The sequence below is a fragment of the Coregonus clupeaformis genome, chromosome 11 (assembly GCF_020615455.1).
Source record: "Coregonus clupeaformis isolate EN_2021a chromosome 11, ASM2061545v1, whole genome shotgun sequence".
Taxonomy (NCBI): Eukaryota; Metazoa; Chordata; class Actinopteri; order Salmoniformes; family Salmonidae; genus Coregonus; species Coregonus clupeaformis.
The window spans coordinates 26,883,529-26,955,617 of NC_059202.1; the positions used below are offsets into that span (position 1 = coordinate 26,883,529).

General features: G+C 43.1%; 1 protein-coding gene, 1 long non-coding RNA gene and 1 other non-coding gene across 3 annotated transcripts; 2 read left to right on the plus strand and 1 right to left on the minus strand.

The window, feature by feature from the left end:
• Positions 1-12,390: 12,390 nt before the first annotated feature.
• LOC121576463 lies at positions 12,391-24,672 on the plus strand. Its single transcript, XR_006002485.1, has 3 exons — positions 12,391-12,431; positions 14,071-14,173; positions 22,755-24,672. It is a non-coding gene; the product is annotated as an uncharacterized LOC121576463 (long non-coding RNA).
• Positions 12,947-13,019, plus strand: trnas-uga. Its single transcript has one exon. It is a non-coding gene; the product is annotated as a tRNA-Ser (tRNA).
• Positions 24,231-53,024, minus strand: LOC121576462 (zinc transporter 7). Its single transcript, XM_041889622.1, has 11 exons — positions 52,848-53,024; positions 52,155-52,256; positions 51,609-51,722; positions 51,076-51,163; positions 50,730-50,862; positions 48,331-48,489; positions 46,938-46,985; positions 45,436-45,571; positions 25,986-26,076; positions 25,734-25,883; positions 24,231-25,321 (listed from the first exon to the last, which is right to left on the minus strand). The coding sequence occupies exons 1-11, from the start codon at positions 52,925-52,927 to the stop codon at positions 25,274-25,276; spliced, it is 1,149 nt and encodes a 382-aa protein (XP_041745556.1). The 5' UTR covers positions 52,928-53,024; the 3' UTR covers positions 24,231-25,273.
• Between the last annotated feature and the right edge of the window lie 19,065 nt (positions 53,025-72,089).

Genomic DNA, 72,089 nt, shown 5'->3' on the forward strand with positions numbered 1-72,089 from the left:
GGTCCACCCCCCTATCCACATCGACAGGACCGCAGTGGAGAAGGTGGAAAGTTTCAAGTTCTTTGGCGTACACATCAACGACAAACTGAAATGGTCCACCCACGCAGACAGTGTGGTGAAGAAGGCCCAACAGAGCCTCTTCAACCTCAGGAGGCTGAAGAAATTCGGCTTAGCACCTAAAACCCTCACAAACTTTTACAGATGCACAATTGAGAGCATCCTGTCAGGCTGTATCACCGCCTGGTACGGCAACTGCACCGCCTGCAACCACAGGGCTCTCCAGAGGGTGGTGCGGCCCTCCAAGACACATACAGCACCCGATGTCACAGGACGGCCAAAAAGATCATCAAGGACATCAACCGCCCGAGCCACTGCCTGTTCACCCCGCTATCATCCAGAAGGCGAGGTCAGTACAGGTGCATCAAAGCTGGGACAGAGAGAATGAAAAACAGCTTCTATCTCAAGGCCATCAGACTGTTAAATAGCCATCACTAGCTCATTAGAGGCTGCTGCTGCCTATTGAAATCACTGGCCACTTTAAGAAATGGAACACTAGTCACTTTAATGTTTACATATCTTGCACTACTTATCTCATATGTATATACTGTATTCTATTCTATAATATTATACTGTATCTTAGTCCATGCCGCTCTGTCATTGCTTGTCCATATATGTATATATTCTTAAATCCCATTCCTTACTAGTTTTGTGTGTATTGGGTATATGTTGTGAAATTGTTTAGATATTACTTGTTAGATATTACTGCACTGTCGGAGCTAGAAGCACAAGCATTTCGCTACACCCGCTATAACATCTGCTAAACACATGTATGTGACAAATCAAATTTGATTTGATTTGATTGATGTATAACATTTGCAACTGGTTGTGGTGCATCCACCGTCATATCTTCTTCAGAACTGTGGCCTCTTGCCTCCACATAGGAGATTTACTGTAGAGCCCTGATCCTTGACACCTCAACCTCTTTCACCCTAACAGGGCACACAAGGAATTCGGAAATATGATCCCCACCACAGTTGCAACATTTTACATTCACAGACTCTTCAATAACATATTCCTTCCTTCTGCAAACATTTTACACTTATTTTATTGCATCAGGTATTGCACGAACACTTCTTACGGCGTATCTTATATATCCCAACTTTACATAGGGTGGTAAATACTCATCAAACATCACTAATACAGATACATTTAGCAATTTTTCCCCATTCTCCATAGGGGTCAAGCGACGTGCATTAACTACTCCTGGAATTTTTAGCCTAAGATATTGATGATCAATGTCCAACAGGATGCCAGAGATAACACCTTTTACCGGTGCCCTGCTCCGAAAATCAAGCTGTTCACTTAATACATCGATAATTCCGTGACCCACAATGCATCATTTTGCTCTTTAGATACACACAATATCAACACCATACCACTCCTGGTTACTATGATATCAACACCATACCACTCCTGGTTACTTTGACTGCATCCACTTTTCCCAACACCTTCTTCACCATCCTCGTGACTTCAAAACGGTTTCCCAAATAAACATCCTTATCAAAAAACATACTCCAACAAGCAACGATTCATCAGACTCATTTTCCACAACAATCTTAGCCCTTTTTGTTCCATTCTTGGATTTCCCTGTTGTCCACTCATCTTTCTCACTAACTGTACTCAACGTGCTTTCAGCTTCAAACGACACTTCTGCTTCCGCCATCTCACGGTCCTCGCTTTCCGTCTTCAAACTCATTCCATGGAGGGCCTACTCTATGCTTGTTTTTTCCTTTCAATTAAGACCTAGACAACCAGGTGAGGGGAGTTCCTTACTAATTAGTGACCTTAATTCATCAATCAAGTACAAGGGATTCGTGAAAACCTGCAGACACATGTGGATAAGAGGAACTCTGTGGCACAGGAGGTTGGTGGCACCTTAATTAGGGAGGACGGGCTCGTGGTAATGGCTGGAGAGGAATTAGAGGAATGGTATCAAATACATCAAACATGGTTTCCATGTGTTTGATGCCATTCCATTCACTCCGTTCCAACCATTATTATGAGCCGTCCTCCCCTCAGCAGCCTCCACTGGTATGTGGGGTCCAGTTCCAGTGCAAGGCTTGGGCTGGATAGCTGGAACCGTACAGTATCCTTCACTATAGTCTCTACAATCAGAGCAAAACACATCCCCTGTAGCTCAGTTGGTAGAGCATGGCGCTTGCAATGCCAGGGTTGTGGGTTTGTTTCCCACGGGGGGCCAGTATGAAAATGTATGCGCTCACTAACTGTAAGTCGCTCTGGATAAGCGCGTCTGCTAAATGACTAAAATGTAAAAAAATGTACAAAATCCCCATTATCTCGTCTGACTAAATAAATACTGATTGGGAAGAGGCTAGTAAAGGCTTAGAAAGAGTGGCATTAGAAAGTGAATTGTGCATGTATTTGGTGAACAATGACAGCATGCAGGTTCACACTTTACCATTACTTTGTGCATTTATACTCTTTTCACATTTACTTTGTAAAAACTTTAGTCCAATCTTATTATAAACAATCCAAATATGCAAACTGTAGCCTACCTCACGCTCCACCGACACCTGCTGTCCGACTGTTCTAATAACGCCTGGAACGTGTCCACATTGCAGGAAGAAACGCAACTGTCATAAAATCAAGAATATTTTGAGTCAAGATATAAACTCTGCAAAAAAAAGAAATGTCCCTTTTTCAGGACCCTATCTTTCAAACATAATTCGGAAAAATCAAAATAACTTCACATATCTTCATTGTAAAGGGTTTAAACACTGTTTCCCATGTTTGTTCAATGAATCATAAACAATTAATGAACATGTACCTGTGGAACGGTCGTTAAGACACTAACATCTTACAGACGGTAGGCAATTAAGGTCACAGTTATGAAAACTTAGGACACTAAAGAGGCCTTTCTACTGACTCTAAAAAACACCAAAAGAAAGATGCCCAGGGTCCCTGCTCATCTGCGTGAACGTGCCTTAGGCATGATGCAAGGAGGCATGAGGACTGTAGGTGTGGCCAGGGCAATAAATTGGGGTCGAACTACAGCGCCGGAAGAAGATGGCTGCCGTTTTACAGCCCTCTAACCAATTGTACTACTATGTGTGTTTTTCCGCGTTATTTGTAATTTATTTTGTACATAATGTTTCTGCCATCGTCTCTTATAACCAAAGAGAGCTTCTGGATATCAGGACAGCGATTACTCACCTCGCGTTGGACGAAGACTTTTTCTTCAACGAGGCGTTCGCGAAGGATATTCTACAGACTCCCGACAAGGCCCAGATCCCCGTCATTCGCGTGAGGAAGAGACGGAGATATCGTGGACGCAGATCTGGGTGCCTTGTAAGGATCCGACGGCGAACGAGTAAACTGCCTCTCCCATCAATCCTATTAGCCAATGTTCAATCTTTTGAGAATAAAATGGACGATTTAAGATTACGGTTATCCTACCAACGGGACATTAAAAACTGTAATATCTTATGTTTCACGGAGTCGTGGCTGAACGACAACAATGACAACATTCAGCTAGCGGGCTATACGCTACATCGGCAGGACAGAACGGCAGACTCCGGTAAGACGAGGGGTGGCGGTCTCTGTATATTTGTAAACAACAGCTGGTGCACAAAATCAAATACTAAGGAAGTCTCGAGGTTTTGCTCGCCTGAGGTAGAGTATCTTATGATAAGCTGTAGACCACACTATTTACCAAGAGAGTTTTCATCTATATTTTTCATAGCTGTCTATTTACCACCACAAACCAATGCTGGCATTAAGATTGCACTGAATGAGTTGTACAAGGCCATTAATCAACAGGAAAACGCTCATCCAGATGCAGCGCTCCTAGTAGCCGGGGACTTTAATGCAGGGAAACTTAAATCCGTTCTACCTCATTTCTACCAGCATGTTAAATGTGCAACCAGAGGGGAAAAAACTCTAGACCACCTTTACTCCACACACAGAGACGCATACAAAGCTCTCCCTCGCCCTCCATTTGGCAAATCTGACCATAACTCTATCCTCCTGATTCCTGCTTATAAGCAAAAACTGAAGCAGGAAGCACCAGTGATTCGGCTAATAAAAAAGTGGTCAGATGACGCAGATGCTAAGCTACAGGACTGTTTTGCTAGCACAGACTGGAACATGTTCCGGGATTCTTCAGACAGCATTGAGGAGTACACCACATCAGTCACTGGCTTCATCAATAAGTGCATCGATGATGTCGTCCCCACAGTGACCGTACGTACATACCCCAACCAGAAGCCATGGATTACAGGAAACATCCGCACTGAGCTAAAGGGTAGAGCTGCCGCTTTCAAGGAACGGGACTCTAACCCGGACGCTTATAAGAAATCCCGCTATGACCTCCGACGAACCATCAAACAGGCAAAGAGTCAATACAGGTCTAAGATTGAATCATACTACACTGGCTCTGACGCTCGTCGGATGTGGCAGGGCTTGAAAACTATTACAGACTACAAAGGGAAGCACAGCCGCGAGCTGCCCAGTGACACAAGCCTACCAGACGAGCTAAACCACTTCTATGCTCGCTTCGAGGCAAGCAACACTGAAGCATGCATGAGAGCACCAGCTGTTCTGGACGACTATGTGATCACGCTCTCCGTAGCCGATGTGAGTAAGACTTTTAAGCAGGTCAACATTCACAAGGCCGCAGGGCCAGACGGATTACCAGGACGTGTACTCCGAGCATGTGCTGACCAACTGGCAAGTGTCTTCACTGACATTTTCAACATGTCCCTGACTGAGTCTGTAATACCAACATGTTTCAAGCAGACCACCATAGTCCCCGTGCCCAAGAACTCTAAGATAACCTGCCTAAATGACTACCGACCCGTAGCACTGACGTCTGTAGCCATGAAGTGCTTTGAAAGACTGGTCATGGCTCACATCAACAGCATAATCCCAGAAACCCTAGACCCACTCCAATTTGCATACCGCCCCAACAGATCCACAGATGATGCAATCTCTATCGCACTCCACACTGCCCTTTCCCACCTGGACAAGAGGAACACCTACGTGAGAATGCTATTCAGCATTCAACACCATAGTGCCCTCTAAGCTCATCACTAAGCTAAGGATCCTGGGACTAAACACCTCCCTCTGCAACTGGATCCTGGACTTCCTGACGGGCCGCCCCAGGTGGTAAGGGTAGGTAACAACACATCTGCCACACTGATCCTCAACACGGGGGCCCCTCAGGGGTGCGTGCTCAGTCCCCCTCCTGTACTCTCTGTTCACCCATGACTGCATGGCTAGGCACGACTCCAACACCATCATTAAGTTTGCCGACGACACAACAGTGGTAGGCCTGATCACCGACAACGATGAGACAGCCTATAGGGAGGAGGTCAGAGATCTGGCCGTGTGGTGCCAGGACAACAACCTCTCCCTCAACGTGACCAAGACAAAGGAGATGATTGTGGACTACAGGAAAAAAAAGAGGACTGAGCACGCCCCCATTCTCATCGACGGGGCTGTAGTGGAACAGGTTGAGAGCTTCAAGTTCCTTGGTGTCCACATCACCAACGAACTATCATGGTCCAAACACACCAAGACAGTCGTGAAGAGGGCACGACAAAGCCTATTCCCCCTCAGGAGACTAAAAAGATTTGGCATGGGTCCTCAGATCCTCAAAAAATTCTACAGCTGCACCATCGAGAGCATCCTGACTGGTTGCATCACCGCCTGGTATGGCAACTGCTTGGCCTCTGACCGCAAGGCACTACAGAGGGTAGTGCGTACGGCCCAGTACATCACTGGGGCAAAGCTCCCTGCCATCCAGGACCTCTATACCAGGCGGTGTCAGAGGAAGGCCCTCAAAATTGTCAAAGACTCCAGCCACCCTAGTCATAGACTGTTCTCTCTGCTACCGCACGGCAAGCGGTACCGGAGTGCCAAGTCTAGGTTCAAAAGACTTCTCAACAGCTTCTACCCCCAAGCCATAAGACTCCTGAACAGCTAATCATGGCTACCCGGACTATTTGCACTGCCCCCCCACCCCATCCTTTTTACGCTGCTGCTACTCTGTTAAGAATTTATGCATAGTCACTTTAACTCTACCCACATGTACATATTACCTCAACTACCTCAACTAGCCGGTGCCCCCGCACATTGACAATGCAACGGTACCCCCCTGTATATATAGCCTCCCTACTGTCACTTTATTTTACTGTATATATAGCCTCCCTACTGTCACTTTATTTTACTTCTGCTCTTTTTTTCTCAACACTTTTTTGTTGTTGTTTTATTCTTACTTTTTTGTTTAAAATAAATGCACTGTTGGTTAAGGGCTGTAAGTAAGCATTTCACTGTAATGTCTGCACCTGTTGTATTCGGCGCATGTGACCAATAAAATTTGATTTGATTTGATTTGATTTGAAATTGCAATGTCCATACTGTGAGACGCCTAAGACAGGGCTACAGGGAGACAGGACGGACAGCTGATCATCCTCGCAGTGGCAGACCACGTGTAACAACACCTGCACAGGATCGGTACATCCGAACATCACACCTGCGGGACAGGTACAGGATGGCAACAACAACTGCCCAAGTTACATCAGGAACGCACAATCCCTCCATCAGTGCTCAGACTGTCCGCAATAGGCTGAGAGAGGCTGGACTGAGGGCTTGTAGGCCTGTTGTAAGGCAGGTTCTCACAAGACATCACCGGCAACAACGCCGCCTATGGGCACAAACCCAGCGTCGTTGGACCAGACAGGACTGGCAAAAAGTGCTCTTCACTGACGAGTCGCGGTTTTGTCTCACCAGGGGTGTTGGTCGGATTCGGGTTTATCGTCGAAGGAATGAGTGTTACACCGAGGCCTGTTCTCTGGAGCGGGATCGATTTGGAGGTGGAGGGTCTGTCATGGTCTGGGGCGGTGTGTCACAGCATCATCGGACTGAGCTTGTTGTCATTGCAGGCAATCTCAACGCTGTGCGTTACAGGGAAGACATCCTCCTCCCTCATGTGGTACCCTTCCTGCAGGCTCCAGCATGACAATGCCACTAGCCATACTGCTCGTTCTGTGCGTGATTTCCTGCAAGACAGGAATGTCAGTGTTCTGCCCTGGCCAGCGAAGAGCCCGGATCTCAATCCCATTGAGCAAGTCTGGGACCTGTTGGATCGGAGGGTGAGGGCTAGGGCCATTCCCCCCAAAAATGTCTGGGAACTTGCAGGTGCATTGGTGGAAGAGTGGGGTAACATCTCCCAGCAAGACCTGGCAAATCTGGTGCAGTCCATGAGGAGGAGATGCACTGCAGTACTTAATACAGCTGGTGGCCACACCAGATACTGACTGTTACTTTTGATTTTGACCCCCCCTTTGTTGAGGGACACATTATTCAATTTCTGTTAGTCACATGTCTGTGGAACTTGTTTAGTTTATGACTCAGTTGTTGAATCTTGTTATGTTCATACAAATATTTACACGTTAAGTTTGCTGAAAATAAACGCAATTGACGTTGAGAGGATGTTGCTTTTTTTGCTGCGTTTATGTGAAAGCGTACAGTGGCTACACAAGCTTTTAGTGGCTTCAAACAGTTTTGTGCTTTGTACTCGTAAGATTATTTTATGATGAATGCAAACATGTTGTAGGTACCAGCTTGTATATTTTCTGTCATAACTATCGCCGGACCATTTTAAAACTGCAGTGGTCTGTTTTCTGCTAGGTTTAGCACTTTAGCTAGCTATCCAATATTATTATTATTATTTTTTATACAAGATTATCAACGACTTACATCCCTACATCCAAACACAGGTATAAACAAGAACATACTAAATACATACAAAAAATATATACAGTGCCAGTCAAAAGTTTGGACACACCTACTTATTCAAGGGTTTTTCTTTATTTTTACTATTTTCTACATTGTAGAATAATAGTGAAGACATCAAAACTATGTAATAACACATATGGAATCATGTAGTAACCAAAAAAGTGTCATCAAAATATTTTATATTTGAGATTCTTCAAAGTAGCCACCCTTTGCCTTGATGAAAGCTTTGCACAATCTTGGCATTCTCTCAACCAGCTTCATGAGATAGTCACCTGGAATGCATTTCAATTAACAGGTGTGCCTTGTTAAAAGTTCATTTGTGGAATTTCTTTCCTTCTTAATGCGTTTGAGCCAATCAGTTGTGTTGTGACAAGGTAGAGGGGTGTACAGAAGATAGCCCTATTTGGTAAAAGACCAAGTTCATATTATGGCAAGAACAGCTCAAATAAGCAAAGAGAAATGACAGTCCATCCTTACTTTAAGACATGAAGGTCAGTCAATATGGAACATTTCTATAACTTTTAAAGTTTCTTCAAGTGCAGTTGCAAAAAACATCAAGCACTATGATGAAACTGCATCTCATGAGGACCGCCACAGGAAAGGAAGACCCAGAGTTAACTCTGCTGCAGAGGATAAGTTCATTAGAGTTACCAGCCTCATAAATTGCAGCCCAAATAAATGCTTCACACAGTTCCAAGTAACAGACACATCTCAACATCAACTGTTCAAAGGAGACCGCGTGAATCAGTCCTTCGTGGTCGAATTACTGCAAAGAAACCACTACTAAAGGACACCAATAAGAAGAAGAGATTTGCTTGGGCCAAGAAACACGAGCAATGAACATTAGACCGGTGGAAATCTGTCCTTTAGTCTGATGAGTCCAAATTTGAGATTTTTAGTTCCAACCGCCGTGTCTTTAGGAGATGCAGATTAGTTGAACGGATGATCTCCGCATGTGTGGTTCCCACTGTGAAGCATGGAGGAGGAGCTGTGATGCTGTGGGGGTGCTTTGCTGGTGACACTGTCAGTGATTTATTTAGAATTCAAGGCACACTTAACCAGGATGGCTACCACAGCATTCTGCAGCGATACACCATCCCATCTGGTTTGCGCTTAGTGGGACTATCATTTGTTTTTCAACAGGACAATGACCCAAAACACACCTCTAGGCTGTGTAAGGGCTATTTGACCAAGAAGGAGAGTGCTGGAGTGCTGCATCAGATGACCTGGCCTCCACAATCACCTGACCTCAACCCAATTGAGATGGTTTGGGATGAGTTGGACCGCAGAGTGAAGGAAAAGCAGCCAACTAGTGCTCAGCATATGTGGGAACTCCTTCAAGACTGTTGGAAAAGCATTCCAGGTGAAGCTGGTTGAGAGAATGCCAAGAGTGTGCAAAGCTGTAATCAAGGCAAAGGGTGGCTACTTTGAAGAATCTAAAATATATTTTGATTTGTTTAACACTTTTTTGGTTGCGTATGTGTTATTTCATAGTTTTCACTATTATTCTACAATGTACAAAATAGTAATAATTAAGAAAAACCCTTGAATGAGTAGGTGTGTCCAAACCTTTGACTGGTACTGAATATAAATAACATTAATATATATGACAATTGTAGTGCAATTGTATTCACTCAGAAACAATCTCATTATTTCACCTTTATTTAATCAGGTAGGCCAGTTGAGAACAAGTTCTCATTTACAACTGCGACCTGGCCAAGATAAAGCAAAGCAGTGCGATAAAAACAACAACAACACAGTTACATGGAAAAAAACAAAAACATAGTCAATAACACAATAGAAAATCTATATACAGTGTGTGCAAATGTAGTAAGTTATGGAGGTAAGGAAATAAATAGGCCAGAGTGCAAAATAATTACAATTTAGTATTAACACTGGGGTGATAGATGTGCAGAAGATTATGTGCAAATAGAGATACTGGGGTGCAAATTAGCAAAATAAATAACAATATAGGGATGAGGTAGTTGGGCGGGCTAATTTCAGATGGGCTGTGTACAGGTGCAGTGATCGGTAAGCTGCTCTGACAACTGATGCATAAAGTTAGTGAGGGAGATAAGAGTCTCCAGCTTCAGAGATTTCTGCAGTTCGTTCCAGTCATTGGCAGCAGAGAACTGGAAGGAATGACGGCCAAAGGAGGTGTTGGCTTTGGGGATGACCAGTGAGATATACCTGCTGGAGTGCATACTACGCTGGCAGGTCATCTACTTTGAGCTGGGAGGTGACCACTATAGAAAGGAGCAGGTCATCCACTTTGAGCGGGGAGGTGACCACTATAGAAAGGAGCAGATGATTAGCAGCAGAGAACTGGAAGGAGTGGCGGCCAAAGGAGGTTTTGGCTTTGGGGATGACCAGTGAGATAAACAGTTGAAGTTGGAAGTTTACATACACTTAGGTTGGAGTCATTAAAACTCATTTTTCAACCACTCCACACATTTCTTGTTAACAAGCTACAGTTTTGGCAAGTCGGTTAGGACATCTACTTTGTGCATGACACAAGTCATTTTTCCAACAATTGTTTACAGACAGATTATTTCACTTATAATTCACTGTATCACAATTCCAGTGGGTCAGAAGTTTACGTACAATAAGTTGACTGTGCCTTTAAACAGCTTGGAAAATTCCAGAAAATGATGTCATGGCTTTAGAAGCTTTGATAGGCTAATTGACATCATTTGAGTCAATTGGAGGTGTACCTGTGGATGTATTTCAAGGCCTACCTTCAAACTCTGTGCCTCTTTGCTTGACATCATTGGAAAATCAAAAGAAATCAGCCAAGACCTCAGAAAAAAAGACCTCCACAAGTCTGGTTCATCCTTGGGAGCAATTTCCAAACGCCTGAAGGTACCACGTTCATCTGTACAAACAATAGTATGCAAGTATAAACACCATGGGACCACGCAGCCGTCATACCGCTCAGGAAGGAGAAGCGTTCTGTCTCCTAGAGATCAACGTACTTTGGTGCGAAAAGTGCAAATCAATCCCAGAACAACAGCAAAGGACCTTGTGAAGATGCTGGAGGAAACAGGTACAAAAGTATCTATATCCACAGTAAAACGAGTCCTTATCGACATAACCTGAAAGGCTGCTCAGCAAGGATGAAGCCACTGCTCCAAAACCGCCATAAAAAAGCCAGACTACGGTTTGCAACTGCACATGGGGACAAAGATCATACTTTTTGGAGAAATGTCCTCTGGTCTGATGAAACAAAAATATAACTGTTTGGCTATAATGACCATCATTATGTTTGGAGGAAAAAGGGGGTGGCTTGCAAGCCGAAGAACACCATCCCAACTGTGAAGCACCGGGGTGACAGCATCATGCTGTGGGTGTGCATTGCTGCAGGAGGGACTGGTGCACTTCACAAATTGATGGCATCATGAGGAAGGAAAATTATGTGGATATATTGAAACAACATCTCAATTCATCAGTCAGGAAGTTAAAGCTTGGTTGCAAATGGGTCTTCCAAATGGACAATGACCTCAAGCCTACTTCCAAAGTTGTGGCAAAATGGCTTAAGGACAACAAAGTCAAGGTATTGGAGTGGCCATCACAAAGGCCTGACCTCAATCCTATAGAACATTTGTGGGCAGAACTGAAAAAGCGTGTGCGAGCAAGGAGGCCTACAAACCTGACTCAGTTACACCAGCTCTGTCAGGAGGAATGGGCCAACATTCACCCAACTTATTGTGGGAAGCTTGTGGAAGGCTACCCGAAACATTTGACCCAAGTTAAACAATTTCAAGGCAATGCTACCAAATACTAATTGAGTATGTAAACTTCTGACCCACTGGGAATGTGATGAAATAAATAAAAGCTTAAATAAATCTCTACTATTATTCTGACATTTCACATTCTTAAAATAAAGTGGTGATCATAACTGACCTAAGGCAGCGAATGTTTACTAGGATTAAATGTCAGGAATTGTGAAAAACTGAGTTTAAATGTATTTGGCTAAGTTGTATGTACATTTCCGACTTAACTGTATGTACTACTTGTGAATGTGGTGACAGACTGACAGTGATATTGTGTGTATGTCTGTGCTACAATCGCTCTATCCCCTGTACATTTTGAAGTCAGCCCTCATGCAGTCCATAGCAGGTGATAACTGCATCAGGTTACAATCCCTTCTGAAGTGCATGTTATTGACTTCTAGTTTCAGATATAAACAGAGTACTGTTATGCCATTACATTCAAGTTTCTATGGCTGAAATGACCAATGTAATACTTATTTCCCTCATTAAAATGCAAATCAATTTATAACATTTTTGACATGCGTTTTTCTGGATTTTGTTGTTGTTATTCTGTCTCTCACTGTTCAAATAAACCTACCATTAAAATTATAGACTGATAATTTCTTTGTCAGTGGGCAAACGTACAAAATCAGCAGGGGATCAAATACTTTTTTCCCTCACTGTACTTGGAAGCGGTGGGTGGTGTGTGCGCCTCCTAAGTCGAACCAGCAAGCTACTCCGAGTGCCTCTCCTCCGCCGACGATGTTTTGGGTCAGCCACTAGAATCAGTTCAATTGCCCTGGGGAGAGCAAACAAAGGATCTGCGTCGGGAAAGTCGTATTCCTGGTCGTAATGCTGGTGAGTTACCGCCGCTCTGATATCCAGTAGTTTTTCCCGGATGTATGTAATGATACAAAACACTCTCTGAGCTAATAATGTAAAAAATAATACATAAAAAAACAAAATACCGCAAAGCTTTCTAAGAGCTAGTTGCGAGGCCGCCATCTTCGTCGGCGCCAACAACAGCATTTATAAAATTGTACCGGAACTTCCTGTTTCCATCACAGCTGTCGTGATTTTTCTTTATAAGGTATGACTACTGGCATAGAAACTGTGGATGGAAACGTTCTTAGTGTCATAACAGCATCTTAAAATGTCATAAAACATGACAATTTTCTTTTTATATAAAAGGCTTATGTCAACTGGAATGACGACTTATTATATATTTGCCTGTCATGACCTATATATTTATTTGCATTATGACACGCGCGTGTGATAAATCAGATATGCTAAGGAGAGATCTCCATCTGATAATTATAGTAATGTTTACCTCGACTGACGTGGAGAAACACTTACACATGTCCAAACATATTGTCCTTGTGGCTCAATGGGTAGAGCATGGCGCTTGAAACGCCAGAGTTGTGGGTTCGATTCCCACGGGGGACCAGTACAAAAATATATGCAGTCGCTCTGGATAAAAGCGTCAACCTCCGCCTGTTTACACTGCTCTAATGAAATGAATGTACCAACACTTCTTGACACACAGTGATTGACTATTGTGAGATGTTATATCACATATACTGTACTCACCATCATAAATTAGTAAGTACATACAGTTCCCTCATTGTAATCTGGTTGAAATAACTTCATTACAAACTGGTTGAAATAAGTTGCTTTGATGGACACCACTGTTTTTCCTCTAAACCTGCAGTTGATACTTGCCATCATTTAAGCAACATCTCATGCCACAAATATTTTAAATCTCATGACCTTGGTATGCTTCAGTCCGCAATGACTACCAACTGCAGTTCCCATTTCCATACAAATGGAAATGGAACTAATTGAAATTGCTACAAAAACACTATCTCACAAAATTGTTTGGTATGACTGCAATGTTCAACGGAGCACCGCACATTTAAGCAAAGTGTTTTTGCAGCAATTTTCCCTCTAAGCCAATGGGGAAACATTCTATGGAAACTAGTAGGACAAAACTGGACCTAACTGCTGTGTAAACACAGCAAAAGTCTCTGGAAAGAACCACTGATTCATTGTACTGCACTCCCATCTGCTAGAGCCACTTGAATGGTACTCAACGTCCTGGTGAAGATCAGCAGAATGTTTGTCTCTGCTCTTTTCCCCTCCAAAACCACTGACCAGGAGGAGGGGAGCGAGGGTCAGTCAAATTCTCCACTTTCCATCATGGTCACGATTTGCTCCAAGGAATGTTGGGGTTTAATAAAGTGAATGACATCTAAAACCAAGGATTCTGTTTGGGCCAAGTTTGGCTTTTGAAATAAATAAATCACCCAGTCGAACAATAAGAGTCTCACTGCCCAAAGTACATCCAAAACCATCCTTACTGTAGCAAATTGATGATTGGTTTGGAATGGAAATGGAGCAGCAAAGTGAAATGTTAGATTTTGTTCCTTTGTTGTCAGGTTTCTAAGGCAGCATCAGGCCATGTTCTTAGTAACACTTGATGTCTATTTGGTTCTAGCGTCACCACCAACAGTGACTTGGTCCTGAGAGCAGTGAATGCTGGGATACAATGCAGGGATAACGCCTCCATCATGAACGCAGTTGGATGCTGTGGCCTCCAGGTACGTCCACTCAAACACATGTTGTAAACTAAAACTCAGTACATCACCACAAACATTGTCTACTCTGTCTAAATGTGTTAAACGAGCCATCATATCACATCTGGTCTACTAAGCCCCTTCATCTTAACCATTCTGTAGCAACGTCCCATGAAAGCAATCAAATAACATAATTGCCATTGGGAAAGAATATCCTTGCGTAGTCTATGAACTGAGACGGCAGAGCAGCACCAATTCCGCTGAATACCCAGCCCAGCCCAGGACATCCATAATGTGGCCCTGCATTGACCTGTCAGGGGAGCATTGTAAGCGTGCGTGCCCAGCTGTCCCACCCTGCCTCTGATGTGGGGGCTGCTAGCTTAGCACAGCTGTGTCTCTCTCCAGTACCTCACAGATTAGCATCGCTAACGTCAGTGTTGGCGAGCCAGGGTCCCAGGGTCGTCATTAGTGGGTAGTGGCACGCATCAGTCACTCATTGGAAGCGATCTGGCAACTCAAAGCCACTGCCAGTGAGCAATGACTGAAGAGGAGGAGGCTTTGCTATTCTAATGAAGGAAGCGCCCAATGCCCATCGCAAGGGGTCAAGGTTTGGTGTGTGTTCCCTGCCTGTGGAACACACACTGTTTCTACTGGGTTTCACCATCTCCCTCAGGGGAGGGGTATCCTATTCTATACTGTATGTGCCTGTAGAATTTACCTTTCCATTTTAATTGTATTCCCCGTGACACTACTAATAAGAAATGTACGAAAAATAACCAACCTGAGCTCAGATTACTTGGAATATGTGGGTGTAGAATTTGTATATTTTGTAAAACATTAGTGTAACAATTTGATATTGGTTTCAAATGAGAGGTAAATCATGGCTTAAATTTGCTATTACAACTGTTCTATAAATCAGCTTTTTAAATGGTAAGAAATACATTATGAAAATGCCGGTTTAATGTGTCTTATCAGACCGGCCGTATCAAACAGTGTTTTGTTCTTGCACTGCAGTGCTCTTGTGTTAGCTTATTGGGGAAAGCGGTGCATGATGGGAGGGTTAGGTAGGGTCGTGCATGTTTTGGTTCAGTGTGCTCGCACAGCTTTGCCATGGGATTTTTCACACACTGAAAAACACGAGGCACTTAGTGCAAAATAGTCTGCTGCAGCAATCATGACCTGCTCACAATTTTGCTCACACACACACACACACACACACACAATCGATAAGCTCACAGGAGCACTCAGACACCCACTGATTCTCAGACAAGTGAACCAGAACCACAAATGCTTTATTTGAGAAACTGACCAATGCTGTCGTACCCCATCAACTGTCGTACCCCATCAGAACCCAAAATATAAGCTACAATCTCTTTGAAGTTATCAATACAAACATCCAGATTTATGGTGTCCAAATTAGGAGTCAGGTGACTGTCCTAATATAGACACTGTGCATATACAAAGTGGAAAATTTGTACAGAGTAGTATGTAGTCCAGGCTCTGTCGCAGCCGGCCGCGACCAGGAGACCCATGGGGCGGCGCACAATTGGCCCAGCGCCATCCAGGGTAGGGGAGGGTTTGGCCAGCAGGGATGTCCTTGTCCCATCGCGGGCACTGTGTCAAGAAGCAGTTTGGCTAGGTTGGGTTGTGTTTCGGAGGACGCACGACTCTCGACCTTCGCCTCTCCCGTGTCCGTACGGGAGTTGTAGCGATGAGACAAGACTGTAACTACCAATTCGATACCATGAAATTTGGGAGAAAAAGGGGGTAAAATACCAACAAGAAAACTAAAAAACTAAATAAAAATAAAAGAGTAGTATGTAGTACACCAGTCCATTCATGATCACTCCTACAGACAGTGAGTCACATGGCCATGGCTTGTTATATAAAGCAAGCAGACGGGCATTGAGGCATTCAGTTACTGTTGGATTGAACGTTATAATGGGCAAAACGAGTGACCTAAGCGACTTTGAGCGTGGTATGATTGTCGGTGCCTGGTGCGCCGGATCCAGTATCGGCCGCCCTCCTGGGCTTTTCACGCACGACAGTGTCTAGGGTTTATCGAGAGTGGTGCGACAAACAGAAAACATCCAGTCAGCGGCAATTCTGTGGGCAAAACTTTTCCGACACCTAATCAACTGGCCGGTTCGTGTATGTTCGTAACACATTGTGAACATTATATGGACTGCTCACACTACAGTAGACTATATAAACACACCATATAGACACTCACTAGACTATATATACACACCATATACACACTCACTAGACTATAGCTCCATTGTTGTGTATTTTATTCCTTTTGTGTTACTTTTTAAACTCTGCATCGTTGGGAAGGGCTCATAAGCAAGCATTTCACAGTAAAGTCTACACCAGTTGTGTACGGCGCAGGTGACAAATAACATTTGATTTGATATTTTAGATTTTGCATGCGTTTGTGTACATGTCATTCAATTCTACACACTTTCACCCTTGGGAGGCTGGGACTGAACAAAGCCCTCATATTATGACTGTTTCTGCTCCAACTACAAACAGACCTTTCCCCCTGTGTGTGCCATCCTTGGGTGCATATTAAACAGGCCTCAATCACAGTCACAATAGCGGACTGTTTGTTTCTGTAATAGGGAGGCGGCTATGACTGCACAGCAGAGACAGATGGCCCGAACGCTCATAATTTATGTTTATTTGAGCAAGAGAGTTTGGTTTGGACGCAGAGGGTTGCCCCCCCCCCCCGAAGCACACACGGGAGAGCCCTATAATTCAAGGTAATGGATGCTGGTTGAAGCAGAGTCTGTGCGTTTAGGATCAATCCCCTAAGTGTCCTATGTGTCCCCAGCTGCAGAAGGGTGTGTGTGGGTGGGTTTGTATATATGTGAGCTCTCCGATGTTAACCCCATCGACGTTAAACCCATTATTCAATAGTGTAACTGGTGAAGCCTGGCATTAGCAAAGTCACCTCCCCACCCCTGCCAAGCAAAGGACACGATTCCAAAAGGGTGAACAAGCGCAGACAACAAAAGCAGAGGCACGCATTACTCTGATTGGGTCATCTATCATGACTCCCTAGGACAACATGTACTCCATACATGTACAGTGGGGAGAACAAGTATTTGATACACTGCCGATTTTGCAGGTTTTCCTACTTACAAAGCATGTAGAGGTCTGTAATTTTTATCATAGGTACACTTCAACTGTGAGAGACAGAATCTAAAACAAAAATCAAGAAAATCACATTGTATGATTTTTAAGTAATTAATTTGCATTTTATTGCATGACATAAGTATTTGATCACCTACCAACCAGTAAGAATTCCGGCTCTCACAGACCTGTTAGTTTTTCTTTAAGAAGCCCTCCTGTTCTCCACACATTACCTGTATTAACTGCACCTGTTTGAACTCGTTACCTGTATAAAAGACACCTGTCCACACACTCAATCAAACAGACTAACCTCTCCACAATGGCCAAGACCAGAGAGTAGGACAATAGACAAGCAGCTTGGTGAGAAGGCAACAACTGTTGGCGCAATTATTAGAAAATGGAAGAAGTTCAAGATGACGGTCAATCACCCTCGGGCTGGGACTCCATGCAAGATCTCACCTCGTGGGGCATTAATTATCATGAGGAAGGTGAGGGATCAGCCCAGAACTACACGGCAGGACCTGGTCAATGACCTGAAGAGAGCTGGGACCACAGTCTCAAAGAAAACCATTAGTAACACACTACGCCGTCATGGATTAAAATCCTGCAGCGCACGCAAGGTCCACCTGCTCAAGCCAGCGCATGTCCAGGCCCGTCTGAAGTTTGCCAATGACCATCTGGATGATCCAGAGGAGGAATGGGAGAAGGTCATGTGGTCTGATGAGACAAAAATAGAGCTTTTTGGTCTAAACTCCTCTCACCGTGTTTGGAGGAAGAAGAAGGATGAGTACAACCCCAAGAACACCATCCCAACCGTGAAGCATGGAGGTGGAAACATCATTCTTTGGGGATGCTTTTCTGCAAAGGGGACAGGACGACTGCACCGTATTGAGGGGAGGATGGATGGGGCCATGTATCGCGAGATCTTGGCCAACAACCTCCTTCCCTCAATAAGAGCATTGAAGATGGGTCGTGGCTGGGTCTTCCAGCATGACAACGACCCGAAACACACAGCCAGGGCAACTAAGGAGTGGCTCCGTAAGAAGCATCTCAAGGTCCTGGAGTGGCCTAGCTAGTCTCCAGACCTGAACCCAATAGAAAATCTTTGGAGGGAGCTGAAAGTCCGTATTGCCCAGCGACAGCCCCGAAACCTGAAGGATCTGGAGAAGGTCTGTATGGAGGAGTGGGCCAAAATCCCTGCTGCAGTGTGTGCAAACCTGGTCAAGACCTACAGGAAACGTATGATCTCTGTAATTGCAAACAAAGGTTTCTGTACCAAATATTAAGTACTTAAAGTAGGGGAAAAAAGTATTTAGTCAGCCACCAATTGTGCAAGTTCTCCCACTTAAAAAGATGAGAGAGGCCTGTAATTTTCATCATAGGTACACGTCAACTATGACAGACAAATTGAGGGGAAAAAATCCAGAAAATCACATTGTTTTTATTTATTTGCAAATTATGGTGGAAAATAAGTATTTGGTCACCTACAAACAAGCAAGATTTCTGGCTCTCACAGACCTGTAACTTTTTCTTTAAGAGGCTCCCCTGTCCTCCACTCGTTACCTGTATTAATGGCACCTGTTTGAACTTGTTATCAGTATAAAAGACCTGTCCACAACCTCAAACAGTCACACTCCAAACTCCACTATGGCCAAACCAAAGAGCTGTCAAAGGACACCAGAAACAAAATTGTAGACCTGCACCAGGCTGGGAAGACTGAATCTGCAATAGGTAAGCAGCTTGGTTTTAAGAAATCAACTATGGGAGCAATTATTAGGAAATGGAAGACATACAAGACCACTGATAATCTCCCTCGATCTGGGGCTCCACGCAAGATCTCACCCTGTGGGGTCAAAATGATCACAAGAACGGTGAGCAAAAATCCCAGAACCACACGGTGGGACCTAGTGAATGACCTGCAGAGAGCTGGGACCAAACTAACAAAGCCTACCATCAGTAACACACTACGCCGCCAGGGACTCAAATCCTGCAGTGCCAGACGTGTCCCCCTGCTTAAGCCAGTACATGTCCAGGCCCGTCTGAAGTTTGCTAGAGTGCATTTGGATGATCCAGAAGAGGATTGGGAGAATGTCATATGGTCAGATGAAACCAAAATATAACTTTTTGGTAAAAGCTCAACTCGTCGTGTTTGGAGGACAAAGAATGCTGAGTTGCATCCAAAGAACACCATACCTACTGTGAAGCATGGGGGTGGAAACATCATGCTTTGGGGCTGTTTTTCTGCAAATGGACCAGGACGACTGATCCGTGTAAAGGAAAGAATGAATGGGGCCATGTATCGTGAGATTCTGGGTGAAAACCTCCTTCCATCAGCAAGGGCATTGAAGATTAAACGTGGCTCGGTCTTTCAGCATGACAATGATCCCAAACACACCGCCCGGGCAACGAAGGAGTGGCTTCGTAAGAAGCATTTCAAGGTCCTGGAGTGGCCTAGCCAGTCTCCAGATCTCAACCCCATAGAAAATCTTTGGAGGGAGTTGAAAGTCCGTGTTGCCCAGTGACAGCCCCAAAACATCACTGTTCTAGAGGAGATCTGCATGGAGGAATGGGCCAAAATACCAGCAACAGTGTGTGAAAGCCTTGTGAAGACTTACAGAAAACGTTTGACCTGTGTCATTGCCAACAAAGGGTATATAACAAAGTATTGAGAAACTTTTGTTATTGACCAAATACTAATTTTCCACCATAATTTGCAAATAAATTCATAAAAAATCCTACAATGTGATTTGCTGGATTTTTTTTCTTATTTTGTCTGTCATAGTTGACGTGTACCTATGATGAAAATTACAGGCCTCTCTCATCTTTTTAAGTGGGAGAACTTGCACAATTGGTGGCTGACTAAATAATTTTTTTCCCCACTGTATGTCATGCAATAAAATGCAAATTAATTACTTAAAAATCATACAATGTGATTTTCTATTTTTTTTTTTAAAGGACAACTTCACCGCATCAAAGGGACGATGGACGGGGCCATATACCGTCAAATCTTGGGTGAGAACCTCCTTCCCTCAGCCAGGGCATTGAAAATGGGTCGTGGATGGGTATTCCAGCATGACAATGACCCAAAACACACGGCCAAGGCAACAAAGGAGTGGCTCAAGAAGAAGCACATTAAGGTCCTGGAGTGGCCTAGCCAGTCTCCAGACATTAATCCCATAGAAAATCTGTGGAGGGAGCTGAAGGTTCGAGTTGCCAAACGTCAGCCTCGAAACCTTAATGACTTGGAGAAGATCTGCATTAAAATGCAAATCAATTTATAACATTTGTGACATGCGTTTTTCTGGATCTTTTTGTTGTTATTCTGTCTCTCACTGTTCAAATAAACCTACCATTAAAATTATAGACTGATCATTTCTTTGTCAGTGGGCAAACATACCAAATCAGCAGGGGATCAAATACTTTTTTCCCTCACTATGTGTGTATGTATGAATATATATATATATATATATATATATATATATATATATATATATATATATATATATATATACACACACACACACACATATACATGTTTATATACACTACCGTTCAAAGGTTTGGGGTCACTTAGAAATGTCCTTGTTTTCGAAAGAAAAGCAATTATTTTTTTGTCCATTAAAATAATATCAAATTGATCAGAAATACAGTGTAGACATTGGTAATGTTGTAAATGTCTATTGTTGCTGGAAACGGCTGATTTTTTATGGAATATCTACATAGGCGTACAGAGGTCCATTATCAGCAACCATCAGTCCTGTGTTCCAATGGCACGTTGTGTTTGCTAATCCAAGTTTATCATTTTAAAAGGCTAATTGATCATTAGAAAACCCTTTTGCAATTATGTTAGCACAGCTGAAAACTGTTGTGCTGATTAAAGAAGCAATACAACTGGCCTTCTTGAGACTAGTTGAGTATCTGGAGCATCAGCAATTATGGGTTCGATTACAGGCTCAAAATGTCCAGAAACAAAGAACTTTCTTCTGAAACTCGTCAGTCTATTCTTGTTCTGAGAAATGAAGGCTATTCCATGCGAGAAATTGCCAAGAAACTGAAGACCTCGTACAACGCTGTGTACTACTCCCTTCACAGAACAGGGCAAACTGGCTCTAACCAGAATAGAAAGAGGAGTGGGAGGCCCCGGTGCACAACTGAGCAAGAGGACAAATACATTAGTGTGTCTAGATTAAGAAACATACACCTCACAGGTCCTCAACTGGCAGCTTCATTAAATAGTACCCGCAAAACACCAGTCTCAACGTCAACAGTGGAGAGGTGACTCCGGGATGCTGACCTTCTAAGCAGAGTTGCAAAGAAAAAGCCATATCTCAGACTGGCCATCTTAATCTTTTATTTTTATTGGCCAGTCTAAGATATGGCTTTTTCTTTGCAACTCTGCCTACTGATGGTTGCTGATAATGGGCCTCTGTACGCCTATGTAGATATTCCATTAAAAATCAGCTGTTTCCAGCTACAATAGCCATTTACAACATTAACAATGTAAACACTGTATTTCTGATCAATGTTATTTTAATGGACAAAAAAAGTTATTTTGAAAAGGTAGTAATATATACATATATATACAGTCAAAAGTTTGGACACACCTACTCATTCAAGGGTTCTGTCAGGTGGATGGATTATCTTGGCAAAGGAGAAATGTTCACTAACAGGGATGTAAACAAATTTGTGAGAAAGAAGCTTTTTGTGCATATGGAGCATTTCTGGGATCTTTAATTTCAGTTCATGAAACATGGGACCAACACTTTACTTGTTGTGTTTATATTTTTGTTCAGTATACTGTAATTCTGATCTAGCACCAGAATGAAACACTGCCAAAAATACAGCTAGATTTCAGAGTGCTGAACAAATACAGATATGTTCCGTTTGACCTACACAGTACAGTACAGAACAGGGTGCTTGGCATAATGCCATGTCCTTCTTTTCTCCTTCCTTGTGAATGTCTTTACTAGTAACAAAGGGCTTGTCTACACCTGTCAATTAGATGCAGCTTTTATATTCCGAACAAGATGTCTCCTCCACAGCACTTGTAGCAGTGGAGGGTGCTGAGTGGAGGACGGCTCATAATAATGGCTGGAACAGAGCGAATGGAATGGCATCAAACACATGGAAACCATGTGTTCGATGTATTTGATACCATTCCGCTCCAGCAGGTAGGTAGCTTAGTGGGTAAGAGCGTTGTGCCAGTAACCGAAAGGTCGCTGCTTCTAATCCCCGAGCCGACTAGGTGAAGAATCTGTCGATGTGTCCTTAAGCAAGGCACTTAACCCTAATTGCTCCTGTAAGTCGCTCTGGATAAGAGCGTCTGCTAAATGACTAAAATGTAAATGTAATTACCATGAGCCCGTCCTCCCCAATTAAGGTCCCACCAACCTCCTGTGACTTGTAGGTCTGGTCAGGCCCTACATTACTCCAGACCTAACGTCCTCTGTGTCTTTTTCCTGTAAAGGGGCCGTAAGATGTTTGAACCCCCCAGGTATATGACCGTGAGCCAGGCAGCTGAGCAGCTCCTGGAGATGGAACAACACAGGAGGTAGCGTGGGGATGACCTAGGTGAGTGGCTAACATGCTGTACATTATGAATTAGTGGTTACAGTTATCCAGTCCCATCCCTCAGCTTTATAGTAAACCATGTGGCAGGGCTGCCATTTCGTTGTTATTCGAATGAAGTAGTGGGCCTTTAATGTGAGCACACATCAAAGCAATACTACTGATTTTGTCTCTCTCCCTCCCTCCAGCCATCAGTGAGGTATGCGTGGGTCTGGCCAGGGTGGGAGCCGAGGACCAGGCCATCCACACGGGGATGCTCCGCCAGCGGGCGTCATGTGACCTGGGCGGCCCACTACACTCCATGACCGTGACGGGTCACCTGCACCCGCTGGAGGAAGACATGCTACGTCTGTCAGCCGCCACCCCCGACATACTGCAGGACCTCCGCATGACTGACAGCTCAACGTACAGCTCCTAATGCACACACCCCATCTCAAGACTGACTCTCAGGATCTCTGAAGGTTCTCCACAAAGACAGTCTGAGACAGTTACACACAGGACCATGTGTGGTATAGGCCTACCAACTCTTCTCCATACCGTTGATGAACGACACTAACACACCAGTGGGTCTGGGTGATGGGTCGACATCATGCCATTAAGGAGAGCCAGTGATTGCTTTAGGGTTATTGTACACTGAATACGCCAATGTATCGGGTAGTTTAATCTCACTATGGCCTTGGAACCAGGGTCACCAAATGATCTTGACGCTCGCTGGCCATTTGTCATAAAATGTCTGCGTGATTGAAGAGGAAATGAAGAAAAAGTTGACGGAGGAACACAACTGCTCAGTAAGATTAGTGTCTTGGTAAAGTGAAGCTGTCCTGTATTCTTGTATTAGAAAATGACAAGGCAGACTTAAGGCAAATGCAATCAGTTATTTTTGGGCCAGTTACCCAGACCCAGATTAAGCCAATTCCTGGACTTTAAAACCACTTTTTAATGGAGATTCTCCAAAGAGAATGCTTTTAGGTGATCAAATTTCACAATGTCTGGACAAGTTTTTGCTACTTCCTATTAACGTTATTTTCTTAAACAATCTTCGGAGATGCACAGCGCAATTTCAAAAAAGAAACGCTAGCTGGAACCTGGAACACCAGCTACCTTTTTCTGGGCCTGTAAAACCAGCCTTAAGAGTATGAGATTTGGTAAAGTAATTATTTACAGATAGGAAATCATGGATGACACATAACGGAGCAATTTCCTTGTTTAAAGACATGCACCACCTCTTCTGTCAAACATAACAATTAACAGTGGAACTGAACAAACATTGAGATGTACACAAGCTTTGCCAAACCTTTTCAAGGTGAAGTTTAAACTATTATCCCATGTCAACCTTCATTCCTGCATCACCAATAATGAGAAATAATATAAAATGTGCAGTAAAATCATTTATTACATTTCAAAAGATTGGAACTGGCCAACTGCAAACTTAAGACCAATGAGGGCAATGAAATCATGGGTTTTAGACTAACTTCATTTTTACGTCTGTTTTAACCATCCCCTTTGACAAGGTCATACGCAGCTGTTCATGGTTAAAATAAAGCTGCTGTGTGCCGTCCAGGGAATTTTTTCAAGCGTGGTCAAGAGGAATTCTTACAACTTTCCCTTAGGAAAAAATACCCTGACAACCCTCAAAAGGATATTGGATCAAAGATGGAACCAAAGGGTTGGAATAAAAAGACCCATGTCATTCGTCTGATTCCCTCCGGGTCTTGAAGGACATGATGATTCCAGTCTCACATACGTAAACGAATGGCTTTCCACACGTGGATATGACTGATTGTCCATGATTTGAGTCAAAAGGCACTTAAGAAACCCAGAATGACAGTTGAATGGCTCAAGTGTGCAAAGTGCAAGTAAATGGCCAAATGGAACATGCCCCCTAGTTAATTATGTGGGACTGGTATGATAGACGTACAAACGTTGATTATCGATGGGTCTTACATGATTGCAGGGCTTAACACAAAATGTCCATTGAAGTGTACTTGAGCTCCTATCAGACAATAGTTACAAATTAATTAAAACCCCATCTTAGTGGGAAAAAGGATCTAACCAAGACTTACAGTATGGCTTGTGAGGTTCTCAGACATTATTAAGACAAAGAAACTTCCTAAACAGTAGAATGGGTGGAGGTGTGTGTGGATGTGCAGTGTCTGAAGCAAAATTCTTGTTTTCCTCGCAGATGTCACATCATAATTTGCAAGTTTTGGTTTCCCTCATTTTTTTTGTTTCCTCTCAAGAGTCAAAGTGTACTTGTCCTATAGCTGCTTCTGTCTTGGTCCTTGGGTTTGGATGTAAACTTTTGAGACCCAGAGAGATGTGGGTTTAGGGGGAACAAGGTGGGGAGGAACCCCCACAGCAGCACACAGAGGTCTTTGGTCCCAGGACTCCCGGGGAGATGGAGAGGAACGAGTCCTCCTACATTGCTGCCACTTCTATCTGGACATACAGTTGCCGTATTCCAGCCTGTGGATAAGTACAATGGAGACAAACTGTCAAGCTTTGCATCAACATCCGTCACAGCGAATACTTTTTCCTTTCACGTCTCGGACATTTCTGTGGCCTGTCATTACCTAGTACAGGTGTAAAGTCATTCTAATGTTAACAAGACAGTGTAGTGGTCGTCATGGCAGAGCTCTTCACACCCAGCTTGTCGAACTCGGGTGCTACATCTTTGTTTCACACTTTCCACTGTGACTTGAATAGACTGATCATCTGCTCATAAACCAAGCAGCAACTTAATTTCGTCTGCTGACCAGTTGGCGGTTATTTTCCAATGTTACCAGTGATTTTGTGGTTTCCTATCTGCTGCAGTGTGTGTATTTGTAGGAGAATGGCCATGTGTGTGAAATTACAAAGGGATGGCTTCCTTTCCTACCTGTGTGAAAATGTTGTGTGTTTGGCTAAGAATCCATTTGCCGTCAGCGTCGGGTGCGATGAGCAGCTTGAGCGTGCCGATGTAGACGTCTGTGCATAGGGTCCAGAAGTGAGGCTCCTGCAGGTTGTACACACCCTGCAACTGCTGCACCTGCAAACACACAGTTCACACAAAGATTTATAGTACCATTTCCCACCATGTTTTCAGCTTTGACGTGAGGGTATGGTTGAGGCATGGTTGTGCAGCACTTACCCTCTGGTAGCATTCTGGCAGGGCGTTGTCCAGAGAAGGCGGAGTTCGCTGCATCAGAATCCCGATGGACTCCCTCAGCAAGGGCACCACACTGGCAGAGGGTAAGGACGAAATGTCAGTTCAGCGTGACTTATTTACCCCAAACCCACACTTTCCTGTTAACACTCATATTAACCTGGCAGGCCCAGGGCCAAGGCATGCCAAGTCTGGCCAAAGTGATATCGTGCCACTGGGGCGGGAGCCAAGCTGAACGATATGAACCCTGGACAATGACAGAGCTTGTTCGGCAAGGCAGGTAGGTAGGGACCCATAACAATAACACAGGAGTGACAAATGTTAATTAGTGGAAACATGGGTAATATTTCTGCTCTAGGACTCTATTCAAGCCCCATCCGCAAGTTCAGCTTTACATCGTGATTGAAATTTAAAGGCAATGTTCCTGCTCTAGCAGAGACTGCAATAACGGTAAACGCTGCATATAAAGGCTAAATCGGAAATTACCTTTACATTTCTATTGCGGAATCTGTAACATTTCAGCTTTACAGATTGAATAGAGTCCCCAAGTCTCTTCGGTCCAACATAAACCTCTCAACTATATGGATTTCCTCACAAATGGCTGGCCTAGGTCAAATAGGGAGGGTTTGCCATCAAACCACCTAGCCATATCTTGCAGAGTTGGAAGTCACTGAAGCTGCTTTCAGAGTGCAGGAGAAGTGCTGTGCAGACCTTGCTGGCTACAGCTGAGACTACTAGCATAGTTGAACAGTGCCTTCGTGAGGCTGGACAGTGCCTTCGTGAGGCTGGACAGTGCCTTCGTGAGGCTGGACAGTGCCTTCGTGAGGCTGGACAGTGCCTTCGTGAGGCTGGACAGTGCCTTCGTGAGGCTGGACAGTGCCTTCGTGAGGCTGGACAGTGCCTCACCAGCCACTCTTGCTCCTTCCTTTCGTCTCGCGGCCAGTTTCAAAAAGCCCATCTCTGTCATGGCACGTTCCGCCAGACCCGTATTCCAAAGCCACAAGGCCGACCACCACGGCATATGTGAGCCATTAGAGGGTTTGGCGTCTTTCCCTGTCCCCAAACCACACTCCCCTCCATCATCCCTGAATCTCCCCCTACACCCCACTTGGTCCTTGTCAACGTGGGCAAAACTTTGCTCTTTCTCCACGTCTACAGTCTTCCTTGCACTACTGTACACATTAGTAACACTACTAGAACCAGCTCATCGGCATCATTTTTTTATTTATTTAACTAGGCAAGTCCATTAAGAACAAATTCTTATTTACAATGACGGACTGTGGGGACGGGGCCGGGGATTAAAAATGAAAAGAAACAATGTAAGACAAAACAGACAAAAGACACTGACAACAACAAACAGTGTGTGAAGTAAAACATGCTTCCTTACATAAGGCAACGCAAACTAGTGACAACTACATGTCTCAAACTATCCATTTGTCCTTTGACCTCCTCCAGGGTCACCAGGTCCTGGAGTTTTAGCCCTGCTTGGTTCTGATTTTCGGGACCGTTAGCATAAAATAAGATTGAGATCTGACCTTATGTGTTTTCATTTCGAGCTAGAAGACAGGATAGATAAAATGGCAGTTTTCCTAAAATGCCCTTATAAATAAGAATGTACCAGTGTTTGAGCCTGCTTGTTGCTAGTCTACTGTACATTATTCAGCTTTGCCTTTGATGAGTCTGGTCCAAATGTAGCAAATGTCCCCCTACCCTACAATCCACCACGTAATTATGAAACCAAAGACGGATATGGAAATGTTATTTGGAAGAAATGTCCCCTGTAGCTCAGTTGGTAGAGCATGGCGCTTGCAACGCCAGGGTTGTGGGTTCGTTTCCCACGGGGGGCCAGAATGAAAATGTATGCACTCACTAACTGTAAGTGGCTCTGGATAAGAGCGTCTGCTAAATGACTAAAATGTAAATGTAATATGGCTGATGAGAGAAGATAACCTTTCAGAGGACATTTGAAGTCTGGAACAACTTCAAATCAGCAAACGGACTTCTACTGCACTAGTCTGAAGCCAAACAGAATATGTAGAACAATAACTGTGTAATTGTCATAACAGCCATGACCTTTTTGTTTTCAGTGTCATTTTGTAATAACTTGGAAACGCCAAACAATAATTCTCAAAACTGTCCTTGAATTGCAGCTAAATTAACAAATTAACAACGTTGTCTGTATTGTACTTTTAGAATAATAGCTTACTTGGTAATACAGAAGTTATGATTATGAAGTTATGGGCAGCCATTACAGAAGCTTTTATTTGTGCCAGCCTGACGTTAACAGTAATGAGGAGCCTTTTAGTGATCCATACATTTCCTGACTGCTCAGCACTGCTGGCCAGTAAACTGTGGTAACACATTTAACAATTCAGCACACACAAGCGGTTTGTGTAATATGTGTGGTGTACCTTGTATTCTACTGTGGAAGAAGCCAATAACCTCGGTGTATTAAGGCCATAATGTATTTCTTGAAAAGTCATTATTTTCGTAGTCAGGAGCTTGTGTCTCTTCTTGTTTCGCCTCATGATTTGATTCAAGAAATGTAGAATGTAATTCATACCAGTAAGTCATGTAGAAATATTTGTATTCTGTTTTCCAGAAGTACCATTCTCTTCAATCATGAAGTTGCATTGAATTTTTTTATTATTGAATCAAAAACTAGTTAACATTTTCAAATTCATAACATTCTGTTAGCCCTTTGTGCTTAAATGTCTGCTAAAATACAAATGTTCATGTAAAGTTACATTATTTATGACCTACTCAGCGGCCTCCATGTTTGCCAATGCTCTGGACAATCATCTGAAAACAGGAAAGCTCCCAGCACGAGGGGATTGCCCTGCTCTGACATCATACTATTGTTCCCAGCCTTCCTGTGTAGCTGACTAGAGGCAACATCATGGACTCAGTCACCAGAGGCCCACATAGCTAAGCTTAATCATAATAATATCATAACAATATCATAATAATTCATATAGCCCCTTTAACCTTAGACTTAAAAGCGCCTTACATTGTATTGAGTTATGTTGCCACATTCACTACCAATGTGTAAAACTACCAATGTGTAAAACTACCAATGTGTAACACTACCTTGGGGCAATTCCACGGAGTCAGACCCACATTCCTCAATGCCTCGGAACGAACAGTCTTGGAGTTTAACAATAAAGCAAAACATAGGGCGCTCCACCATGACAAGCCCAGAAGAAAAACAGGCCTCCATCAAGCAGATAACTGCCGGTCTCAAGGTAACAGACCGTTAATTAACATCAACACATTTAGCATCTCCTGGCTTCCACGCATAGCCTACAAGCCACTGATGCTGAACTTTGGAACATCTACATTTAAAACAGTCTAATAAATCCATGTAATGTAGCCTACACCTTCACAATAAATCCATTATGTATTTTAGACAGGTCTAAAGAAGCATGATATGAAGAAAATGTAGTCTATTTCAGAAGAACAGAATAGCATACTCTGAGTTGTCCTTATGTTAGGTCCTGATCTGGTTATGCCATATGGCTGTGGGCTACACTAGTTCATTTAGCAGACAAGATTTGTTTAGAATTCCGTGGTATTATTTTATATAATTTTATAGTATGAAGAATACAACTGAACAAAGCTGAATAAAATAGAAAGGATATTTTCTCCAAACGATTTTAGGGAGTGCGCACATGCGGCTATTCTGTTTTGAGCGGTTAACAAAGAAATAGGTCCTCCTATATGCTTAATTTAGAGTTATTCATGGAACTTCAGTTGTTCTACAAAACGTTGGGCTATATGTTTTGATTTTGAATACATTGTAAGGCTGCATGATGCGACTAATGATGATTTGAAAAAAGTTGCTTGAAAGGCATGAGCTCTGCTTTGTTTTTTTGCGCAGGCTGTAAACACTTCATCCGTCTCTCATTCACAATTTGACAAGCACTTGATAATGCCTCAAATTTCCCGGCGACGTCGCCTTTGTGTGGCCGTGATGCCACCTAAAAAATCCATGCCTTTTGCGGCCAGCACTCCCTGAGTGCTACGTGCACCCGAAGCACCTCTCACGCACATGGCTCTCCATCACGTGATCGGGTCTTACTCACAGGCTACAAGTGAAGACAGACACATTGGGGATGCAACTGAGAGCGTCCTTATCCAATTCCGAGGTGCATACTGAAGATATTGGAAGAACTGTCCACATTTACTTTTCGTCAGCCAACAAGATGAGTAGGCCTAACAAACAGGAAAAGCACTAGCCTATGTTAATCTACTATCCCCCATAGTACAAAGGTTGACCTATTCTATTCATAGTCTGGTACAGTTGTGGGATGCGATATATCGCAAATTAATACAACCACTAGCATCAAAAAACCTTTTTTACGCAATGAGGCTGACGCAACAGTTCAGAACGTTTAGCTTAAAATGTTGATAGACTAGACTATTAGGCTATTTCTTCACATTATAAATGCAGCAATGCGCATACGCAAAGTGGGCTATAAGCGCGAATGTTCCAAAATGCAATCAATTAGCAGGATAACACTGTTCTCGAAAGTGACGGCAAATGCGATTATGCATGTATTGCTTTATTATAAAGGTACATTTTTATGGTGAAAATGATCTTCCCCAAACTTGAAACTCACACGCTGCTTATGTATACCAGTTAGGCTCTACACCTGTTGTAAAGCGGGTTAATGTACTTAATTTTAAGAAGTTTTTTGGCCACTTTAGTTGTGATACAAACCTTAGCAAAACATATAGGCCTATGGGCTAGGCTCCATGACGTGTGACTATGATTCGGGAAAAAAGGCATTGTTTCTTGCCTTACGCTGGGCATCATTCACAAATGATAGGCTTATATTGTCACCCATCAGACTATTCTTGATTCAATCTTGTCTTTACATATACTAAATAATATATGTGTGAAATTTGTTTTGATTTAGAATGGACCATTATCATGCAACTGTCTCGAAACTGGGGCAGGGGAAAAAAATACATGTAATCTATGCACTTAAATAGCGAATGGAGGACACTTTTCCCGTGGTTCATTTTCATGCCAGTCAGGTAGGCTATACTCCTGCTGTAAAGAGAAGCAGTATGCTTAATATCAGGAAAGTTGAGAAATAAACACAGTACCAGTCAAAAGTTTGGACACACCTACTCATTCAAGGGTTTTTCTTTGTTTTTACTATTTTCTACATTGTAGAATAATAGTGAAGACATCAAAACTATGAAATAACACACATGGAATCATGTAATAAGCAAAAACGTGTTAAACAAATCAAAATATATTTCATATTTGAGATTCTTCAAAGTAGCCACCCTTCGCCTTGATGACAGCTTTGCACACTCTTGGCATTCTCTCAACCAGCTTCAGCCAACAAGTGCTCAGCATATGTGGGAACTCCTTCAAGACTGTTGGAAAAGCATTACTCATGAAGCTGGTTGAGACAATACCAAGAGTGTGCAAAGCTGTCATCAAGGCAAAGGGTGACTACTTTGAAGAATCTCAAATATAAAATATATTTTGATTTGTTTAACACTTTTTTGGTTACTACATGATTCCATGTGTGTTATTTCATAGTTTTGATGTCTTCACTATTATTCTACAATGTAGAAAATAGTAAAAACAAAGAAAACCCCTTGAATGAGTAGGTGTGTCCAAACTTTTGACTGGTACTATATAGTAGGCCTAGCCTATAGTAAGCTGATGGGATCCTCTTTTTAATAGAGGCCATCACTCCGTTTTCTCACGCAATTGCATAGCCTATAGAAATGCTGCGCAACACAAGCTCATGTGCTCTCATGAAGTGTTTGATTTTCGATTACATTTGCATTGATGTCAGAGTGATTAGAGGGACAATAGAGTGCTGAGTACCAGGCAGTTAGCAAGTTTGGTAGGCTACTAATGACCATCAGCAGCATCAGAGCTTGGAGAAGCCTAATTACCGTGACTAAATGGTCACATGGAATTTGACTGCCTTCATGACTCGTGACCGCTGGTGTGGCGGTAATACGGTTACCGCAACAGCCCTACCTCCATCCACACATTCTGAATGGAAGCATATGTTCATCGTTACATTAAAAAAAAGGGACACAGACCCACCATGAATAAAGTGGGCTGAAAAGTTAGCCATTTTGAGAAGGCAAGATGGATACATAAATAATCTCAGACGTAAGGCCTTGAACATGATACTGACCAAAGCCACTGAAAAGAGGAGGATTAGGCGAAATAAGAATTCTAAGGAACAAGGAAACCTGTTATTAACGAAATGGAGAGCCAATGGCAATGTAGAACATGTGGGTTAAGCATGACATGCTAGTGTAATCTCCGCCCCACAACTAAGACCAACGCCTCTATCACAAGTCCCTCTGATTGAAAGGAGCATGTGAAAACCTGTTATTACTGTCGGCTACACTAGGATGGTTACATTAAACAAACGGGGGAACGAGGGAGACAGGGGAAGCAGAAGCTCCTCTATGGGCCCCGTGTAGCTCAGTTGGTAGAGCATGGTGCTTGCAACGCCAGGGTTGTGGGTTCGTTTCCCACGGGGGGCCAGTATGAAAAAAATAAAAACATGTATGCACTCACTACCTGTAAGTCACTCTGGATAAGAGTGTCTGCTAAATGACTAAAATGTAAAATGTACATTGTCTTCCAAAAAATGTCATTAAAAAAAAAACTGCACATTTTAAAGAAATGACCCCCCCCAAAAAAGTGAATTCTGGTAGTTTAAGAGCTATTATGCATTAACTCCTTGAGTCAAGAAAACGTAAGGGAACAAAGAATGAAAGATTGAACAATGTAAACATAGCGTCTATGTGACCATCAGAAATGGGAGGGCTTTCACAGTGGTAATGTGGAAGAAGGGTTCCACATCTCCCTCGGCCATTACCTGACCTCGTGCCCCGGCCTGAAACTTCACATTCATTACCTGCCAAAACAATGTCTCTACTGCCAAGTCCAGTTCATGACAGGGAATTATGGAACAGAGGTCAAAAGGTAAGAGTAGGCCTTTTTGACTAATTATGTCGTTACAGTGGGTATAGAAGTGACTGAAATCTTAGAGAATGCTTTACATTTCTATGAGGGACTTGTTCATTCAAAAATATAAAAACAACAAGTAAAGAGTTGGTCCCATGTTTCATGAACTGAAATTAAAGATCCCAGAAATGTTCCATACGCACAAAAAGCTTCTTTCTCACAAATTTGTTAACATCCCTGTTAGTGAACATTTCTCCTTTGCCAAGATAATCCATCCACCTGACAGAAAACCCTTGAATGAGTAGGTGTGTCCAAACTTTGCTGTGTATATATATATATATATATATATATATATATATATATATATATATATATATATATACTACCTTTTCAAAATAACATTTTTTGTCCATTAAAATAACATTGATCAGAAATACAGTGTTGACATTGTTAATGTTGTAAATGGCTATTGTAGCTGGAAACGGCTGATTTTTAATGGAATATCTACATAGGCGTACAGAAGCCCATTATCAGCAACCATCAGTAGGCAGAGTTGCAAAGAAAAAGCCATATCTTAGACTGGCCAATACAAATAAAAGATTAAGATGGCCAGTCTGAGATATGGCTTTTTCTTTGCAACTCTGCCTAGAAGGTCAGCATCCCGGAGTCACCTCTCCACTGTTGACGTTGAGACTGGTGTTTTGCGGGTACTATTTAATGAAGCTGCCAGTTGAGGACCTGTGAGGTGTATGTTTCTTAATCTAGACACACTAATGTATTTGTCCTCTTGCTCAGTTGTGCACCGGGGCCTCCCACTCCTCTTTCTATTCTGGTTAGAGCCAGTTTGCCCTGTTCTGTGAAGGGAGTAGTACACAGCGTTGTACGAGGTCTTCAGTTTCTTGGCAATTTCTCGCATGGAATAGCCTTCATTTCTCAGAACAAGAATAGACTGACAAGTTTCAGAAGAAAGTTATTTGTTTCTGGACATTTTGAGCCTGTAATCGAACCCATAATTGCTGATGCTCCAGATACTCAACTAGTCTCAAGAAGGCCAGTTTTATTGCTTTTTTAATCAGCACAACAGTTTTCAGCTGTGCTAACATAATTGCAAAAGGGTTTTCTAATGATCAATTAGCCTTTTAAAATGATAAACTTGGATTAGCAAACACAACGTGCCATTGGAACACAGGACTGATGGTTGCTGATAATGGGCCTCTGTACGCCTATGTAGATATTCCATAAAAAATCAGCAGTTTCCAGCAACAATAGACATTTACAACATTACCAATGTCTACACTGTATTTCTGATCAATTTGATGTTATTTTAATGGACAAAAAAATAATTGCTTTTCTTTCGAAAACAAGGATATTTCTAAGTGACCCCAAACCTTTGAACGGTAGTGTATATAAATATGTATGTGTGTGTATGTGTATGTGTATGTGTATGTGTATGTATATATATATATATATATATATATACATACATACATATACACAGTGAGGGAAAAAAGTATTTCATCCCCTGCTGATTTTGTACGTTTGCCCACTGACAAAGAAATGATCAGTCTATAATTTTAATGGTAGGTTTATTTGAACAGTGAGAGACAGAATAACAACAAAAAGATCCAGAAAAACGCATGTCAAAAATGTTATTCATTGATTTGCATTTTAATGAGGGAAATAAGTATTTGACCCCTCTGCAAAACATTACTTAGTACTTGGTGGCAAAACCCTTGTTGGCAATCACAGAGGTCAGACGTTTCTTGTAGATGGCCACCAGGTTTGCACACATCTCAGGAGGGATTTTGTCCCACTCCTCTTTGCAGATCTTCTCCAAGTCATTAAGGTTTCGAGGCTGACGTTTGGCAACTCGAACCTTCAGCTCCCTCCACAGATTTTCTATGGGATTAAGGTCTGGAGACTGGCTAGGCCACTCCAGGACCTTAATGTACTACTTCTTGAGCCACTCCTTTGTTGCCTTGGCCGTGTGTTTTGGGTCATTGTCATGCTGGAATACCCATCCACGACCCATTTTCAATGCCCTGGCTGAGGGAAGGAGGTTCTCACCCAAGATTTGACGGTACATGGCCCGTCCATCGTCCCTTTGATGCGGTGAAGTTGTCCTGTCCCCTTAGCAGAAAAACACCCCCAAAGCATAATGTTTCCACCTCCATGTTTGACGGTGGGGATGGTGTTCTTGGGGTCATAGGCAGCATTCCTCCTCCTCCAAACACGGCGAGTTGAGTTGATGCCAAAGAGCTCGATTTTGGTCTCATCTGAACACAACACTTTCACCCAGTTCTCCTCTGAATCATTCAGATGTTCATTGGCAAACTTCAGACGGGCCTGTATATGTGCTTTCTTGAGCAGGGGGACCTTGCGGGCGCTGCAGGATTTCAGTCCTTCACGGCGTAGTGTGTTAGCAATTGTTTTCTTGGTGACTATGGTCCCAGCTGCCTTAAGATCATTGACAAGATCCTCCCGTGTAGTTCTGGGCTGATTCCTCACCGTTCTGAGATTAGGAGCACTCCCTTTAAGAGTACCTGTATAAAAGACACCTGGGAGCCAGAAATCTTTCTGATTGAGAGGGGGTCAAATACTTATTTCCCTCATTAAAATGCAAATCAATTTATAACATTTTTGACATTCGTTTTTCTGGATTTTTGTGTTGTTATTCTGTCTCTCACTGTTCAAATAAACCTACCATTAAAATTATAGACTGATAATTTCTTTGTCAGTGGGCAAACGTACAAAATCAGCATGGGATCAAATACTTTTTTCCCTCACTGTATACTGGAATGTAAACTTGCGAACCTGTCACGTCTCGACCACTACCTCCAGAGGTAGTGCACAACACCCCCCTCTAAGCAGGGCAGTGTAAACACAATTATCTCGCTGAGCTAACAATCTCAGGGTGTTTTCACACTAGATGTGGATGGGGAGCTGATCGTGGACTATAGGAGAAAGAGGGGAGAGCATGCCCCCATCCACATCGACGGGGCTGTTGTGGAGCGGGTCGAGAGCTTCAAGTTCCATGGCATCCACATCACTAAGGACTTAACATGGTCCACAAACACCCACACAGTCGTGAAGCGGGCACGGCAGCGCCTTTTCCCTCTCAGGAGGATGAAAAGATTTGGCATGGGCCTTCAGATTCTCAAAAAGTTATACAGCTGCCCCATCGAGAGAATCTTGACTGGCTGCATCACCGCTTGGTATGGCAAAGTGTGGTGCGGACAGCCCAGTACATCACTGGAGCCGAGCTCCCTGCCATCAGGCGGTGTCAGAGGAAGGCCCGAAAAATTGCCAGACTCCAGCCACCCAAGCCATAGACTGTTCACTCTGCTACCGTCCGGGAAACGAGACAGCTTCTACCCCCAAGCCGTAAGACTGCTAAATAGCCAGACTGCTAAATAGCCAGACTGCTAAATAGCCAGACTGCTAAATAGCCAGACTGCTAAATAGTTAATTAATGGTACCCGAACTATCCGCAATGACTATCTTGCACTGATCCTAGACTTTATAAAAAACATTCACTCCCACACAAAATCCTCACACATTCACAAACACTACATATGCACACATACACCACACAAACCGACACAACACAAACACACATAATTTGCTGCTGCTACTCTGTTCTTTATTTTACTCTTATTATCATCTATCCTGATGCTTAGTCACTTTGCCCTGCCTTCATCTACATATCTACCTCGGCACATTGATCGAATACTGGCACTCCCTGTATATAGCTCCATTCTTGTGTATTTTATTTTATTCCTCATGTTATTTTCTATTTTATTTTGTATAATTTTTTTTGAACTGCATCGTTGGGATAGGTTCGTAAGCAAGTATTTCACTGTAAAGTCTACACCAGTTGTATTCAGCACATGATAAATACAATGTAATTTATTTTATTATATTTTAACTAAATGCAATCTATTTGCTTCAAAAATGTTAGTAGGTATATCTAGCTGTCCGATAACACGTTCTGATGGAATGGCTTGTCCTGCACTTTGTAAAAACCCAGAGTGCATTAAGTGAATGTCAAAAAAAGAGCTTGGTTCCTTTCTAAACATAGCAATGTGAACGCAAAGAGGACTCAGACCACAAAATAGGTGAAGTGAACTGGCAAAATAGTTCAAAGGCAAGGCAGTATGAATACAAAGAGAACTGAGTTATTTGGCAATTATTATTTTTTACCCCAGAGTTCACTTTAAAGAGGACTGAAATCTGTTCTTTTAAAGAGGACTATGTAAAAACACGTTTACATTAAAAACTGGAATAGCATTTTCCTTATTTTTTTATTGAGTTTTTACCTTAAATTGTAGCATTCAGCTACTGCCAGCACGTTTGAGGACACAAAAAGCATTTTGTTTAGCTAGCTAGTTTGCTAGCTAACGTTACCTAGCTGTGTAGCCTATATTATAATATGAATGACACTGTATGATAATGTTACTGTACTTTTAAATTCTTATGGGAGGTGTTAATAGTTCATTATTGATATGCTAACGTTACTTAATCATGAAGCATGTTGTTAATGTTAGTTAGCTAGCTAGCAGGCGTTAGTTGTGTATTGTCAGCTAACGTAATGTTTACAGACAAGAAAATAAACCCTAATTGTCTGCACATGCTTGTGGATTGTTGCATTATTCAAGAGTGTAGCTAATACGGTTTGGTTGTATTATTCAATATTGTAATATATGTTTTAGAAGAAAATTTGCTCTGACTGTTAAATAGTTTGTGCTTACTGGCTAGTGGCTACTGTGATATTTACGGTCAATTTGAGCTGCAGTCGCATTGCCAGTCACAACAAAAGGTAAGGCAAGGATGTAATGTGAAATGAAAAGTAGACATCTCTTTCACCACTCTGCTCCTCAGACTCTCCATCTCTCGGAGTGAGAATAGGGCCATAGTCATCCACATTTCAGTGAGCCAAATCACCATCCTTTTTTGGGCCGACTCTTTTCTCCGTGTATATCAATGATGTCGCTCTTGCTGCTGGTGACTCTCAGATCCACCTCTACGCAGACGACACCATTTTGTATACATCTGGCCCTTCATTGGACACTGTGTTAACAAACCTCCAAACGAGCTTCAATGCCATACAACACTCCTTCAGTAGCCTCCAACTGCTCTTAAACACTAGTAAAACTAAATGCATGCTCTTCAATCGAACGCTGCTGGCACCCGCCCACCCGACTAGAATCACTACTCTCGACGGGTCTGACCTAGAGTATGTGGACAACTACAAATACCTAGGTGTCTGGTTAGACTGTAAACTCTCCTTTCAGACTCACATTAAGAATCTCCAATCCAAAGTTAAATCTAGAATCGGCTTCCTATTTCGCAACAAAGCCTCCTTCACTCATGCTGCCAAACATGCCCTCGTAAAACTGACTATCCTACCGATCCTTGACTTCGGCGATGTCATTTACAAAATAGCCTCCAACACTCTACTCAGCAAATTGGATGTAGTCTATCACAGTGCCATCCGTTTAGTCTCCAAAGCCCCATACACTACCCACCACTGTGACCTGTACGCTCTTGTTGGCTGGTCCTCACTACATGTTCGTCGTCAAACCCACTGGCTCCAGGCCATCTATAAATCACTGCTAGGCAAATCCCCGCCTTATCTTAGCTCATTGGTCACCATAGCAGCACCCACACGTAGTCTGCGCTCCAGCAGGTATATCTCACTGGTCATCCCCAAAGCCAACACCTCCTTTGGCCGCCATTCCTTCCAGTTCTCTGCTGCCAATGACTGGAACGAACTGCAAAAATCTCTGAAGCTGGAGACACTTATCTCCCTCACTAACTTTAAGCATCAGTTGTCAGAGCAGCTTACCGATCACTGCACCTGTACACAGCCCATCTGAAATTAGCCCACCCAACTACCTCATCCCTATATTGTTATTTATTTTGCTCTTTTGCACCCCAGCATCTCTATTTGCACATAATCTTGCATTCCAGTGTTAATACTAATTGTAATTATTTTGCACTATAGCCTATTTATTGCCTTACCTACATAACTTGCTACATTTGCACACAGTGTATATATATTTTCTGTTGTATTTTTTTACTTTGTTTTATTACCCCATTTGTAACTCTGTGTTGTTGTTTTTATCGCACTGCTTTGCTTTATCTTGGCCAGGTCGCAGTTGTAAATGAGAACTTGTTCTCAACTGGCTTACCTGGTTAAATAAAGGTGAAAAAATAAAAATAATAATAAAAATAAATCCCCAAAGGCCTTGATTAGTGCTTGTATTTACATAGCACGTGCTAATTTATTCACGCCTACCTTATCTGGTTTCCAGGCTTTCACCTGGAGTCATTACCCAGCCTTTGGCTGCTTTTCCTCCAGCAGGAAGAGAGGCTCATCAGCCTGGCTCTTGGCCCTACATGGGGTCCCAGCAAACCCACAGGGCCATAGAGAGAGAACCAAGGAGCCTGGAGGGGCCTCTAACCACTGCTCTCCAATCACTAATCACAGGCTGTGCAGACTGTTCCATCTGTCCTTAGCAGCCACCAGGCCTTACATTTTACATTTACATTTTAGTCATTTAGCAGATGCTCTTATCCAGAGTGACTTACAATTAGTGCATTCATCTTAAGATGGCTAAGTGGGACAACACATCACAATCGTATCAAGTACATTTTCCCTCAACAAAGTATAGTGCCTTGCAAAAGTATTCATTCCCCTTGGCATTTCTCCTATTTTGTTGCATTACAATCTGTAATTTAAATGGATTTTTATTTGGATTTCATGTAATGGACATACACAAAATAGTCCAAATTGGTGAAGTGAAATGAAAAAAAAAACGTGTTTAAAAAAATTCTAAAAAATAAATAACGGAAAAGTGGCGCGTGCATTAGTATTCATCCCTTTGCTATGAAGCCCCTAAATAAGATCAATTACCTTCAGAAGTCACATAATTAGTTAAATTTCCCGAGTGGCGCAGTGGTCTAAGGCACTGCATCGCAGTGCTAGCTATGCCACTAGAGATCCTGGTTCGAATCCAGGCTCTGTCATAGCCGGCCGCGACCGGGAGACCCATGGGGCGCACAATTGGCCCAGGGTCGTCCAGGGTAGGGGAGGGAATGGCCGGCAGGGATGTAGCTCAGTTGGTAGAGCATGGCGTTTGCAACGCCAGGGTTGTGGGTTCGATTCCGATTCCCACGGGGGGCCAGTATGAAAAATTAAATAAAAATAATGTATGTACTCACTAACTGTAAGTCGCTCTGGATAAGAGCATATGCTAAATGACTAAAAGGTAAATGTAAATAAAGTCAACATGTGTGCAATCTAAGTGTCACATGATCTCAGTATATATACACCTGTTCTGTTGCAGAGTCTGCAACACCACTAAGCAAGGGGCACCACCAAGCAAGCGGCACCATGAAGACCAAAGAGCTCTCCAAACAGGTCAGGGACAAAGTTGTGGTGAAGTACAGATCAGGGTTGGGTTATAAAAAATATCAGAAACTTTGAACATCCCACGGAGCACCATTAAATCCATTATTAAAAAATTGAATGAATATGGCACTATAACAAACCTGCCAAGAGAGGGCCGCCCACCAAAACTCACAGTCCAGGCAAGGAGGGCATTAATCAGAGAGGCAACAAAGAGACCAAAGACAACCCTGAAGGAGCTGCAAAGCTCCACAGCGGAGATTGGAGTATCTGTCCATAGGACCACTTTAAGCCGTACACTCCACAGAGCAAACACGTTTGGTATTCGCCAAAAGGCATGTGGGAGACTCCCCAAACATATGGAAGAAGGTACTCTGGTCAGATGAGACTAAAATTGAGCTTTTTGGCCATCAAGGAAAACGCCATGTCTGGCGCAAACCCAACACCCCTCATCATCCCGAGAACACCATCCCCACAGTGAAGCATGGTGGTGGCAGCATCATGCTGTGGGGATGTTTTTCCATTGGCATGGGACTGGGAAACTGGTCAGAATTGAAGGAATGATGGATGGAGCTAAATACTGGGAAATTCTTGAGGGAAACCTGTTTCAGTCTTCCAGAGATTTGAAACTGGGACGGAGGTTCACCTTCCAGCAGGACAATGACCCTAAGCATACTGCTAAAGCAACACTTGAGTGGTTTAAGGGGAAACATTTAAATGTCTTGGAATGGCCTAGTCAAAGCCCAGACCTCAATCCAATTGAGAATCTGTGGTATGACTTAAAGATTGCTGTACACCAGCGGAACCCATCCAACTTGAAGGAGCTGGAGCGGTTTTGCCTTGAAGAATGGGCAAAAATCCCAGTGGCTAGATGTGCCAAGCTTATAGAGAGATACCCCAAGAGACTTGCAGCTATAACTGCTGCAAAAGGTGGCTCTACAAAGTATTGACTTTGGGGGGGGTGAATAGTTATGCACGCTCAAGTTCCGTTTTTTTTGTCTTATTTCTTGTTTGTTTCACAAAAAATATATTTTGCATCTTCAAAGTGGTAAGCATGTTATGTAAATCAAATGATACAAACCCCCAAAAATCTATTTTCATTCCAGGTTGTAAGGCAACAAAATAGGAAAAATGCCAAGGGGGGTGAATACTTTCGCAAGCCACTGTATTTATCAGCAAAGTCAGTGCTAGTGGGAAAAGTTGTGTTTTAATTTTTTGGGGTGGAGGGGTTCAGGTCTTGACCAAGGCGCACACACAGAAACACACTGGGACAACCCAAGGCAAACACACAGGTGTGTGTGGACGCGGCGAGGGGTCTGTGCTGCTTGGTCCTGTACAGTTTGTGCAAACGGCAAAGGGTTCTTCCAAGTATGGCCATTCAGGGGGGATGGGGAAGCTGCCCCCTCCCCTTAAATTGTCCTCCAGCCTCCAAATGTGGTCAGTGTCAGCAAAATAAAACAGAACAACCCACTGTCCTTCTGCCGGTACAATAACAAAGAAGAACTACACTCCATTTCACTGGGTAATCAGAGAACTACACTCCATTTCACTGGGTAATCAGAGAACTACACTCCATTTCACTGGGTAATCAAATAGTAAATGATATCTGTGTGCCAATATTGTATGAATCTTGAATCCCACAATCAATGATGGCCATTCCATTCCTGAGGCGAATATAGGTTACTTCAAGTAATTACACGTTCTCTTTCCAAATCGCTCGCTTTGACTTCTGGAATTAATTCAACACTCTTTCCAGTGCTAAAGCATTTATCAAGATATCACAATACGAGGCCCCAAAGTAACTTCACATAGAACTTAAAACTTACAGGAAGGTGATTAATCTCAAAACAAAATCAAATATTCACAGCAAAACATGACACATACCAAGGCCCGTGGAAAATGTATCTCCGAACCCACACAACAATCTGAATGGGGGACAAAATGGCCACAAAGGGGAAATGTTTTCAAATCCCTGGTTGACAGCCTCCCTCCCTCTCTCTCTTTCCATTTTCTCTCATCCAGCCGATTAACAAACACAAGCTCAAACATTCTGAAAATAATAGCCAAAAACCAGCTGCAGATTAGGTGCTTTTACAACGTTGAGATTAACTGTATGTTTTTAAATCTGTTTATTTTGGGGCCTACATCTGCTTCTCACTGTTTTGTCACATTTAATTGCTCCTCCCCCTTTTTATTCTTCCCTCACTTGTCCCATATCACACCTGTATTAAAATGTGTCCTTTACAAGCCTCGCTCTTGCTCTGTTCCAAGAAGAAATGCAACATGCTGTAAAATAGGCCTAGGTGGGTTCCTTTGTCCTTACTGTCCAACATGTGAACTGTTAATTTGTTTGCCTTTCACGGATGGCTATCGAGAAAAACTTGAGGAAAAATGCTTTGGCTTAAGTTTCAATGACACAAAACCCCCCTCTGGCAGAGAAAGAAAAGGGGGAGAAATTCACACTCAAGGATGGCTTTGTTCACACATATTTAACGGAACAGTCACAGATTACATTCCAGAGAGGAAGAATTTACTCAAACAGTATGAAATAGAGAACAAGTCTACCAGAGAGGCTGTACTCACTGAGTTTATCATTTGCATAAAGGGGCCCTCTCCCCGACCGCTTTGTCCCTACTGTACAACTTCAACAGAGGACAGTGGCACACCAAGGAAAATCACCCTAAAACACTATGGAGACTACTCATTCCTTTTCCTGCCCTGGGTCTCAAGATTCATTCAAGTCCATTCCTCACCAAATAAATCTTATTCGAGCCTCTGGACTTCAGCAGTTTAGCAATTCCATCAATCACTGGGTAACAAAATATGAAAAGCAAGATATATTATTAAGATGCCAAAATGTCACCTCTCGCAGGGCCATACGCTGTCTAAAAGTTGGGCTACAGCACCTTACACTGTCTCTGTTGGGAATCAAGGAAAAATGATGTTGGGCTGAAACCTGATGTAATGTTGACTTCAGCTCCCTAAGTCAGATATAGGCTACACAGAACTTCCCAATCAATGCTGGGCAGCTTTAGGGCTGGGTTCAATCCATATTGCTGAAGATCTGTGTTAAAATGTAAAGGTCATTTCCGATTGAGCCGACATATGCAGCATTTACTGTGAATGCAGTCTCCGCGAACGAGGGAACACTAAATTTAAATCAAGCTATAACGCGGATCTTCCGCAATACTTCAGCGATACGGATTGAATCCAACCCTTTGTGTTCAGAACATGAATCTTACACAGCATAAACAAGTCTACTTGGCAGCATCTTGGCAGTAAATGTTTGAAGAACGCTACAAAGCAGGACAGAGAATGATTTCTGGGATGCCATATGTTCTGGGAGACACAAAGATACCTTACAGTGAAGGTGGCAGCGTTTGAGAAAGATGAACAGCGGCCAGTTTGAAGCAGTGCGACAACATGCCTGAATGCATGCAGGCCTTCTCTGTCATTTCATCTTGTTCTGCAGCACCAGGAGCAGTGGGTCTACGGTGAAGACTGATCCACCACTAAAGAGTAGGGACGGGACGACACCAGTATCGCGATACTCGTTAGTATCGTGGCAGGGAAACCAAACACAAAACAAATTTGACTTCTTTAGGAAAACAGCCCTAATGTTGGAAACAAAACTTCATCATGTTGTCATCCAGAGTCAAATGTATTTATTTTGCAAGCTATAGCACACAATATTTTACATACAGCAGGTTTTTAAAGGACTGTTGGATTCTAGCTTGAAATTTACTTATTCATGTTAACATACTAGAACTTTTGATTACTTTACATGTATAAGGAATGTATATGTTGGGGTCAATGAAGGATGGATAGGAAATTAGGGGAATTAAAAGTTACTGAGTGAGACAAGGGGAAATACAGAAAGTTAATATTCTGTTTCTAAGGAGGGAGGCAAAGGGCAACAGTCTAGTTTCAATTCCTGATAAGGCAGGCCATCTGTGGAACTATGGAGGAGCGAGGAATTCGGCTCGAGGTCATGTCAACAGTTGAATTGAGGAGAAACCTCTGGGAGGGGGGCCAGAGGGGCCCACCACAACGACCCTCCTACTACAGTCCTATCTCACACAAACATACATACATTTCACGCCCACGAAGGTTCTAGCATCCGTCAGGGCCATGACTACACCAGTGAGAGGAACCAATTACGTTCCTGACTAGCTACAGAGATGTTTTGGCTGTCTAGATGTGTAAGGAGTTGACCCCGCCTAGTAGGATAAGAGCGTCTGCTAAATGACGTAAATGTGCCCTTGAGCAAGGCACTTAACCCTAATTGCTCCTGTAAGTCGCTCTGGATAAGAGCGTCTGCTAAATGACTAAAATGTAAATGTAAAATGTAGGAGGGTATAAATATATGTGTTTGTGTAATCATGCTTTGTCTTTGCAGCTGTATGACCCAGTGGGTGAATAAACTTGAGCTTTTTGTAGTCGTCCATTTGAGTTTTTACTCTGTTTGTTCAGAACCTAACAGGACCAAAGAGTTTGGTCTGCTTCGTGTTTTCATTTTAGCCACTGAAAAAACATCGTAATACTGGTATCAGCACAGCCCTACTAACGACATTTAGCTGAATACGAATACCTATATTCAATGTCATGGGAGAAGCCAGTGTGCAATATTCCTTGGGTTCGGCTCTACTTGTGGAGCAATCAATGGATGGGGATTCTTGTGAAATTTCTCTGGAGTTCTCTGTTGTTACCATGGCAAGGCGAAAACAATCAAAGTGAACAACACTAATCACAACTATTGGGCCATGTTTTAAGAAGTGTTTGCACTAGTGCAAAAATCAAACAAACAAAGGTTATATAACCTAAAAGGTAAGAGAAGGTCTGTCCTGGTTTGAGCTGTACTTAAGGTATTTTATTCCATCCTGAAGATAACTCTTCCAAACTGTACTGGTGAAAACCCTTTCTAAATCTAGCCCTGGGTGTGTGCTACTTTCCTGCAGAAGTTTGACGATGGCCTTCAAGTTTCTCTTTTACGGGAATATCTGTAAAATGAGTGTGTGACCTGTTGGGAATTGTACTACTGTGTACGGTCATCTCACCTGACTCCGATGAGAATGGAGATGCACATGGAGCAGATGGGGTCAGCGATCATCAGGTCATACTTCTGCATCAGGATGGCTGAGATGATCACTCCCACGCTGCCCAGAGTGTCGGCTACGATATGTAAAAACACCCCTGCAAAACAAGATTGGTTGTCATAAGTATTTCATATCATCCTTATCTACAAATAATTTGAAGTCTGTACAAGTCCCGCAAGCAACACAGGGCAGAAGTTTAAAAAAAAACGTACTTTTTAACATTCATGCTCAAGACATAAGTATTCCGACTTTGGAAATCAAGCCACTGTAAGAAGGTGGTCAAAGACTTTCGTTTTTTAACCCAGTTGAGCAGGAGGTTGATTTGTACTGTATGTAAGGTGCAGCTCTGATTCTGCTGTAAGAGCGCTGGACTCTCTTCCCTTGACTCTGGGCTGACATTTTTATAGGCTAAGACAGTGAAATCATATTAATTGCTGCACAAAAAGGTTTTAGCCTCAAAACCTTTTCCAGGTGTTTAAAGGGGCACTTCAACCAACAATGATCATTTGCTACTGTGCCTATAACCTATATTTTTAATTTGGGGCATTTTCTGAAGCCCAATCTAGTACTGCAATTGCACAGGAGGCATAATATTACAGTGACACAGGACCTTTGATGTGGCAAGGTTTTAGATTTTTGGTGAAAACTGAAGATGAAAAGGAATGTTGGAGGAATTCATTCCATGCCAAAAGTACTGTGCACTTTGTGAAGGGAAAACACAGTACTTGACAAGATATATCAACCAACCTCCTGGGATAGACTAGCTTCATAACAATTAAACCCAAAGCAGAGGAAAAGTCCTCAACCAATGGCTAAACAAGGACAGGGGTTAAGTCACCTTTTGCACTGTCACCTCCCCCTTTTCTTTCTCCCCTCCCCCTCCAGAGCCCCCTTTGCCACCCCAACTTCTGTGTGGGCCCAGTGTTTACCCTGAGTAGGCCTCCCAAAGGCCCCATTCTTTCTCACTCTTCATTTCTCTCTATGTGCTTGGTGAAAGGGACAAACTACTTTCACTTTTCAGCCCTTTCCCATAGAAGCCTGGACAAAGCGATTTAAAGTGACAGTGCTCCTGGATTCTTTCTCAGATGTAATTGGTGCCTTGAATGTTCCCCCACCAACGTCCCATATAATCTCTCACCATTTCAAATGTGTTGGCTGCGATGTTAGAAATACAATCAAACAGATAGGCCTACAAAAAACCTTACATCTATGTATAAAAGGGAGATATCAAATTGAGACAACACATATTCTTCTCTTGAACTGGATGAAAATTCATGACTACAATCTCTCACACTACATTATCGCCCATTATGGAGGTGACGGATGGTGGTGTACCGACGTAAGCACATATTTTAAGTTAAAAAAAATAAATAATTCTGTGCGCAGTATACATACAATAAGTGAACAAATATGAGTAAATTGCTGGATTATGCTATGCATCAAGTCATTTCAATGTTCAGTACCTTGCAAAATCTGTTTGCTGGAGCCCTTGCCTGGTGTGTGCAGTTCATCTGGAATAAATAAATACATGCATTAAATACAGCAGACAATTAGTATTAACTATAGAAAACAGGGCGAACAACAAATGAGATTTACAACAGCATTTCAACTGCCTGCATAGGTTCAGCGAGATGTCTGCTGGGACACAATATATATTTTTTATTTAACCTTTATTTAACCAGGAAAAGCCCATTGAGACCCAGTCTATTTTTCAAGGGAGACATGGCCAAGAAGGCAACAACAATGAATACATTACAGAATTAAAACATACAACAATACACAAACACATACATAATAATAAATGCCATTTAGCAGACGCTTTTATCCAAAGCGACTTCCAGTCATTATGTATGGGTGGTCCCGGGAATGGAAACCCACAACCCTGGCGGAGCAAGCGTCATGCTCTACCAACTGAGCCATACAGAACCATGGCTGAAAGGTGAGTGAAGTGCTGCCACACACGCTTAAAGTGCCAGCTCACATGTCAAACTGTGTACCAAGCAAAGACTGATTGTGGTAAAAGTGACAGACAACAGTGAGTGAACCGTCAATAATTGCTCACACTGAACAATCTAATAAACAGCTAGCTCCCTTGCCCCTACATCTTTGAGTCCCGCTTGTAGAGCTGACAGGATTTGGAAGGTATCAGCAATGAGGCAATAGTGCCCCCTAGCGTTGTAGGCAAAGAGTAATTTTCCGCTAGAGGGCCACTAATTCATTGTGTACAGAGCTTTGAAAGCGCAATCTGCAGTTCAAACAATAACAAAGCGACTGATTAGGTAAATAGCTGAGGTATGGGGCTGGAAAAATGTGACCACTCAAATTCATAGACAGCTATGGATGAAAGGACTGACCATCCATGGTAGCAAAATTATAGTTTTAACCATGTTGAGGCTATACAGTGTTTGTTTACAATTGTGTTGTTTACAAGCAAAGGGGTAAAACAAGCTAATATTTGGGGTACGACAGTTGAACTAAGCTCACGAAGCATTTATAAGTTACACTCCAAGAATCATTGGGTATCATTAATTTAAAAAGTCCAGAAACTGATGTAGCAACCCATATTGCCCCTTTAATGAGCAATCAACAAAGACCGGGGTAGGAATTGATTTGGGATTGGACCCCTAAATAATGCCAACACATTGAGAAGCAGAAAACTCATTAAAATGCTGGTTGCTGCATATTCATACACTGCATATTCACTCTCCTCAAATGTTTTGTGTATTTACCTAAATGGGGATAAAACATTGCAACCCACTGAAATAACTACCAAGTCTAGAACAAGAGACAGGATAATTATTTCACACTGCATTACAGGCATTCTGTTTTCTGTGCCAGAAGGTGTTGTGGTCTCACCGTGGCAGTGGGGATCATCGTGGGAGTGGCCGTGCCCTCCGTGGCTGTGCCCGTCTCCATGGCTGTGCCCATCTCCGTGTTTGGACTCGTGCCCATGCCCCCCATGGCTGTGTCCGTGACCCGCACTGCCATTGAACAAAGAGTGGCTGTGGCCGTGACCTGCAGAGATAGAAGACACAGATTATTATCATTATTACTATTGTTACTATTACTATTACTGAAGTGGACCAGTTTATTCTTGTGCACAAACACCTACAGCTAAATCTGTGTCAGGAGGAAAACATTCTACTGAACATGAAAGGTGAATGAGAATACACTTGGCCTTGGTGCTCTTCTATTCAGGGTGCTCCCTGCTTGAGGAAAGTGTTCAGCTAATTAACTTGACCAAAGCCATACTAGAGTAAATCTCCTCGGAGAGACAGAAGAACGGAACCAAAGAAGGTGGAGTGAAGGTGAGCACCAGAAGCAGCAATGATGTTTGCTGAACGGTGGAGTGAATGAATGGCCATTGCAGAGGACGTAGGCAGGGCAAACCCATTTTGGTGATTTCTGGTATATCATCAAAATAAAATAGCAGCAGGTTTTTGGACAGCAGTTTGTACCTGATTAAGTACAATACCAATGGAAATTAATGTTGAAAGTTCAATTTATATTCCTAAAACTGAAAATTATGCTATCGCTGCTTCCTGTTGACAAGGCATCTAGATAAATATTAATTAATTAATATTAATATGCCATTTAGCAGACGCTTTTATCCAAATCGACTTACAGTCATGCGTGCATACATTTTTTGTGTATGGGTGGTCCCGGGGATGGAACCCACTACCTTGGCGTTTCAAGCGCCGTGCTCTACCAGCTGAGCTACAGAGGACCACCCATACACAAAAGGTTTGAATGAGTCCAAATCAATAACCAATATGCAGAAACAGTTTGTGATGTATTGAAAACAAACTGTACTATCTACACATACATGTGCAACAATAGTAATCATATTACTAGCATTTTTTATTTTATTTTTACAAGCACCTTATAAAACTGCACACACACAAAAAAATGGTTGTTTTGACAAGTGGCAACAAATCACCGATATTGATTAGGGGGGAACAGGTTGAATGCTGTTGAAAATAACAACATCTAATGGAAACTGGAGATGTTTTTTTACATCACTGTTTAGAGAACAACCTGCAGAAGACAGTCAGCTACACTTTGGAGTGATGCATTTGGATTTGGGGGTCGCCAAAACGGAAAGATATCACGTTGAAATCAATTGCGCAAGAGGGGGAGATGAGGTTGCACGTCCTGTTAAAACTAACACAGCTCAAAAACCACATGGATTGTAGAAGCAAGCTAGCTACATTTTGATTGTGTTGCCTTTTGATTCAAGTGGGTCGCCAACGCGGTAAGTGTAACAAAACACCTTTTTTGTTAATCACTTCTATCAATATAACACTGAAATCAATAGCACGGGGGGCAATGTTTGTGGTGTAGCGCTGTTTAAACTAACACTATTCAAAGGCCACAGGGAAACTTGGAATAACCTATACATGGTTGGTTAGATGAGAACTTGTAGAAGGCTTATATCTAGATTTTGGAATGTTGGATGTTGATTTCGGGAGGCTGCCATCACGGAAAAGGGAACAGACCATTTTTTCTGTTAGTTAACTTCACAACGCGGCATAGGATATCAACAGTGACAACGGTTGGCTGCTATTTAAGTGATAGTTTGATTGTCAAATCCATGTATTGTTGTGTGGCTAGCGACTTTTATAGATGGACCAGCCCAAACTTTTGGTACCATTTCATTAACGCGTTTTAAGTCCTGTGCATCCCGGCACGTGACAAAATCAATGGCACAAAACCAAAGATATTGATCTGTTTTAAGCAATCAATCTTATGTCATCGTGATGACTGTAAACTGTTATACTAACATCACCAATCTGAGGTAAAACAGGTAATTCCACTACATTTTATGGGGAGAAAATTCAAGCGTGTGTAAGGTAGTAACACAAACTGTCCACATTAGGGAAATTAGAACAATATAGAATAATTTAATCTGGCAAAAGAATTAGGGACTTGGGAAAGAGAGAGAGGTACTTGGGAGAGAAAGAGTAGAGAGAAAGCCAAACAAGTGAGCCTTGGGAGGATTTGAGTGAACAACTTGGGGGACCGCCAAGTAAAGGAACCTTAGGGGGAAAAGGCAAATCACCTCATGGCTCCACCCCAATACTATATGCTTTTAGACCTAGCATAGAAGCGCAAGGTGGAAGTACAGGAACATTGAAGAGAGAAATGATCAGGAAAGGAGTGACCACTTGGCAGAGTGTGAGGATTAGGGGAACATGTAGTGATATGGAGGTGTAAAGTGACACTGGAGAGAGAGAGGGATGTCCTGGTCTTACCTTCATCACCTCCGTGAGAGTGGCCGTGGCCCCCGTGCTGGAACACAAAGATACCCACCAGGTTGACCAGCAACCCAGCGACGGACACGGGTAGCAGGCGATCGTGATTCACGTGTGGCGGCTCCAAAGCCCTCTGTCAGAAGCAGCAGGAGACAAGACCAGTCAAACAACATCACAAGGATGTTATTCAGAATTGATCATCTTAAATAAAAGGTAGATACAATTGTCAATTTGAGTTAAATCACATTGTCCGGTATTGTCTAAGCACTAGGCCCATGAAAATAATTCTAAATCAACCTGGTTTCATTATGTTATATGATGAAAATGATTGTGTTCTGTGGCATACCTCTACGCCTTCTGAGAAAATGAAGAAGGCAGTGAAGATGAGGAACAGGCCATTCACAAACCCCGCCAACACCTCCGCCCTCACATACCTGAAAAACACAACAGATGACAAGAATGAGAACAGTACACACAGGTAAACAATAAAGGCTAATCACCTATCCAAATACCAATGGGATTTAAAACAGCTGCACCACCTTTGTTACCTGAGTAGCAATACACACATCCAAATGTGTACTGAAGGTAGGGCTGTGAGTCATGGAATTTTGGATGACTTATTTGTCAGTCAAATGACCACCGTTATAATCGTTCGTATAGTAAAAAAGAAAAGAAAAGGGCAGCACATTTTCTCCTCCGCTCCTAATGGTCAGTGTGCCCTGTTTTTGGTAAGCCATATGCGGGGGACGGGTACTTGAGTGCTCGTATACATCAATTAAAACATCTTAAAAACGCCTTTCGATACTGCTATAGCAAAATATCAAACCACCCACGGGTCATATGTTTGACACCCCTGGTCTACATTGATCGCATACGTACCCATATGAGAAGGAGTCATTCGACCTCCACCTGGAGATCACTGAGGCTGCAAGTCCGGCTAAAAGTGCAGTGCAGTCGAAGAACATGTGAAAGGAATCTGATATCAAACCTAAACTGAGAGCACAAAAAAACAGACCTTTTATGAATGACTAAGTAATGGCTGATAAAACAATATATTTATTCTTGCACATATTAGTTTTAGCTAGTTACTTGTCTATGGAAAGACATACATTTTATGATAGTGACATTTTAACACTAGCCTGGTGGACCAGACAGATAATCAGCTGGTTATAGGCAATTTGAACACGTTGCAGGTAGGATGTCCTGGCAGAAATTAATGCACAAACAGATGTCAAGCTGAATAGAAATTTTAATACACAGGGGAATAGCAATTTTCTCTAACTACCTAAAAAATATATAGTTTGTGGTGCATTCCCACTGATAGGGGCAGTGCAAGCAACGGCTATGGCACAATACTTTGACATACGTGGCACATCCTGAAATAAGAGTTGCGTGTGTTTCGATTGATATACGGTCAGAACTTACCTGTTACTCCATATGCCGTACGATAATTCCACAAAAGCAAAGGACAGATTCAGACAGAGAAAGAAAAACAAATTGCGTGATGTTTTATCAGATAGGATTGATCTGAAAAATAAGAAATTGCACTGAGTTAGAATCCCAGCTGATGAAAGCCGCAAATTAGCGCGAGTTATCAACCAAGCTAGCCATGCGCTAATCACAACATTCGAGCATATTGCTGGTATAGCAGTTTATGAATGAATAGTAGCTATGTCAAATATTGTATCAATTTTGCTGTACAAACATGTTGACCGCACACAAATATTGAATATTATACAACCCCTCTAGGTTAGATATTTGAGTTACAACTAGATAGTTAAGTAAATCGGAAGTAGCTAACTTCCAGCTGTGTTGGCTAGAAATTCATTCCTGCATCTGATGCTAGCTAGCCAGCTACTGTATCCTAGGCATATTTTTGTCTATGTAGCTAGTTAGCTGACAACAAATATATCTCTCGTCAGCAACCAATGTGGATGGTAAAGTAGCTAGCTAACAAGTCCATTCTGTTTCAGGAATCTAACGTTAGCTTACTAACTAGGTCGCTACAGCATCATCTATGGCATAATTTTCAGATATCTGAATTGGCATAGATTCAAAATAGCTAGCTAACTAAAACATAAAACGACAGTACGAACACAAACAAACACGACAATTTACCTGAACCATCCTGAAATCTTGGCGAGGAGGTTGAATTTGGCTGGCTTGTACTCGTCGTCTTTTATACATAATGGTAACATTTTAGCAGTCCCAGATTGTGGCAAACTAGCTAGCGACTGTTGGTTTGTGCTGCAACCACCAACTCAGCTCCTTGCCAAGGAAATGAGACATGCATCCGGTCAATAGAGGGCACTCGCGCTGCCAAATATTTTTTAGTAGGTAGTAGGGACCATGATACAGGTCAAATAGATTAATAAGGTGGATAGGTTTTGAGATATATTCTAAAATAAAGCCAATTATATGTTGTTGTATGGACACAGTAGCCTATCCTATATTCAGGGGTTCTGTTCCCCATCAGATACTACTGCTACCCAGAATCCTTCATTGTAATAGAAGGCTCTGCTGCTCCCCATCATATAGATATCATCCCAACTTTCACCATCACATCAGAAACTGTTCTTAACCCTGAGTAGGCTACATTACCCTGATTGCACAATAGTGCTTACAAATGCAATGTCACTACAAAAACTAATAAAAAATGTGTTTATCCTGTGTCGCACAGTAATTTCTGATTTAATTCAACAAAATAATACATTTACTGTAATATAAATGAAAAACATACATTTTAGTCATTTGGCAGACGCTTTTATCCAGAGCGATTTACAGGAGCAATTAGGGTTAAGTGCCTTGCTCAAGGGCACATCGACAGATTCTTCACCTAGTCGGCTCGGGGATTAGAACCAGCGAGCTTTGGGTTACTGGCTCAACGCTCTTAACCACTAAGCTACCTGCCGCTACTCAAGCAAGTTTATAATGCACATTTCCCAAATAAACTGTAAAATGGAACAAGGTTTACTTGAGTTCCTCATTTAACAACCTAGTATTAAGAAAGGTTGACAAAATTCCAACTTATTTCACAGTTTTCCATTATAGGAAAAACATATAGGCTACCCTATGTCATTTTTTCATATAATAGTAGAAAACTGAAATAAGTGTTTGTCAACTTTTGTTATGATCAAAAATGTATTTTAAAAAATTAGGCCCTCAATAATGTAATGCAATTTTGTTAAACTTTAGACTGAGTTTGCTAAAAGAAAGGTACAACAGGCAATATCTGCCAATGTATTTCTCTTTTTGACCACTAGATACCCCCCAAGCTCTGGATAAGCAAGCTAGACCCCATTGCTGGCGATGGCATGAAATCTACATTGCTGTTTAGGCTGTTGAATAAGAACGGCTGACAAAAATTATAGCCAGTATTTTTAGAAAACATAATTAATATTGGCTATAAATAATTGGACTGCAAACACTACAAAATATTGATTCTTCCACTGTGAGAATAGTGCTGCAAGTGCATCCATTTAGCCATTTCCTGCTCTTCTGGATTTCATTATGAAAGAATACTGCATGAATCCCAGTGAGGATACCACATTGTGGCAACCAGGGAGTGCTGGGAAATAATCTTCATCACAAATTTGGCAACTTCCTGTGGATATAAAAATATTAAAGGAAGGTCCTTTCCTTCCCTGTGTTTCACACCAACACTATTTCCCTCCTTTGCTTACAGAAGGATTATGTCTGTGCTATATGTTTGTTGTTATATGTTATTCAATGTAGGTATGCTGGCCAATGCATTAATTGTGTCTGCTGAAATAAAAAAATAAAAGTGGACCCATACATTAGGGGACAAAGAGACACTTCATAAACATGAGAGCTGTTGGAATCTGAAATAATCAAGCAACAAGCGAAGGTAATGATGAGAAACTGGGCATAAGGGCTGAATATTAAACAGTTGAAAAAAAGCAATGTTTGTGAACATTAAAACTGTTCTTCCAGAGGGGGGATGTTTCCATGGTAACTGTGTCTGTTGATCCAAATGGAAGAACCAGACAGGCAAAATACCTGTCTGCTTTGATAAAATCCCAGCACTGATGAACGTACCAAAAAGTTTGGGTGCCTAAAAATTTAAACAACACATATGACCATCTCATAAATTGCCATTAGGACAATGTTGGCTAGGATTGATTTAGTTGAACAGTTGTTCTTCTGTGATAAAAAAAATAATGTTTTTTTTGTGCAATTTGCATAAGTATGGGAACTTGCATCCAAACTGGTTGTGAAGTTGCAGTGCCATAAATCTGCTACCCATGCCCCAAAATTGGGTAACATCCTTCACCTAATGCCAATCCTTCGTTTAGCCTCTGAAATTGTAATCCATATTAAACTGTAGGTACACTTTGAATAATCTCAGGATTATGAAAGAAAAGTATAGTACCAAAACTTTATTGTATAATAACTTTAATATTATTTTGCCATTTTTAATCACAGTACAGTACTGATCCAAAAGACAAAGAGACTGGTGATAAGGCAGAGTATGAAATAAGTGACAACATCTTCAAAGACTTAGGTCTTTCATTCAATAACTTCATGAATATGTATTAGGACAGTGTAATAAACAAGTGCTTTGTTTGGGAGAACAACACATAACTCGTGACTGGCAATGAATGGCTAACCCATTCTGGTCTCATTAACATCAAGTGGTCTGCAAAACAACAAGTCACATGATGTTGTCTAATACATGAAGCAGGAACAAGTTCCTGTTTTATGTCTATAGAATAACAGATCCTCCTCAGATGGAAAAATGTACACAAGGTTATTTTGTAAAGGATCCTGTTCCACACATCCCCTGATTCTATATGTCACCTGACATGTATGCATATGATCTGTCTTGCCTGTTTATTGCTCAAATTGTATAATCTGAATAGAAATGAGCCTTTGTCAAAACAACCGTACACAAGACTGTTTGGTATCATACTACGGTGTGTGGGATGTAACATCCAAACCTTGCCAGGATTCCTTCCAGCCCTTGTGTCCATGGTACCGAGTGGCGCAGCGGTCTAAGGCACTGCATCAGACCCGTGTTCGATACCAGGCTGTGACCAGGAGACCCATGAGGGGGCACACGTCGTCCAGGTTAGGGGAGGCCTGCAAGCTGACTTCGGTCGTCAGCTGGACGGTGTTTCCTCCGACACATTGGTGCGGCTGGCTGCTGGGTTAAGTGAGCCGTGTGTCAAGAAGCAGTACGGCTTGGCAGGGTTGTGTTTCGGAGGACGCATGACTCTCGACCTTCGCTTCTCCCGAGTCCGTAGGGGAGTTGCAGCGATGAGACAAGACTGTAACTACCAATTGGGGAGAAAAAGGGGTCAAAATAAAAAATATAGTATGAACTATGAAGAATTCTCACCCAGTCTTGTCGTACAAATAACAATGAAAATCAGGTCTGTTGGAGACAGGTCGAGAGGCAACCCAAACCTGGACCACATATGCACCCCTGGCGACAGGGGTTCGAGCCCTGTCTCGGCCATTCTGTCTGTTCCCCAACTCACTAGCCTTGTTTATACCTGATTCTAACATGCGTCCTATGTCCTGATCTTGTCCACATTTTCAGACATGGGTTTATACATGGTGTTAAAATGTGTCTTTTATCCATCCACTGTGACCATATTTCTTGGTCCCTCCCTATATAAATTATTTGACAAATATTCTTTCTAAATAATATTGTATTATTTATTGTAAGAAACATATTGATGCCATAAGTCAATGGTACCACCTGTCAATGATTTTATATGGCTGGTCAATGATGATTTAAATGGTTTCACTGTACAGATACGTCTACACTTGTAAAATATCCAGACACAATGGGTCCCTGATTACCTCTGGAGGTGGTCGGGAAGATCTTTTCACAATCAGATCACAATGTGTCTTTTAATAGTCTACACCTGTCTGAAAATGTGGAGACAAGATCAGGACAAAGGACACATGTCAGAACAAGATATAAACAGGGCTACTGTCTCCCTTTCTACATTCTGATGTCCTGTCTGCCAAAATAAATAGAAATATGAAAGGGGGTCAGAAAACTTGATCCCCTTTAAAAAATAAAATAATCTAAAGCAGGTGTTGACCACGCATCTTAGAACCTACAACTCTGTGGTGACATTTTTAGCAAGAAGTAAACAGGACCTCAGAGGACCCTGGAACATGAAAATGCAGACCGTATTATCTCCCAAGATAATCTCCCAATTTTCTTTGGTTATAGTCACAGCCGTGTATATCCCCCCTCAAGCCGATACCACGACGGACCTCAAAGAACTTCACTGGACTTTATGCAAACTGGAAACCACATATCCTGAGGCTGCATTTATTGTAATCAGGGATTTTAACAAAGCAAATTTGAGGACTAGGCTGCCGAAGTTCTATCAACATATCGACTGTTGTACTCAGTCTGCTAAAATCCTCAACCATTGCTATTCGAACTTCCGGGATGGTTATAAGGCCCTCCCCCGCCCTCCTTTTGGCAAATCTGACCACGACTCCATTTTGCTCCTCCCTTCCTATAGGCAGAAACTCAAACAGGACGTACCCGTGCTAATGACTATTCAACGCTGGTCTGACCAATCGGAATCCACGCTTCAAGATCGGCAGAGAAGGTCTAAGAGAGAGAGGGAGAAAGATTGTGAGCTTGTGTAGGGAAAAAATGTCGGGAAAAAGGGAGAAGGTTTGGTAAAGAAGAATGGTAGGAAATGTAAGCAAAGTGAGCTGAAGACAGGAGGAGAAATGGAAGTGAATGAGGGTGAAGTATCTGAGGTTGTCACGCCCTGACGTATGGAACTCTTGTTTGTGGAGTCAGGGTGTGTGAATCTATGTTTTCTATGTTTAGGATCTAGAGTTGTGTCTCTATGTTTGGCCGGGTGTGATTCCCAATCAGAGACAGCTGTCGCTCGTTGTCTCTGATTGGGGATCATACTTAAGTAGCCTGTTTGCCCTATGTTGTGGGATCTTGTTCCTGTGTTAGGCTTGTATTGTGTATAGCCTTGGACTTCACGTTACGTTGGTTTGTTGTTTTGTTGTTTATTATTTAATAAACATGTTCGCATACCACGCTGCACCTTGGTCTGACCCGTCTCTCAACGATCGTGACAGAAGATCCCACCAAAAACAGACCAAGCAGCGTGCCCAGGAGCAGCAGACACCCTGGACACAGGTGGGGAAGAGTTTTTGGACATGAGAGGAGATTTTGGCAGGGAAAGGACCCTGGGCGAAGGAGGAGGCCCAGGCAGGAGAGGAACACAGAAGGCGTTGGCCGAGGAGGAAGCCCGCGAGACAGCCCCAAAAAAACAATTTTGGGGGGCTAAAAGGGTGGTCGGGGATCGATAGAGAAGAGCCCCGACCACTGCACTCGTGGGGGCTCAAGGAGGAGTCCTCACTGGAGGAAGACTGGGTGCGGAGAGTAAAGGACTGGACTGGTACAGTCGTAGACCTCCAGCGCCGGTTCCCAGTCCGGTACGGCCCGTACCTGCTCCCCGCACCAAACCCGTGGTGCGTGTCATCAGCCCGGTACTCCCCGTCCCTGCTCCTCGCACCAAACCAGTGGTGCGTGTCGCAAGCCCGGTACGTCCCGTACCTGCTCCCCGCACCAAGCCAGTGGTGCGTGTTCCCAGTCTAGTACGGCCCGTCCCTGCTCCTCGCACCAGACCAGTGGTGCGTGTCGTCAGCCCGGTACGCCCCGTACCTGCTCCCCGCACCAGGCCAGTGGTGCGTGTCTCCAGTCCGGCCCGGCCCGTGCCCGTTCCACCGGTGCCTGGTTCAGCACCGGTCAGCTGCTCCACTCCGGAGTCAGAGCAGTCCGCTTCACCGGTGCCCAATCCAGCCCCGGTCAGCCGATCCATTCCGGAGCCAGAGCAGTCCGCTCCACCGGGGTCCAGTCCAGCTCCGGTCAACTGCTCCACTCCAGAACCAGAGCAGTCCGCTCCACCGGTGCCCAATCCAGCCCCGGTCAGCGGATCCATTCCGGAGCCAGAGCAGTCCGCTCCACCGGTTTTCAGTCCAGCTCCGGTCAGCGGTTCCACTCCGGAGCCAGAGCAGTCCGTTCCACCGGGGTCCAGTTCAGCTCCGGTCAGCGGCTCCATTCCAGACCCAGACATCAGCCACTCTCCAGGTTCGGGGTCTCCCACACCAGGGTCCAGACAGGGCTTGGTGCATCGCGGGAGGATTGTCGATCCAGACCCAGACGTCAGCCCCTCTCCAGGTTTGGGGTCTCCCACACCAGGGTCCAGACATGGCTTGGTGCATCGTGGGAGGAAGGAGAGGGGAAGTATCGCACCGAGGTCCAGACCAGACCAGGGGCGCAACGGGGAGGCTGAGAGGAAGAGGTCGTCACGCCCGGAGCCGGATCCGCCTCCGAGGCGGAATGCCCACCCGGACCCTACCCTGTTATGTCAGGTTTGTGCGGTCGGCGTCCGCACCTTTGGGGGGGGGGGGGGTACTGTCACGCCCTGACGTATGGAACTCTTGTTTGTGGAGTCAGGGTGGTGTGTGAATCTATGTTTTCTATGTTTAGGATCTAGAGTTGTGTTTCTATGTTTGGCCGGGTGTGATTCCCAATCAGAGACAGCTGTCGCTTGTCGTCTCTGATTGGGGATCATACTTAAGTAGCCTGTTTGCCCTATGTAGTGGGATCTTGTTCCTGTGTTAGGCTTGTATTGTGTATAGCCTTGGACTTCACGTTATGTTGGTTTGTTGTTTTGTTTTGTTGTTTATTATTTAATAAACATGTTCGCATACCACGCTGCACCTTGGTCTGACCAATCTCTCAACGATCGTGACAGAGGTGGTAGGTGTGGTGAAGTATTCGGAGCCAGAGGCTTGCACAGAGGGTCAGGATTAAGATGAGTCTGTGACAGTAGAAGTGAAGTTTTTGGAAAAAGTGGACCCTTGCCTTTTGGCTGATCCATTTGTGGTTTCAAGATGGGTGAAAAAAGCGTTGGGTATAGTGGAATCGGTGAGGGTAACCAGAAGTGGTCTAGTGATAATTGTTTGTGTTTCTGTTGGGCAGAGGGAGAAGGCGCTCAGAGTTAAACAAATGGGGGAAAGAATTGTTTCGCTCTCAAGAAAAGGGCACCATTGAAAGGAGTGATTACTTGGGTAGCAGTAAATGTAAAAGTGGACCAACTGAAGGGGAAGATTCCCGGTGTTTGTGATGCTCGTCGTTTGGTGCGACGCAAACAGGGTGGCGAGAGTGGGGAAACAGAAGAGTCATTGTCTGTTCTTTTGCGTTTTGAAGTTGAGTCTTTGCCTGACAAAGTGAAGTTAGGATATATAAGTTATCCTGTACGAGCTTATGTGCCGAATACATTACGATGTTACAGGTGTCAAACTTATGGGCATGTGGCAGCAGTATGTAGGAGGGAGGTTCCAAGGTGTGAGAAGTGTGCAGAAGGGCATGCGACAAAGGAATGTGTAGCATTGGGGAAAGTAGTGGTATGTGCTAATTGTAGGGGTGGCCAAGGGGCTGGGGATCAGAAATGTCCCGTGCGAGAGAAGCAGGTTGAAGTTTCCAGGGTAAGAGTAGAGAAGAATTTGTCATATGCTGAGGCAGTGAAGAAAGTAGAGGAAGATGGTTCTAGGGAGAGGAGTGGTGAGAGTAGTAGATATGTACCAGTACAGAGGGATAGACCAACAAGTGATATATGTTTCAGTAAGATTGGATTTTTTGCGTTTATAGCAATGGTTATTAATTATACTGCAGGGATGTAGCGTAAGTTGAAGAAAATTGAGGTTGTGGTGGCAGCTTCAGAGAGGTATTTGGGTGTGCGAGACTTGACATCAGAAGAGTTACAGGGAGTGTTAAGTGGTGATGTCCCATCATCTCAGGTCGAGGGCATGAGGTAGGAATGAATATATTTAAATAGTGGAGAAGGGTGGTGTTAATTATTAATAATACTTTTGAATTTGTGAGTGTAGTGTTAGATGGTAGGGTATTTCTTTATTTTATTGTATTTTTCAAGCAAAATATAAGGGAGTTGTACTCCAGTCTAGTACATTTTACATTTTAGTCATTTAGCAGACGCTCTTATCTAGAGCAACTTACAGTTAGTGAGTGCATACATTTTCATACTGGCCCCCCGTGGGAAACGAACCCACAACCCTGGCGTTGCAAGCGCCATGCTCTACCAACTGAGCTACACAGGGCCTAGTAGGTGGCGGTAATGCAACAAATTGGATGCCAACCGTCGTTAAACCTCATTGAAGAGGAAGAAGAAGATAATGTAGATGAATACACTGGTGACTGAGTTTATCAGGAAGTGTATAGGAGATGTTGTGCCCACTATGACTATTAAAACCTACCCTAACCAGAAACTGTGGATAGATGGCAGCATTCGCGCAAAATTGAAAGTGCAAACCACCACATTTAACCATGGCAAGGTGACTGGGAATATGGTAGAATAAAAACAGTGTAGCTACTCCCTCCGCAAGGCAATTAAACTGGCAAAACATCAGTATGGAGAGAAAGTAGAGTCGCAATTCAATGGCTCAGTCACGAGACGTATGTGGCAGGGTCTACAGACAATCACAGACTACAAAATGAAAACCAGCCATTTCGCCGACACCGATGTCTCGCTTCCAGACAAGCTAAACACCTTCTTCGCCCGCTTTGAGGGTAACACATTGCCACCGACGCGGGCCACTACCAAGGACTGTGGGCTCTCCTTCTCCATAGCCGATGTGAGTAAGACATTTAAGCATGTTAACCCCCGCAAAGCTGCCGGCCCAGACAGCATCCCTAGCCGCGTCCTCAGAGCATGCGCAGACCAGCTGGCTGGTGTGTTTACGGACATATTCAATCTCTCCCTATCCCAGTCTGCTGTCCCCACATGCTTCAAGATGGCCACCATTGTTCCTGTACCCAAGAAAGCAAAAGTAACTGAACTAAATGACTATCGCCCCGTAGCACTCACCTCTGTCATCATGAAGTGCTTTGAGAGACTAGTCAAGGATCATATCACCTCTACCTTACCTGTCACCCTAGACCCACTACAATTTGCTTACCGCCCCAATAGATCCACAGACTATGCAATCGTCATCACACTGCACACTGCCCTATCCGATCTGGACAAGAGGAATACCTATGTAAGAATTCTGTTCATTGACTATAGCTCAGCATTCAACACCATAGTACCCTCCAAGCAAATTATTAAGCTTGAGGCCCTGGGTCTGAACCACACCCTGTGCAACTGGGTCCTGGACTTCCTGACGGGCTGCCCCCAGGTGGTGAAGGTAGGAAACAACATCTCCACTTCGCTGATCCTCAACACTGGGGCTCCACAAGGGTGCGTGCTCAGCCCCCTCCTTGTACTCCCTGTTCACCCATGATTGCTTGGCCAAGCACGCCTCCAACTCAATCATCAAGTTTGCAGACGACACAACAGTTGTAGGCTTGATTACCAACAATGATGAGACAGCCTACAGGGAGGAGGTGAGGGCTCTGGGAGTGTGGTGCCAGGAAAGTAACCTCTCACTCAATGTCAACAAAACAAAGGAGATGATCGTGGACTTCAGGAAACAGCAGAGGGTGCACCCCCCTATCCACATCGACGGGACCGCAGTGGAGAAGGTGGAAAGCTTCAAGTTCCATGGCGTACACATCACTGACAAACTGAAATGGTCCACCCACGCAGACAGTGTGGTGACGAAGGCGCAACAGAGCCTCTTCAACCTCAGGAGGCTGAAGAAATTTGGCTTGGAACCAAAAACCCTCACAAACATTTACAGATGCACAATTGAGAGCATCCTGTCGGGCTGTATCACCGCCTGGTACGGCAACTGCACCGCCTTCAACCGCAGGGCTCTCCAGAGGGTGGTGCGGTCTGCCGAACGCATTACCAGGGGCAAACTACCCGCCCTCCAGGACACCTACAGCACCTGATGTCACAGGAAGGCCAAAAAGATAATCAAGGACATCAACCACCCGAGCCACAGCCTGTTCACCCCGCTATCATCCAGAAGGCGAGGTCAGTACAGGTGCATCAAAGCTGGGACTGAGAGAATGAAAAACAGCTTCTATCTCAAGGCCATCAGACTGTTAAATAGCCATCACTAGCACATTAGAGGCTGCTGCTGCTTATTGAAATCACTGGCCACTTGAAGAAATGGAACGCTAGTCACTTTAATAATGTTTACATATCTTGCATTACTCATCTCATATGTACAGTATATACTGTATTCTATAATATTCTACTCTATCTTAGACCATGCCGTGCTGTCATTGCTTGTCCATATATGTATATATTCTTAAATTCCATTCCTTACTTAAATATGTGTGTATTGGGTATATGTTGTGAAATTGTTAGATATTACTTGTCAGATATTGCTGCACTGTCGGAGCTAGAAGCACAAGCCTTTTGCTACGCCCGCAATAACATCTGCTAAACACGTGTATGTGACAAATACAATTTGATCCGTAGCTTTTTGTGTAAAACAACCTGGATGGCTCAAATAAGTGAAAACAACTTGTAGTTCTTCAGGGAGTTGTACCTGACCCAGTTTTCTAGAGGCAAAAATGTGGTTTATTGGCATGTTTTAAAGAAAAACGTAGTGATTTTGCTTTTATAAAATATATTGATCACCTTGATTTTGATGCTGTATTTGACTCAACTTTTGACGACAGCAAAGGCCCCATTTGATCTTTATGGTGCTTACTTGGTGGTGCTTGTTTGAATCAATCCCAAATAAATAATCAAGAAGGCTTTTTAATAGGTTATTGTACTGTAATTACCATTTTATCAAGTCATATTTAAATACATATTTGGTCATTTATGTGCTGTAATATTAAGTGCTACCAAATTGTAATCAACAGAACATAATACATGGAGGAAAATGTGCTGGCACCAGAGATATGTTGTTCAGATGACTATTGTGTTGGAGCCCAACAGTTAAAACACCTCCACATGAAACATAGCCTGGTCCCAGATCTGTTTGTGTTCTCTCGCCAACTCCTATAGTCATTGGCAAGACAGCACTAACAGATCTGGGACCATAGTGCAGTAATACCCACAAGGACAGGGTTACAACTAAGTTGTGGCCCAATGGCTTAATATAACCAGTGGACAGCAGGATTCGAAATGAGACTTTGACTGAAACCAGGTGCGGAGCCAGGTGTTGTGCCGAACGTGAATGTGAAGCCTGAAACCTCTATTTCCTACCGACCTATGGGTACAACACGAGTGTCAGCAGTGATGGTAAATTCAATGTGGATTTACCTCAACATATCGCTATTGGATTAGCTAGCTGATTCTCCCTCTGAAGGCCTCTCCAACAAGCGGTAAGCCATAAGACTGCTAAATAGTCAATTAATGGTACCCAAACTATCTGCACTAACTCACTAGATTAATTTATACTTCCGTTCAAAGGTTTGGGGTCACTTAGACATCAAATTGATCAGAAATACAGTATAGACATTGCTAATGTTATAAATGGCTATTGTAGCTGGAAACGGCTGATTTTTTATGGAATATCTACATAGGCGTACAGAGGCCCATTATCAGCAACCATCAGTCCTGTGTTCCAATGGCACGTTGTGTTTGCTAATCCAAGTTTATCATTTTAAAAGGCTAATTGATCATTAGAAAACCCTTTTGCAATTATGTTAGCACAGCTGAAAACTGTTGTGCTGATTAAAGAAGTAATAAAACTGGCCATCTTGAGACTAGTTGAGTTTCTGGAGCATCAGCAAATGTGGGTTCGATTACAGGCTCAAAATGGCCAGAAACAAATAACTTTCTTCTGAAACTCGTCAGTCTATTCTTGTTCTGAGAAATGAAGGCTATTCCATGCGAGAAATTGCCAAGAAACTGAAGATCTCGTACAACGCTGTGTACTACTCCCTTCACAGAACAGCGCAAACTGGCTCTAACCAGAATAGAAAGAGGAGTGGGAGGCCCCGGTGCACAACTGAGCAAGAGGACAAATACATTAGTGTCTAGTTTGAGAAACAGACGCCTCACAGGTCCTCAACTGGCAGCTTCATTAAATAGTACCCGCAAAACACCAGTCTCAACGTCAACAGTGAAGAGGCGACTCCGGGATGCTGAACTTCTAGGCAGAGTTGCAAAGAAAAAGCCATATCTCAGACTGGCCATTAAAAAGAAAAGATTAGGATGGGCAAAAGAACACAGACACTGGACTTTTTCTTTGCAACTCTGCCTTGGTCAGCATCCCGGATAAACTTGGATTAGCAAACACAACGTGCCATTGGAACACAGGACTGATGGTTGCTGATAATGGGCCTCTGTACGCCTATGTAGATGATACATGTACTGTAGATTCCATTAAAAATCAGCCGTTTCCAGCTACAATAGCCATTTACAACATTAACAAAGTCTACACTGTATTTCTGATCAACATGATGTTATTTTAATGGAAAAAAAAATTGCTTTTCTTTCGAAAACAAGGACATTTCTAAGTGACCCCAAACTTTTGAACGGTAGTGTACATATACAGGAAACATATGATCACTGTAATTGGAAACAAAGGTTTCTGTACCAAATATTAAGTTCTGCTTTTCTGATGTATCAAATACTTATGTCATGCAATAAAATGCAAATTAATTACTTAAAAATCATACAATGTGATTTTCTGGATTTTTGTTATAGATTCCGTCTCTCACAGTTGAAGTGTACCTATGATAAAAAATTACAGACCTCTACATGCTTTGTAAGTAGGAAAACCTGCAAAATCGGCAGTGTATCAAATACTTGTTCTCCCCACTGTATATACAAACCATATACACACTACATTGAAACTCCCACACAAAATCTACACACTCAAATTTTAGCAGACGCTCTTATCCAGAGCGACTTACAGTAGCGAGAGCATACATTTTCATACCTTTTTCTGTACTAGCCCCATGTGGGAATCAAACCCACAACCCTGGCGTTGCAAGCACCGTGCTCCACCAACTGAGCCACACGGGACCACAGTACACACACACACATATACATTCACACACACAAACATTTACACTCATCATTTGCTGCTGCAACTCAGTTCTTTATTTGACTCTTATTATTACCTTATTATTACCGGAGATGGCGCCGGAGGAGATGGCTGCTGTTTTATGCGTTATTTGTAATTTATTCTGTACATAATGTTTCTGCCTCCGTCTCTTATGACCAAAAAGAGCTTCTCGATATCAGGACAACGATTACTCGCCTCGTATTGGACAAAGATTTTTTCTTCAACAAGTCGGACGCGAAGGATATTCTACAGACACCCGACAAGGCCCAAATCCCCATCATTCGAATGAGAAAGAGACGGAGATATCGTGGACGTAGGTCGGGGTGCCTCTTCCATCAATCCTATTAGCCAACGTACAATCATTGGAAAACAAAATTAATGACCTAAGATCAAGAATATCCTACCAACGGGACCTTAAACTGTAATATCTTATGTTTCACGAGTCGTGGCTGAACGACGACATGGATAGAACAGCTGACTCCAGTAAGACAAGGGGTGGCGGTCTGTGTATATTTGTAAACAACAGCTGGTGCACGAAATCTAATACTAAGGAAGTCTCAAAGTTTTGCTTTGTATCTCATGTATCTCATGATAAGCTGTAGACCACACTATTTACCAAGAGAGTTTTCTTCTATATTTTTCATGTCTATTTAACACCACAAACAAATGCTGGCACTAAGATTGTACTCAGTGAGCTGTATAAGGCCATAAGCAACAGGAAAACAGTAGCGCTCCTAGTGGTCTGGGACTTTAATGCAGGGAAACTTAAATCTGTTCTACCTCATTTCTACCAGCATGTTAAATGTGCAACCAGAGGAAAAAAAACTCTAGACCACCTTTACTCCACACACAGAGATGCGTACAAAGCTCTCCCTCGCCCTCCATTTGGCAAATATGACCATAATTCTATCCTCCTGATTCCTGCTTATAAGCATAAACTAAAGCAGGAAGCACCAGTGACTCGGTTAATAAGGAAGTGGTCAGATGACGCAGATGCTAAGCTACAGGACTGTTTTGCTAGCACAGACTGGAATTTGTTCCGGGATTCTTCCGATGGCATTGAGGAGTAAACCACATCAGTCACTGGCTTCATCAATAAGTGCATCGATGACGTCGTCCCCACAGTGACTGTACGTACATACCCCAACCAGAAGCCATGGATTACAGGCAACATCCGCACTGAGCTAAAGGTTAGAGCTGCCGCTTTCAAGGAGCGGGACTCTAACCCAGACGCTTATAAGAAATCCCGCTATGCCCTCCTATGAACCATCAAACAGGCAAAGAGTCAATACAGGACTAAGATTGAATCGTACTACACCGGCTCCGACGCTCGTCGGATGTGGCAGGGCTTGCAAACTATTACAGTCTACAAAGGGAAGCACAGACACAGAGCTTCCCAGTGACACGAGCCTACCAGACAAGCTAAATCACTTCTATGCTCGCTTCTAGGCAAGCAGCACTGAAGCATGCATGAGAGCATCAGCTGTTTCGGATGACTAAGTGATCATGCTCTCCGTAGCCGATGTGAGTAAGACTTTTAAGCAGGTCAACATTCACAAGGCCGCAGGGCCAGAAGGATTACCAGGACTTGTACTCTGAGCATGCACTGACCAACTGGCAAGTGTCTTCCCTGACATTTTCAACATGTCCCTGACTGAGTCTGTAATACCAACATGTTTCAAGCAGACCACCATAGTCCCCGTGCCCAAGAACACAAAGATAACCTGCCTAAATGACTACCAACCCATAGCACTCACGTCTGCAACTATGAAGTGCTTTGAAAGGCTGGTCATGGCTCACATCAACACCATTATCCCAGAAACACTAGACCCACTCCAATTTGCATACCGCCCCAGATCCACAGATGATGCAATCTCTATTGCACTCCACACTGACCTTTCCCACCTGGACAAGAGGAACACCTACGTGAGAATGCTATTCATTGACTACAGTTCAGCGTTCAACACCATAGTGCCCTCAAAGCTCATCACTAAGCTAAGGACCCTGGGATTAAACACCTCCCTCTTCAACTGGATCCTGGACTTCCTGACGGGCCGCCCCCAGGTGGTAAGGGTAGGTAACAACACATCTGCCATGCTGATCCTCAACATGGAGGCCCCTCAGGGGTGTGTGCTCAGTCCCCTCCTGTACTCTCTGTTCACCCATGACTGCATGGCCAGGCACGACTCCAACACCATCATTAAGTTTGCCGACGACACAACAGTGGTAGGCCTGATCACCGACAACGATGAGACAGCCTATAGGGAGGAGGTCAGAGACCAAGGAGGTCAAAGGAGATTATTGTGGACTACAGGAAAAAAAAGAGGACTGAGCACACCCCCATTCTCATCGACAGGGCTGTAGTGGAACAGGTTGAGAGCTTCAAGTTCCTTGGTGTCCACATCACCAACAAACTATCATGGTCCAAACACACCAAGACAGTCGTGAAGAGGGCACGACAAAGCCTATTCCCCCTCAGTAGACTGAAAAGATTTGGCATGGGTCCTCAGATCCTCAAAAGTTATACAGCTGCATCATCGAAAGCATCCTGACTGGTTGCATCACCGCCTGGTATGGCAACTACTCGGCCTCCGACCGCAAGGCACTACAGAGGGTAGTGCGTACGGCCCAGTACATCACTGGGGCCAAGCTTTTGCCATCCAGGACCTCTATACCAGGCGGTGTCAGAGGAAGGCCCTAAAAATTGTCAAAGACTCCAGTCACCCTAGTCATAGACAGTTTTCTCTGCTACCGCACGGCAAGCGGTACCGGAGTGCCAAGTCTTCTACCCCCAAGTCATAAGACTCCTGAATAGTTAATCATGACTACCCAGACTATTTGCATTGTCCCCCACCTCCCCTCTTTTACGCTACTCTGTTTATAATCTATGCATAGTGACTTTAACTCTACCCACATGTACATATTACCTCAATCACCTCGACTAACCGGTGCCCCCGCACATTGACTCTGTACCGGTACCCCCTGTATATAGCCTCCCTACTGTTATTTTATTTTACTGCTGCTCTTTAATTATTTGTTATTTTTATTTTTTACTTATCTATTTTTTACTCAACACTTTTTTTCTTAAAACTGCGTTGTTGGGTAAGGGCTTGAAAGTAAGAATTTCACTGCAAGGTCTACACCTGTTGTGTTCGGTGCATGTGGCAAATAAAATTTGATTTGATGCCTAGTCACTTTACCCTGCTTTCATTGATCTGGTACTGGTACTCCCTGTATACACTGTAGCTCCATTCTTGTGTATTTTATTTTATTCCTTGTGTTACTATTTTATTTTTATTTTTCAACTCTTCATTGTGGGGAAGTGCTCGTAAGCAAGCATTTCACGGTTAAGTCTGTGTCAGGGGAGAAGCTCCAGGGGGTATCTGATTTTAAGTACCTTGGCATCATACTTGATTCCAACCTCTCTTTTAAAAAGCATGTGAAAAAGGTAATTCAAATAACCAAATTCAACCTAGCTAATTTCCGATTTATACGAAATTGTTTTACTACAGAGGTAGCAAAACTGTACTTCAAATCTATGATACTCCCCCACTTAACCAATCAATTTTATTTTATATAGCCCTTCTTACATCAGCTAATATCTCGAAGTGCTGTACAGAAACCCAGCCTAAAACCCCAAACAGCTAGTAATGCAGGTGTAGAAGCACGGTGGCTAGGAAAAACTCCCTAGAAAGGCGAAAGCCTAGGAAGAAACCTAGAGAGGAACCAGGCTATGAGGGGTGGCCAGTCCTCTTCTGGCTGTGCCGGGTGGAGATTATAACAGAACCATGCCAAGATGTTCAAAAATGTTCATAAGTGACAAGCATGGTCAAATAATAATCAGGAATAAATCTCAGTTGGCTTTTCATAGCCGATCATTAAGAGTTGAAAACAGCAGGTCTGGGACAGGTAGGGGTTCCATAACCGCAGGCAGAACAGTTGAAACTGGAATAGCAGCAAGGCCAGGCGGACTGGGGACAGCAAGGAGTCACCACGGCCGGTAGTCCCGACGTATGGTCCTAGGGCTCAGGTCTCTCAGTTGGCTTTTCATAGCCGATCATTAAAGAGTTGAAAACAGCAGGTCTGGGACAGGTAGGGGTTTCGTAGCCGCAGGCAGAACAGTTGAAACTGGAATAGCAGCAAGGCCAGGCGGACTGGGGACATACTGTTTGGCTAGTTGGGCCCAAGCTTGCTGTACAACAGTAAGACCTATTCAGTCTGTCTACAAACAGGCTCTAAAAGTGCTTGATAGGAAGCCCAATAGCCATCATCACTGTCACATCCTTAGAAAGCATGAGCTCCTGAGTTGGGAAAATCTTGTGCAATACACCGATGCATGTCTTGTATTCAAGATCCTAAATGGCTTGGCTCCCCCTCCACTCAGTATTTTTGTTAAACAGAAAACCCAAACATATGGCAGCAGATCCACAAGGTCTGCCATGAGAGGTGACTGTGTAGTTCCCCTAAGGAAAAGCACCTTTAGTAAATCCGCTTTTTCTGTGAGAGCTTCCCATGTCTGGAATACACTGCCATCAGACACACATAACTGCACCACATATCACACTTTCACAAAATGCTTGAAGACATGGCTGAAGGTCAATCAGATTTGTGAACATGGTCCCTAGCTGTGTGTTGCCGCTTTCCATGTCTGTTGTCTGTAACTTGTGAGGTGTGGAAACACTTTGTTGCTTTTATGAATTTTGTCTTGCTGCTTTTTGTTCTATGTTGCTCTGTCTGTATGCTACGTCTTGCTTGTCCTATGTTGCTATGTCTGTATGCTATGTCTTGTTCTATGTTGTTATTGTCTATATTGTAATTGTTTTTAATAACCTGCCCAGGGACTGCGGTTGAAAATTAGCCGGCTGGCTAAAACCGGCACTTATACTGAAACGTTGATTAATGTGCATTGTCCCTGTAAAAATAAACTTAAACTCAACTCAACTCAACTCAAGTCTACAACAGTTGTTTTTGGGCATGTGACAAATAAGATTTTATTTTATGTTGGCTGTGGTGGTTGGCTAGTTAGCTTGCTAGGCTAGCTAGCAGGCTAAAATAACTAACTTTAGATGACTGGCTTGTTGGCTATGATAACTGCATATACCAGTTAACATTATTTGATAACTGGGTAGATGGCCTTATATATTTCCCAAACGTTGGTTTACTTTAATGTAGCTGTAAGCTAGGTGTTGATAGCAACTGGCTGATTCACACAGTTTATTTTTATTTATTTATTTCACCTTTATTTAACCAGTTAAGCCAGTTGAGAACAAGTTCTCATTTACAACTGCGACCTGGCCAAGATAAAGCAAAGCAGTGCAATAAAAACAACAACAGAGAGTTACATATGGGGTAAACAAAACATAAAGTCAAAAATACAACAGAAAATATATATACAGTGTGTGCAAATGTAGCAAGTTATGGAGGTAAGGTAATAAATAGACCATAGTGCAAAAATAATTACAATTTAGTATTAACACTGGAATTATAGATGTGCAAGGGATTATGTGCAAATAGAGATACTGGGGTGCAAATTAATAAAATAAATAACAATATGGGGATGAGGTAGTTGGGTGGGCTAATTTCAGATGGGGTGTGTACAGGTGCAGTGATCGGTAAGGTGCTCTGACAACTGATGCTTAAAGTTAGTGAGGGAGATAAGACTCTCCAGCTTCAGAGATTTTTGCAGTTTGTTCCAGTCATTGTCAGCAGAGAACTGGAAGGAATGGCGGCCAAAGGAGGTGTTGGCTTTGGGGATGACCAGTGAGATATACCTGCTGGAGCGCATACAACGGGTGGGTGTTGCTATGGTGACCAATGAGCTAAGATAAGGCAGGGATTTGCCTAGCAGTGATTTATAGATGACCTGGAGCCAGTGGGTTTGGCGACGAATATGTAGTGAGGACCAGCCAACAAGAGCGTACAGGTCACAGTGGTGGGTAGTATATGGGGCTTTGGTGACAAAACGGATGGCACTGTGATAGACTACATCCAATTTGCTGAGTAGAGTGTTGGAGGCTATTTTATAAATGACAGTGCTAAAGTAACGTTAGCAGGCTGGTAGGGCTAACGTTATGCAGGCTAGTAGGGCTAACGTTAGCAGGCTAGCTAGCTAGCAACCTTGCAAGCTGTTTTGTAACAATAAATTCATAAAGTATTTGCTTATAAGTTGTCTGAAAATTAAGTTGAAACCAGTAGTCATGAGTTATAGTCTTGAAGTTATACATTTCAAGTTATTTCTGTTGGAGTTTACATTATAGGGAATAGGCTGGCTTACTGGGTCCTCTCTATTTAAGTGATAATGCCAGAGAAGCCAGTGTTTGGAGGATGAGAAGCCGGTGTTTGGAGGATATATTGTCACGGTGTTGTTAGGCCCGGTGTCTGCAGTGCCAG

Excerpts from the sequence above, each read along its gene's own strand:
- LOC121576462 (XM_041889622.1), bottom strand. The coding sequence starts at position 52,927 with ATGTTACCATTATGTATAAAAGACGACGAGTACAAGCCAGCCAAATTC. Across the intron at positions 50,863-51,075 it reads TTTTCTCAGAAGGCGTAGAG|AGGGCTTTGGAGCCGCCACA; the intron begins GTATGCCACAGA and ends TGCTTCTGACAG. Across the intron at positions 26,077-45,435 it reads TCCATTCTCATCGGAGTCAG|TGTGGTGCCCTTGCTGAGGG; the intron begins GTGAGATGACCG and ends ACCCTCTGCCAG.